This window comes from Leptodactylus fuscus, chromosome 3 (genome assembly GCF_031893055.1).
Source record: "Leptodactylus fuscus isolate aLepFus1 chromosome 3, aLepFus1.hap2, whole genome shotgun sequence".
Taxonomy (NCBI): domain Eukaryota; kingdom Metazoa; phylum Chordata; class Amphibia; order Anura; family Leptodactylidae; genus Leptodactylus; species Leptodactylus fuscus.
In genome coordinates, this window is record NC_134267.1 from 144,693,747 (window position 1) to 144,765,835 (window position 72,089).

Here is a 72,089-nt window from a genome sequence, read left to right on the forward strand (position 1 = left end):
TCTGGCCCCATGGATTTTGTACATTCTCTATGGGACACCAGATGTGAGAAAGACACAGTTTATAACTGAAGATGACAATTAGTGGTTTGCAAAGGCTACATCTTCTTGTAAGTGCACATTTAATACATTTCTCACTTGTGTACACAAAGTAATCACAGACAGCGGAATCTCTATATACAAACATGTTCTGTATGTGTCTCTCCTCTACTCATGGGTGGAATAGCGATTGTCAGAATTCTCATTTCAGATTAGCTCATTGTCAGCATTGACCTTCATGCACATATTGTTAGCTTCAGAACTGGGTCACTTTTCTAAAGCTGGCCCTTATTATTTAATATTTAAAGAAACACTCCAGTCATCACATCACTAGAAAATCAATGAAGACAAGGCTTGTAAAGTTTAGCAAGGCCTTCTATGATTATCTTATTTTTGCGTGTTCCCATGAGAAACTACTTCCAACTACTGCAGAGCTCAGTTGGAGATTGACAGTGTATTTACTGATGCCTGTGTAGTTAAAGACCATTCAACACCTCCACCAACCTTAGTTCTTTGCAAGTTTTTGTAGACATCGCTTTGAAGGGATTCTATCATTAGAATCCCGTTTTAAGCTAAACCCACGTCAGAACAGTCTTAAGAAAGGCTTTTCTTCCCCACCTTTAGGGCCCCTTCACACGGCGTAAGCGCGTCGCTCATTTAGACACGTATTCACGTATCCGAGTGCGGCGCTTCAAAACAGAGCCCATTGATTTCAATGGGAAGCGTGTGTATATGCTCCGACACGTGTATACGTGTCTAAATGAGCGTGTCTAAATGTCTTCTCCATGCCGCCGTTCCTTAGCTGTCCCCGGTTTTTGTCCATATGCTAATTAGTTTTCTTGCAGCACTGGGGGCGATCCCCAGTGCTCAAACAGCACTGGGGGTGTCCCCTGTGCTGCGAGAAAACTATCCAGCACCGCCTTCTTCTTGTTCACCTCCTCCACCTCTTCTTCCACCTTGTCTCTTCATGTCTTCTTCAAAAAGCGCCGACTGCGCATGTTCGAGTGCCAATGTCCTGTGGACTAATGGGAAAGGCCACAGGAAAATGGCCGATGGATATGCACAGTGGACGCAGCTGCCCATGTTCCTGTGGCTGAACAGGAAAGAAGAGTCGGAGGTGGCGAACAATAAAGAGGGGCTGGATAGTTTTCTCACAGCACTGGGATCGCCCCCAGTTCGCCCCCAGTTCTGTTTCTGTCTGGGCGGTCCCCAGTGCTATGAGAAAACTCATTAGCATATGGAAGAAAACCGGGATATCTAAGGAGCAGCAGCACAAAGAAGACATCTAAAGGTAGGGGAAGAATAGCCTTTCTTAAGGTTATTCCAACGTATGTTTAGTTTAAAACGGGATTCTAATTATAGAATCCTTTTAATAATATTGCAGTTGGAATTGTTCATCTAGCCCCCCACTTTTCATGAGAAATCAGGGTGGTTAGCTTTGGCGCTTGACATAATGGTTAGGCTCCCTACTCTCAAGTGGGTGGTCTCATACAGGAGCAAGTAAGGAGATCTTTACATAGTTAGTTGAAAAAAGGCATATGTCCATCAAGTTCAACCAGAGCTCTCTGACACTATCCAGTCAATGGCAGTGTCATAGAACTCAAAACTATGCTCCCTTGTCTGCTTTGGTCAGAGACTGCCCACTTGACAGTAGAGGGACTAATTATCATATCAGGCACAAAAACTAACTGCAGTGAATCCCTGGGAACAGTGGACTATAGACGAGAAATTCCTACTGTGCCAGAATCAGTAGATTTGTGTCTATTAAAGGATGCAACGAATTGGAGTTGGGGAGGTGTTTAAAGGCCCTTTTATGACAATAAAAGTGGTGGAAACTGATACCTACTTGCTGATGTAGGAAAATATGTTGCAAACACAACAGCCACACAAAACAATAACTGCAACAATGACTGGCTTTAAGCTGGCAATGATGGCAGTAGTAGTATTGTCAAGCACCTTCACAGATAATTAACTCTCCACTGTTGAAGACAATTGTTAACACTTTTTCTTCTCTGTACTTTCAGCATACACTAAAATACTACAGTGCTTGCAACAAACAATGTCAGGCATGCTCTCACAGCTCATGTGTTTTGTAACTTGTGAGAGTGTCCTCTCCTTGGATTACAGAGCACAGGATTTGTGGGATCACGACTGACATCTCCTGCTGCAAGCAATTACTGCAAATGTACAAAGAGGAAATAGTGCCTACAACTGGTTGAGACAGTTGACTTCAAGGAGAAGAAAGATGATACAATGGAGATGATACTACATAGGGTAGATGATACTGGAGGGGGACAATACTGGGTAAGGAAGTGATACTAGAGGAAAGTAAGATGGAAATGATGATACTGAAGACAGTAGAGATGATACTGGAGGAAGGAAAGAAATTATACTGGTGGAGACAGTACTGAGGGGAGAGATGATACTAGGAAGATTGTACTGTAAGATTGGTAGATGTAGAGATAACACCTGGAGAAAAGGAAGAGGTGATACCTGAAGGGAGACAATATATTTTAGGGGAGTTGAAACCAGTGGTAGAAGAAAGGGGGGATGACACGTGAGGAAGGGGCAGGGAGGAGAGAAGATGGCGGAATAAGAGAGAGAGAGAGAGAGAGAGAGAGAGAAATAATAACTGAGCAAAGTAAGAGTTGCTACTTAGGAGGAGAATGATACATTGGTGTTGCAGGGATAGAAAGAAATGGTAATACTTTGTCTGGATGTAAGGTGCTTAATCTGGGTAAGAGACAAAAGAATAAACAATTTTGAGGGGAGAGACTATGATGAGATGAGGAGGTAAAGAAACAGTCAGTATACGGCACTGAGGAACACTGAGATGATCAATGCTACTATCTTGCAAGAAGTAAGGGACAGGAGGAAAAAAGTAAAGTATAACTGTTGTATGAAATGTTGCAGGGATTACCTATAGTCTGCTACCATGGGGATTCACAGGTATATATACAGGGGCTATACATAAAATAAACTATATTAAATAAGATTAATCACAAAGTTACTTAATGTTTCATTTTGGCCAGGTTGAAAAATATTCTTACAATAATATTCTAGAATTAGTGTAAGTGTAATAACAGAGTTTTTATAGTGTTTATATTTCTATGTGAAGAACTGACTTTCCACTTTTGAAAGGAAACAAGAGCAAGTAGGAACACTAAATGTATAGTTATATTGAAGGCCATACTGTGATAGTGAATCGAATGGGATTGTCACATTAGCGTAAACACAAAGTAAGAACGCAGGCCTTTGATAATATATTGACTTACATAGAGTCCTCCACATTGTTCTGCCAATTATAATGAGAAAGTCATTACTATTCTTAATAGACAAGGCACGTACATGGCAGCATTACAGAGTGCTAAATCTGCCATGTACATAATAGAGGCTTACAGAAGTTATGTGTGCCTCCTTATTTACATATGACAGTAAGAAAGTCAGCATTCGCCCCTCAGAAGTTATTGTCTGCATCAGATACTGCAATGAACAGATCATTGGCTCCTCTGGCTTTAGTGTATGGAACGTATAGCCTGTCCTATTTCTGCTGCTACTGACAGTGAGAAGAAGTGCAGGCCTGAAAGGGTACAGAAAAACAGTATGGAAGTATAGGGGATAAATTCGGCATCTTTGCCCAGCTATTGCTATATATAACATCACCAATAAGGTATAAGATGCCTTATGATACTCAGAGGACTATCAAGGGCTGTTTGCTCAGTGCTCCTGTCACAAAGACAATATTTATCTGGCCTGAGTGCCTGAGGTAATGTGCAGCTCTTTTCACTCACTTGCCACATGGGTATTGAACTAATGGAAAGAGTTCACTTCATTTTTGATATTCTGAAAATCCAATTGAGCTGAGCAGATAGATATATAGCTTATTGTGTACATACACTGGTATACAGGCTACATTAGAGCTTACTGATCACGCAGAATGGTGCCTCAAGAGAAAGATGACTGATTTTTGACAATATTTTCACACTCCACATACACGTCAAATTCATCTACGTCAGAAGATGGCAGTCCATTTCCTGGCACATGTTCACACACCGTACTTCGTGTGGTAACCCTTGTAACACTAGGCGATGATCTTCGAGAGCCTAATCTCTTTTTCCTCCCGTGACACATGACTTCCATGAACATCTCACGAAAACGTGTGGAAAGTAGGTTGTAAAGGATTGGGTTGACTGCTGAACTGAGATAGAATAGCACTCCGGAGATGACATGAACAAAGCTAAACATCTGGTGCATTTCATCCGACCAATTATCAATGAAGCTCCACATCAGTCGTTCAGTATGGAAGGGGGCCCAACAAATTCCAAACACCACCACAAGGATGACTGCAGGGACAAGAAAGACAGAGTATGAAAACAAGCTGTATATATCCACATCAGTCATATATTTCTACATGAATAATAAATAAAGGAAAAGAGTTAGTGCTGATTTGTAAAACCCATAGTTTTGTACATACAGCGTGAAAAGCTTCAATGCTCACAAAAAAAAAATCAAAGGCTTAGGGAAATGTACAACATATCACCAATCCGCACCTATAGGTATTAGATTGAAGGGGATCCCTTGCACTTCCATCAGAATGGAACAGCAGTTCTATGCACTCTTGCTTCATTCAACTGTATGGGATTACCTGGGAAAGCAAAGCACTGGACTCCTGTCACTTTATTGATCAGGTCCATATACATGAATGGAGCAGCAGCAAACCCTCAATGCTCTATTCAAACAGGGGTATAAGGGCATGTGATCAATGGGAATTGTATGTAATTTGGCACATCCCCTTTAAAGTTAAAGTGGTTCCCTGGCAATAGAGGGGTTGAAGTAACAAACCTGAATCCTCACTACTGACTTTAATGACGTTTCCATCCCATGGTTGAACTTGTTGGCCATATGTCTTTTTTCAACCATACTAACTTTTATCCATTTATTTCTCTACTTTCTATGCTTGCAAGAAGAAATTAAGTCCAGATAATGATCAACATTGCATTTAGACATAGCTGTCAAGCACTATTACGATTATGCACTTGACTATTATTCCTTCTAAGCACAGAAAGAACAGAGAAACAAATGGATACATGGATACAGCACCTCTTGCTCTATACTAAACTCATACCATTTTGTATTCTTCCCTATAAACCTATATATAAACTAATAAAGATGATAATAAAACTCAACATTATTAATAAATAATTAAATCTACTATAATAACTCCCTTAGGAAAACCCAGGTTTAGTCATGTCATAGAGTGAGCTTGGCAATGTGTTTGCTATAACTAGGCACGGTCGGGTTTCCCCACTTCATGAAATTAGCCTACTATGCTATTTTAGCCTCTAATATACTCTTCTCTACTCTAACGCATTTCTGAGGCGGATATACTGTACATTACTGCAGCAGCAGCATGGCATATAAAGTACAATTTGTAAAGCTGCCCTTTAATGGACTGTCCGCATAACAGTGTGATGGCATATTTGCTGTGCCATATCTTACCTGAGTTAAAAATAGCAAACCCCGTCCAACAATAAGATGACCCAGAACTCAGAGTCAATGAACACTCTTCTGCATCATTATTGACATGGGTTCACTGATCCAATCTCCATACGGGCCAATGGGGGACTGCTGCTAATGTGACAATGATGTCATGCTTTATTATGGAAAACAAATTGGCATTTAGTAAGGGGCTAAACATATATATCATGCAATCTGTAAATGAAGCTACAAAGGCTCCCGGCTATAAGCCCTAGAGAAACGGTCTCCATTATAAAAGTGAAGTATTATTACTTAGTAAGTATATCGTGATGTCAATTGCCGTATTGAAAAAACATCATACATGGGAGGAATAAATACTTAAGTAACTAAATATGAAGACTGAAAGAATCAGGGCATACAGTGCCAATATTTACACTGCACACTTTCTCAATATAATGACTGTAAATAACAGTTTTAGATCCTCCTGATCTATAACACAATTCCTGCAGGTTACATAGCATTTTCATGATAACTGGTTCCCTGTAAGTTCAAAGGCAGGTGGCCATTGCAGCCAACCCATAGCTTCAGAAGTGGGGCTGCAGAGGTAACTTGCTATTGAATCGATGTCGCTACTGAAGCAGAGTTGACATGGCCTCACCACTGAGGACAATAATTGGTTGCAGCAGTAACATATACAATTACTGTACAATGGACCCTTCACCAAGTATACAGTCCCATAGTGACCCCTCCATTCAGTATAATGTCCCACAGCAGCTCCTGCACACAGTATAATGTCCTATACTGGCCTCCACATAGTATAAGGTCCCATAGTGGCCTCCACACAGTATAACATCCCGTACCAGCCTCTCCAGACAGTGTAATATCCCATAGAAGTTCCTCCACACAATATAAGGTTCCATAGTGGCCACTATACACACTATAAAATGTCAATATTCAATCCCACTGTGCCAGTCGGTCACTTTTAGTCTTGTACTTGTTTTCTATATTTTGTGTACTGTATGTAAACCCACAAATGTACAGCACCATGAAATTAATGGTGCTCTATAAATAAATAAATAAATAATAATAATAATAATAATAATAAAATACTTGGGGGGGGGGCTTTTTAGACCTTAGAATATAATAATAGCATTTTCAGTTAGTACATACTCGGTCCACACAAAACCATCAGATTTGTCTTGTGAGGTTCGCCCAACAAATACTCTTGCCATAGGCCCACAACCTTACTTACCGATCTCTGCTCCTGCCTATGGCTGCCACCGCTTCCTCTTCAGCCCACCAGGGGGCTACAGTCCCATATCATGTTGCTGATGCAATGATCAGTAAGTAACAGCCTATTTAAAAATAAAAGCAGCATGGGCCCAGCAGGGGCTCCCCCTTGGACTGGTGGATGCCAGGAGGAGGTTACTTGCCTCAACTTCATCAAACACTTTTGGGTTGGACTAGAACAGCCAGACCTTTTTGCCCAACAGCACTGTCTAACCTGTTCTTCAAGTTATTGAGCAAAAAATTATTACAGACACAATCCAAAATCTTGTACAAGGCTTCCCCAGAAGAGTGGAAAATGTTGTAGCCACAAAGCGGAACAAAATCCATATTAATGTCTATGGATTTAAAATGGAATGTCTTAAAGGCTCCTGTAAATGTAAATATGTACATGTCCCAAATTCCAATAGTTGTCCATAAGGTATATTATTTCATTGCTGAGATGCACAGCAGTAAATTATAGTCTGTGAACGAATATGAATTCTAATATTCATAGTTCCTACTGCACTTTCACAGGAGAAGTAAAGCATTACTCCTTAGATTACAACATCATATGTAGCCTTACTTACCGATAATAAGCAAATATTATTTAGAGACTTCTATTAGCCATTTTTACTTCTGGAATAAACCCCTCATTTGTTCTGAGTTTATTGGCTCATAAATACTGTACAGGACTACTGTAATGCATGCATAGAGTGGAAGAATGTGAAGATAAAGGGAGTCTATCATTTGCAATAGCCATTTTTAACTAAACATATCTTTTCATAGCCTTTAAAAAGGCTTTTCCAGGCATATCCTTTGCAGCATCCCAGAGCAATGCTGCTATATGTTTTGTGTCTGTTACATGTACCCCAAGGTTGTCTTGTTTGTCTTGTCTGTATAAGTGTCTATAGTGAAGCACATTATGTCTGCCATTTTACTGTACATACGCACTTTCATTTAATGCTGTACTCCTCTTGACCAATCACAGGCCATAGGGCGGGGTTCTATGAAAGAGTATTTATTCTCTAGCAGCTGTAGTAGAAGTTTGTCCACTGGTTAATAAACCAGTGGTTGAGAAGTCCGATGGTTAAGAAGTTCAGTGATCTGGAGGACTAAGTGATCAGGCCCTATTTCAGAGAGCAGCGTTCTAGCATAACCATGAAGGTACAACCGGAGACTGCCCCGGAGTTAATGAGAGAACTTTGGGGGTTCCCGAGAGACATTAGTGTCCGTGCCATTAGGAGCTACAGGAGTGTTCCCTATAAGGACTCATAGCCCCATTGTAGTCCCCTATCTGCTGAGTAAGGGAGTGGTATGAGAGGAGGAGAGGAGAACAGTGCGTCAAGTACTGCGGTGTCTATATTGCCGTGGCAAAACTCTTAAGTCTTGGACATTGTGTATGGAACTGTATGCTGAGTCTCATCCTGCAAAGCTGCTGGAGCATCTTGTTGACGTTTGTTTAATAAAAGTTATTTGGTTTACCCTTCAACCGCTGGACTCCAGAGTCATTTCCTGCATCATCATCATCAGGGCCTCCTGAACAACATCCACACCGACTGAGTATTGAGAGGTCCCCTTTCCAACAAGGAATACCCCGGGGAAAGACAAGAGATGCAGGAATCCCCTTTTTCTGCACAGCCTAGTAGAGGATTCGGAGTGTGTGAGCACCCTAGCAGGCCCAGTAAGTGGCACAGCCCGTGTCTCCTCTTTCCACACTCTCTGTTCTCCTACGCTGGGTTGCTGTACTTTTATTCTATCATCATCAGCAGCAGCAGACTTCCCCTTCTCACCACCCTCCTGAAGTAGTGAAGAAATGTAGGAGGAGTGATCCTGTGTAAAGAAGGAGGCAGTGAGAAGGGGAAGGCTGCTGCTCTGGTGCTCAAGCAACAGTTAGAAGGCTTCCGATGCTCCATGCTGGCTAAGTTGCATATCACTAAAACCAGGTTAATTAAAAAAAGCCAGCACCGATGATAGGATATTCCAGGCATACTATTTATTCTTTCTAAAAGCAAAGCAAAGATATGTTTACTTAAAAATAGTTATTGCAAATGATAGAATCCCTTTAAGGTGATTTCTGCATGGCAATTACAGATGGGTGAACCTCTCAAGATTCATTTCATGTTCAAATTTAGTGACTCAGGTCTCCAGTTCGTTTTGAGCCAAACAAGTTTGCTATGAACCACGCTTTAAATAGATTTAGAACATAGTGTAGATCACTCTTAGGCATCCTAGGAACCTTTCACAAAACAGCGCTGTACGTCACCAGGAGAGCACCAGACGCCGCGAGACGGCCCAAAAGTGATAAGGTAAAGCAAGTATGATTTTTTTTTAATTTTTTCACCTCCCCTGGGCCTCTATTTATTATGCTCTGGGGTTTTTTTTAGACCCCACAGTATAATGTGGCAGCCATTTTAGTTCATCCAAAACAAATCTCCATTTTGGTACTTTTGTAAAAAGCTGAACAATTTGGAATATTTGGGTTAAATCTGGCACGGTGCAAATCTATTCACACATCTCTAATAATAATAATAATAATACAGATTTATTTGTTATTCAGAGTTTTGACTGCTGGATGGCAACCTCTATGGCTACTGTCAATGGTCTTTCCCTTATAAAAATCCAAAATCTATTACACTAAAATACAGTGATAGAAATGACTGAATGGAATATGGGGAGTTTTACATAGCACAACAATCGTAATGCTTGTATTTTTAAGGAGACATGAAATGAATAGCAGTCCTTGTTCTGGTTGCAGTCTAGCACTGGATAATGAAGGGTTATTACTCCGCTGCTATACAGCACAGTGTAATTATTTCTTTGTATAGTGTAATGTATTGCTATACAAAAACGTCAAGAGAATGATGATATTTTTGTCTAATTCTAAGTCTTTTTAAAAAAAAACAACAAAAAACCCAGCTACTAATGTGAGCAGGCTGTACATATAAAAAGCAACATTGTCTGCTAAAATATCCTGGTCCTGTCGTGAAAAGATAAATATTATTTTCCTCCCACTACTTTGTATGCAGAATTGTGTTCCACACGCAGTTAAAATCTCTTACCATTACCACAGATCATAAAACCCTAAAAAAGCCTGTTGCCCTGCAGGAAGAAGGGTTAATGCCCCCTTTTGTCCAGAGTTTATTGCAAGTATTTTGCCGGGGTAAATAACAAAACCCACAGCACAAAGCAAACTTCCTATTAAGGACATAATCAGACAAAAAAACACCTACAGTTAAAAGGGGAGAACAGTCATGAGCTGTCAACGTGAGACAGCCCAGAGCCTCATCCAGCTGGATACAAACATCACCTGGACATGCTGCAGGGTCATATAATCCCTAGAAGTTTCTATCAATCAAGGACAGTGACAGCATGCTGCTTTCCATATGACAAACTGTCAGAAAAAGATGATCCCTCTGCAAGCTAATAGATATCAGCGTCTATAAACATGTATAATGTATGGGATTCATTAAAGGAATTTTATATCAGCTTTGGAATTCCTGGAATACTTCTTGCCACGCTCCACTTAGACAGTAGACAGTAGTCCGAGGTATGAAAATCACACATGAAAGTAAAAATAAAAATAGTAAAGAAATATAACCTCAACCAGAGACTGGATGGTGTTTTAATCCCCGGCTCTTAGTCTTTTAGAAGACTAAGTGTAATGTTCTTCAAGTATGGAGCTGTTACTTTCTAAATGTCAGTATATAATGAGGAGAGGTTTGTATCCAGAAAGCTCTTCCCGGGGTTTGCTGATGTCTGGAGAAGATTATTTTATTCTTTCCAAAAGGAACTCAGTACAAATAAACCTCTAGGGATATAAAGACAAAAAAAAAATCTACTGACCTATGTGCCCTATATATGGGCGGCAATGATATATATATGGAACAAAAGAGACCGCAAGAAAGGAATTTTTGTTCTTCTTTCTAATTAAATTCTTTTTTCCCATAGCTCAACTATTCAGTCACCCATGACTAGTAAAAAGTGGCTATAAATATTTCAATACAGACCTGTGAACCTTCTGAAAGGACAATTACAGAACAAGTAAACTCAGTTAAACATTTATTTACTATGTTACAATCGAGAGAAGGTTAACGTGGCCTCACATTGCAATAAACATTTCACTGCATGAAGAATTATAAGGATACCTTGTTCCAAAGCTTCCCCTACAATGCAATGTGGATATTGAAAGGTTTGTCAGAGCTGCAATGTTGTATGACATTAAAAAAGTGGTTTGCTTTGTTCCAGAAACAGTGCGTTTTTGACCAAGCATTCTGTATGGATGGTGGTTAAAAGGTATTTCAAATGATTACAGGTGCGGTCTGACTAGACACTGGGTCTTGCCACTAGAGGGCGTAAAAGTGCTTTCTCCTCTGCCCTATGAAAAAGTCTCTCAGAGACTACTTATGGTGGTAATAGATGCTTAGTTTGTTGTATATTTACTGTCTGGCTTTTTAGATTTTAGAAGCTCTATATTGCTTCTGAATGACTATGGATGTCATTGTAAAGGAGTCAGAGTCATTTGTGAAGAAGTCGGAGACAAAGGAAGTGTCGGAGTCATCAGTCTGTCAGTCTTTGAAAAATAGATGTCATAGTTGTTGGTTTGGCCTACTCAATCCTAGTCCTGGAAACACTGCTCCAGCTGCTGATGTGATAATCCGGGGAGCCTAGAGGTGATATAAGAACCTGTATGCCTACATGCCCAATCCTGTACCCCGGCTAGAGGTAGATCAAATGGAAATCTGCTCTGGCAGATATTAGAAACTGACCCATGTAGCCATCAAACCTAGACAAAGATAGGACATGTTCATTTTTTCAATGGACTGTTTTTTCCGTCCATAAAAAAACAGTTTTTAATATGTCCATCAAAAGGGTGTGAATAAGGCTTTAGAGGTTTAGAGGTGAATAAGGTTTACATAATACTATGTAAACTCTCTGTCAACCTCTCCCACTTTTCTTGGCAGTTTTCAAACTGGCCATGTGCCAAGAAAAATCGCGAATTTTTGCGTGAGGCATGGGTTGTGATTTTCTTAAGGCACATTTTACTGATTCATATTGAATTCAGCGCAATGTCGGCTTTCCAGCAGTTTATAGAACTGCCTGTGCCCCGAGCCATGAAAGGTCCTCTTTAAGCATACATTTTTTAGGGTTTTTTTAGGGTTTTTTTTTAATAAAAAATGCTAAGCATTTAGGCTAAGGCCACATGTAGGCCACAGGTAGTTTATAGCTCAAGCCTCCTCTTTTGGAAATATGCAACAGATGTCCTCGACAACAGAGGCATGCATAACAATAACAGGGTGCAGGGCCTCCCTGATTTGACGAGAGAAGAGGCTATTTTCAACCAAGTCCTGGGCAACACAAAACTGCCAAAGATCCAATTGGATGAAACCAATAGGGGATTAAAGCCTAAAGGCAACATCTCCCAGTATAGGGACTTAATCTGCTGTGTCCATGATTTCCGCCCGAAAGAGGAAATTGTGCAGAAAGCTAGGCTGCACAAATCTTTTGACTTCAATAGAACCCCCCCCCCCCCAAGCTCTATCCTGATCCTTCCTACAGAAAAGGAGAGCCCCTCCACCCTTTGTTGACCACCCTACGTGATTATCGCATGCTTTATCATTGGGGCTTTCCATTTTCTTTGATGGCTTGTAAAGATGGCTGTACAGTTACTCTAAGAACATTTGCTGATTTGGTCCCATTCTGTAATACTCTGGGTATTCCAGTCCCTAAACTCCCCATCTTCAGCATCTCTGCCTATGTGGAAGCCTGGTAAGATCAAGCATAGAAAACCATCCTCCTGTAGCTCGCTTTCCCAAGGGTTCTTCCGCCCTAACCCTCCCCGAGGGGAAGCCTGATAGTTGACTGCAAGGATGACCTGTGGACCTACTTCATGCATCAGGGGTTAAGGGAGTTAATCCGCTAGAGTTGGGAGTATTTTCCATCTCCAGAGGCTAGTCCCTTGCCTCAGCTGTGTGGCTCTTGTGCCCATGGCATTACAGTGCCATACTATTATGATGCTGAGCATTAAAATTTAACCCTTAGGAATTATTATTATTATTATTAATAATAATAATAAAAGAGATGAATACAGCTATGAAAATTTGTTTCACTGGGGTAAGACCAATGGGTGAGTGTTCTACTATAAGCCTTTTTGCTCTCAAGACAAAGATAGTTGAAATATATGATAAGTGTTTTAAAGCTCCATTGTCTATATATGGAGGAGATAAGACTCTATAACAGGAAACAACTGTGAATATAATATTAAATGAAAAATAAATTGTCATCTAAGAAAAAGACTTAAAGCCTGCATTTCCTGTTAGCTATCATGTAACCTAACAATTAACCTGTCAGCATACTCTATCACATGAAAAAACTAGCACTAGCGCGAAAAATGGAAGCTGTCAAGTGATTTCACACTTTTGAAGCTACACTGTTTCTATGCCTTATAAGGATATTATATTTGCAGAAAATGATTCTGTGTAAACTGATTAGTTATAGAATTCCTCAATGTTCACTACTAGTGGGGATAAAGCTACTCTGGTCAGGTGCTTGGCTCCTTACAAGACATAGCTGTGATAGCTACACTGTAGGGATATGTTCATATCATGTTTTGGCCATTCATTTGGCAGATCCTTTTAACATAGGATTTATTGAGGGTTTTTTTTTTTTTGTTTTTTTTTTTGTTGTTTTTTTTTAAAAAGAAAAGAAAAAGATCTGCCCCTGGAAGAAAACAATTATTACAAGTAGAGATTCTGAAAATCATAAGGAGCTCATGAAAGTACATTGTACTATTATTTCCTTTATACTATGTTATGAATAGACTTTATAAACTTGAATATATTTTAATCTTTCAACTTCCTAGAAGAGATGTAACTTGAAGCATTGCTATCGCTGCACCCCCTATAGCTATGCCCTTATTTCCTAGTAAATATTTATATATGAAGATTAAGCTGTTGAGCCCATATAGTCTTATGTATAGTAGAAGTGAAGCTACTGAAGAGTCTGCAAGGAAAATGATTTGGACATCAAATGCATTGACTAATGTTTATAATGTTCAATGAATTCTTTTTCTTATGTATGGGTTTCTCAGCATAAAGTCATGACAATTTATAAATAAGCAGCTCCAATTCAATGTATATACAGTATATCAAAGGCAACAGGAAGCAAGTCCATTGATATATTGATGATTCCATTAGCAAAGTCAGATCTGCCCTGAAATTACTCGCTGTAACTCAGGAACCATTCATTAGGAGATGGATTTTCCATGCAGACACATTAGAAATCTAAGTGCATGAGCCATATGTCAGAAAATTTGTTCTGGATACATTGTTCAGTATAGGAGACTGTAATGCGTCTCATTATATGGAGCTCAGACCTTACTCCTAGGTCTCTCATTATTATACTCAGGTTTCACAATATTGATACTAATGCCTCCATCCTGAGAGCTCACCAGGAATACTATGACAGCAATAACCCCCGTAGACACTCAAAGAACCTCAAAAGTCATCCATATTTTGAAAAACCTTAATATTTTGTGCTTTATCCCATAATGAAACAACACTTTATACTTAAAGGAATCAAACAACGTACAACACAAAACTCTACTTACAAGACTAAGATCTTTAGAAAGCTAGGTTCATATCTGTTTCAGAAAATGCGTATTAAGCCTCCAGCTCAGTCTGTCTAAAATTGAGAATGAAAAGTCCTGCAGACAGGACAATATAATTATAGTCAATGCAGTCCCTTGGGATCTGTTTTAATGTTTAGTCTGTTTTTCTGTTCCTAGGATGGAACAGAAAAATGAACTAAAACAATGCAGACGTGAACTCAGACTAAGCTAGTGATGCAGAAATAGCAAATGATCATTATGGTTATATGTGCAATAATCAAACAATCAAAGAAAGATATAAAAGTGCAGAATTGTGGGCATTATTCCCTGTAATACAGAGCTCTCTTGCTTATAGATGATGCTACGCAGATAATATAGATTCTAATACAGCAGGTAAACATTTTATTTGCTCCAAATAGATCACTCAGAGAAATCTTCTGTATGCCTTCTCCTGAATGGAGCGGTGGTAGTCATAACTCCATTCACTTCTATGAGGCTGGTAAAGATCTACCAGATCTACAGACCTGTAAAAATTAGGACATGTTTTATTTTTGTCATTTTTCACAGATAGATGGACCAATACAAGTCAATGGGTCCATGTTTAACGTCTGTCAAAACAGACTTGAATCGGTTTCTTGGTTGTTAAAAACAGATAAGTGAGTTAGGTAAAAAAAAACAAAAACAAACAAACAATGAAATGTAGCCATTTTTTAACTGACAATTAAAAACAGATGACAAACTGATGTAGAACAGACATTGAAAACAACCAGTGGGCCATAAAACTGATTAAAAATAAATCAAAATGGATGTTAAAAACTGAAAAATTCATCAATTTTTGGGCTTACACAACAGTGAAAAGCGTTCACCACATGGCCATTTTTAAAACTATGAATGTCTATGAGTCTAGTCAAATGTTTTTAATGGCCATAAAAAAATTGACCTGCTCTATCTTTGTCCATTTTTATTAACATAGATAAAGCCTTGTGAATAGACCCATAGATATTCAGGGTATCCAAAATGGCCAACACTGGGCTGTTATTCACTGTCATGGGAATAAGTTCATTCAATGAGCTTCAATAGACTGGAATGGCCATGGATGTTAAGTTTATGGAAAGCAACACTGTGTTATCGGTCACGTGAATAAGGCCTTGAATGTCCAGTTTATTCACTGTCGTGTGAATGTAACCTAAAGCTGGCTATAAACTAGAGATATTTTTTATCTTGTTTATAACTGTGCTGCGCATGATGTGTCTATGAAGTTTATCTTCCAAGGGAACAGCAAATAATTTTCATTATTTAGAAACATAAATGGCTGAAAACTGACAGATCAGTCTAACCATAACTACATTCTATTGATGAGGCCATGACAGATTTGCTTTGAACATAACCCAGGATTCACAACTGTTGTCCAAGTAAGCCAGTGACTGTCTGTCGTGACAACTAAAAAAAAATCAAACACGACAGATTTCCCAGATTTCTTTCTCAACTGGTGACTGCCACATTAGAAGGCAACAATAGTGGACAGTAACTGTAGTACAATAGTCTAGATCAGCCTATAAGGACATCCAAAATCTCTAATACATGTTATGGCCAGCTCTAGGGACAGCAAGATCATCCTCCTTGAGTTCAACCTAGGCGTAAAGAAGATTGTTGTCCTTTACTGACAGCAAAGATTGCAAAAAATGCTTAATAATTAAAACACAAGCATTATTATAACCACTTTAATAGTAATACTAATGAATAGAGATGGGCAAACCTCACCCAATTTCTTTCAACGAATAATCATGAGGTTCACCCCTTTAGGTCATTTCGAGCTGCACTTTTTCGGCACAAGTATTATTATATGACAGTATGACAAAGCTTACAGAAAAGAGGGTACTCCTTCGGGGAAATATAGGCTAAAATGTAGCTGGTTGTATAAAAGGGGTGTCCATCTGAATGATAGATTTTCACCCTCCGCCCCGATATTAGTTGTTGAATATTAAGGAGGTCCTTTTTGTATTTTATTGGGAGGCCTCTCTCTTTTGTAATAGGGACACACTAGAGTTTTTGATTTTATTTATTATTAATAAAAGCTACATTTTAGCCTATATTTCCCCGAAGGAGTACCCTCTTTTCTGTCAGATTTATAATTATGGTACTACCTGCCCAGTGTGCAAACAAAGTATGACAAACCTTGCCTCACTTCTCCTGGGCATTCTAGCAGTGTCAGATGGTTCTCCAGCATCCTCTTATGGCTGACGTTTTGCACCCTAGGGGTCACCACTGAGGATTGTGATAGGGCCTCAGTAGTTAAGTGAAGCACACTGGTCAAAGTGTAAGGCCTCTGCGTTGATCTCTGGTGTGCATGACATCTGTCAGAAGGTTGCACCTCCCCTGGCCTTCTATGTATATCATGGGGTCAGAAAAGACCCTAAAGTATAATAGTGTTCCATGGCTAACAAACCCCAAAAGTTTCAGTTTCAGCTCGAACCCAAAATATATCTATAGGATATCTAAAATTAAAGACGTGCTATTCTACATTATATAATCATATATATCATTACTGTAATGCCTTCAATAAGTAAATCTGGTACAATATATAATCTATGAGCAATCCTCATACATGGAACTAGCAGAGTACATATTTACTTAATGGTTTTCACTTCAAAAGCAAACATTTAAAGCCTGTAATTTATCTAGAAGAGAACAGATGATGGACTTCTGTTTTATGCACATATTAAAAAGGGAAAAGTTTAGGAAGGAAAGCCACATACTAGTCAGTGGTTCCGAGCAGTTCCTATCTAGCTTTTGCAAAACCATAACTTCCAGCATGCCTCATAGCCTGGTTCAGGGTATGCTTGGGGTATGCAGAGGAACAAGTCAAAAATCACTGAACAATCACATTATTAACAACACTCCAGTATACCCCACAATATGAACAATTTTCTATGGGACACTTTCCCATATTGTGACTCCCATATCTTTACATCAAAGCTTTCTCTAGATATGTTGCTACCACCTAGCAGTTTGCATTCGTGAGTCAGTCCACTATTAATTAAATACTACTGGGATATCCATTATTGCTTTACAGACCTTTGTGCCTGGCTTAGCCGTCCTTTGTTTTGTGTCATTAATACATGATATTATCTGAGCTATGTATTGATTTCAATAGCATGCTTCACTAGATGACTTTGCTGAACCCTGCTCACGTCTGATGTGTTCCAGGCACCATACTTTCCCTTCTAGGCTATATTAAAAAGCACACAGGGAAATAAATGAGGCACAGTGGAGCTCTGCACTATGCTGTGTACAATCTCTTCCGATATTTTATAGAATATTACTAATTTTCTACTAGCATTTTCTGGAGTGTATTATAGCTCAAATTAGTACAATATCAGTAAAGTCTTTTCAAAGTCTTTGAGTTGTTATTGAACATAGTAACATATGATTGAGGTTATTGAAGCTTCTTCCATTTATTGGAATTCTTGTATATATGTGGTATTATATAGACCTACTCAGAACTGCAACAGTTCATTATTTTTTACATAGATGAAATCAATAGCAACTATTGAAGAGCTACAAGTGCAGCGGATTACACAGGGGGGGACTGTATGAAGAGGGCAGTAGGTGGTGTGATTATTGCCTTTCTTTATATTACTGGGTCACTACTTACAGTTGTATCCTCTTATCTGGTTTTATCTTGTTCTGTTGGTAACATCCTCTCCAAACCATTAAGTTTGTGTTTTGCCTTTTAACGCTCTAGCAACGTTTATTCCACAATATATTACAGAACACAGATGCTTCAATACAAAATATATTTTGTAAAATGACTTTTTTCAGCAATGACACCATAGGTATAGGAATATTCTCACCATAACAGGTTAGCAGCTGAGATTCTCATGGGTCTAATCATTTAAAATACTTTACAACCTGAGGACATAAGGAAAAGTCTTCAATATCAAATATTATTTTAGTGGACACTATAGTATATTGAAGCATAATATGTCATTGAATAGAATAGGATAAAAAGGAAAATGTGTAATTGAAGACAATGGTAGGACTCTTAAAGATCCCTAACTGATATCCTTCTAATATGATGGATTTATTATGGGATGTATTCATCATGCCTGTATAAATACAGCTTAAGAAAATACAAAAAGAAACTCAAATACCATTCTGTAGTCATGGACAATACAGTATATATATTTTTACAGACCACGAAAATTCTCATGGTTTGGACAAGTCTCTACTTGGCCTACAACTGATTCTTCAATAGCCACACCTGTGTAGGACAAGGGAAGCAGCCAAACTTAGTAAGCAACACCAATTGGTACAATACTAGATATAACTAAAATACATATTATGTGCCATGTAGTCGTAGGTGCCTGTACACAGTGTGACAAAGCCACATGTATTACCTATCTAAAGCTGCAGCCCAGAAATCAGCAATAATTGCAAGAAATGACCACAGCCAGTTTCACTGTGCCTTTGTGTATCGGCACCCTTATTACTCTGAGCAAGCAACTGAAATAAGAAATGCCTAAAGGCAAGTTGTTGAGGGTACTTTGGTATGGTTCCTCTTAAGGCAGTGATTCCCAACAAAGGTCTTTTACACTAAACACTACATAACTCATGTCCTTCTGATAAAAGGTGATATTTGACTTAAAATAAAGCCTTTCTAAAGATGCCTATATATAAGTCAATAAGCCAATCCTTGTTTTTATAACACTTTACACAGATGGCATTTACCCATCCCTCAGATATATGGTTACTCTGAAATACGCGCTTCCTGATCATATATATACATTTTATATTACTATTCATAAAACTGCCATCCCATCCCTTGTTTTCCATAATAGTGTTCTTGCTCTGTCCTTCAGAAGATAACAGAAAGACTTTACAGACTGTTTTTTGTTTTTTACATATTCCTGCAAGTAAGAACCAATTTCTATATCTATTGGATGACTCATTGCGCTCTTACAGATGGAACACTTTAGATGGAAACCATGTATACGATTGCTTTAATATGTATTGAAATATAGAAAGATAACAGCACATTATTCTAAATATATTGGACTGTCACATGAGTATTATAATGGAATCAGATGTACTTTATTAATTTATACAGTATACAGCTACACTGAGCTCCTTGCTATTACAGCCTATTATGTATTTACAGCTTCACCAAGCTCCTCGCTAATACACATTACTATGTATATACAGCAAGGGGTACATCTGTCATGAGGCAAGATGGCAGATTGTACAGTTGCTGAGGGGCTGGCAATGGTGCCTCCACTTTCCCTGGCTACCCACCCATGACTTCCAAATTTGCTGGCAAAGTAGGGGAGTGGGATCTAAAGCTACTGCTTCTTTTGTGAGTGAACAGCCACAGCCCATCTCTCACTCAGGGGACAGAATGAGAGACGGACTGCACAGTCGGCCCGCGACAGATCACATACTGATGTCCTATCCTGTGGATGGGTCATTAGTATCAAAAATTCGCTTGCAACAAACTCCTTTTGCCCATATACATTATAAATGACCACCTTTGTATCACCTTATGAGTTATTATAGTTCCCTGTTATAAATAATTCCCTCTTACTAATAAATAGTTCCTTCTTATAAATAATAGATAGCCTCATTAATAATAGTCCCTCCTTATTAACAATCGTTGCCCAACTGGCCTTATTATTAATAGTTCTTCTTTATAAATCGCTCCCCCCTTCCTATATAATAGTTCCCCTAGCCTTATTAATAATAGATCCTCCTTATAAATAGCCCTGTTATTACCAGTAATAATAGTTCCTCCGTATATATACAGTCCTATGAAAAAGTTTGGGCACCCCTATTAATCTTAATCATTTTTAGTTCTAAATATTTTGGTATTTGCAACAGCCATTTCAGTTTGATATATCTAATAACTGATGGACACAGTAATATTTCAGGATTGAAATGAGGTTTATTGTACTAACAGAAAATGCGCAATATGCATTAAACCAAAATTTGACCGGTGCAAAAGTATGGGCACCTCAACAGAAAAGTGACATTAATATTTAGTACATCCTCCTTTTGCAAAGATAACAGCCTCTAGTCGCTTCCTGTAGCTTTTAATCAGTTCCTGGATCCTGGATAAAGGTATTTTGGACAAACAATTCAAGTTCAGTTAAGTTAGATGGTCGCCGAGCATGGACAGCCCGCTTCAAATCATCCCACAGATGTTCAATGATATTCAGGTCTGGGGACTGGGATGGCCATTCCAGAACATTGTAATTGTTCCTCTGCATGAATGCCTGAGGATTTGGAGCGGTGTTTTGGATCATTGTCTTGCTGAAATATCCATCCCCGGCGTAACTTCAACTTCGTCACTGATTCTTGAACATTATTCTCAAGAATCTGCTGATACTGAGTGGAATCCATGCGACCCTCAACTTTAACAAGATTCCCAATGCCGGCATTGGCCACACAGCCCCAAAGCATGATGGAACCTCCACCAAATTTTACAGTGGGTAGCATGTGTTTTTCTTGGAATGCTGTTTCTTTTTGGACGCCATGCATAACGCCTTTTTTTATAACCAAACAACTCAATTTTTGTTTCCAAAATGAAGCTGCCTTGTCCAAATGTGCTTTTTCATACCTCAGGCAACTCTATTTGTGGCGTACGTGCAGAAACGGCTTCTTTCTCATCACTCTCCCATACAGCTTCTATTTGTGCAAAGTGCGCTGTATAGTTGACCGATGCACAGTGACACCATCTGCAGCAAGATGATGCTGCAGCTCTTTGGAGGTGGTCTGTGGATTGTCCTTGACTGTTCTCACCATTCTTCTTCTCTGCCTTTCTGATATTTTTCTTGGCCTGCCACTTCTGGGCTTAACAAGAACTGTCCCTGTGGTCTTCCATTTCCTTACTATGTTCCTCACAGTGGAAACTGACAGGTTAAATCTCTGAGACAACTTTTTGTATCCTTCCCCTGAACAACTATGTTGAACAATCTTTGTTTTCAGATCATTTGAGAGTTGTTTTGAGTAGCCCATGATGCCACTCTTCAGAGGAGATTCAAATAGGAGATCAACTTGCAATTGGCCACCTTAAATACCTTTTCTTATGATTGGATACATCTGGCTATGAAGTTCAAAGCTCACTGAGGTTACAAAACCAATTTTGTGCTTCAGTAAGTCAGTAAAAAGTAGTTAGGGGAATTCAAATCAATAAAATGATAAGGGTGCCCATACTTTTGCATCGGTCAAATTTTGGTTTAATGCATATTGCACATTTTCTGTTAGTACAATAAACCTCATTTCAATCCTGAAATATTACTGTGTCCATCAGTTATTAGATATATCAAACTGAAATGGCTGTTGCAAACACCAAAATATTTAGAACAAAAAATGATTAAGATTAATAGGGGTGCCCAAACTTTTTCATAGGACTGTATATATATATATATATATATATATATATATATATATATATATATATTAGGGGAGGGGGTATTTATAAGAAGGAACTATTATTAATAATGATAGCTAATAGTTCCCTTATTAACAAGGATTAGTTTTAATAAGTTCAGAGTAAACAATATTTATATGATTAATGGGAAGGGGTTATTACCCCCCAATTAATAATAGTTCTCCCTCTAGAATTATTAGATTAATAGTTCATTTTTATATTTACCTCCCTTATATAATAGCTCCCCTAATCTTATTAATAATGGTCTCTCCTTATAAATACAGATAGTGGGGAATCACTCAGGTAGATGCTCGGTAGCAGTGCAGGAAACAGGGACACAGAGACTGGGTTGCACTTAAGTTCAGTTATTATTCATAAACTGCCTTTACAAAAGCACAAACAACAAACAAAACAAAAACCTTCTCGGCTGAGAACTAACTAAACATAAGAAACTTTTCCCCTGACTATACAGGAGCCTGGCTACCAGACTCCCATCTTGGCAACAACAGCGGGTGGCACAGTACCTGCTTTTTTTTTTAAGTTTTAAAAAAAATGTAAATAAAATAATAATTTAAAAAATTAATAATACGCTAATAAAACGCCGTTATTAAAGGATATAGCCCCACCCCCAACGACACCATACCAAATAAAAATTACCGTAACGGAGAGGAAAAACTATATTATAAAGTTTTTCAGTGACACTTTGTGTTATTAAATAAAAAAATAATAAATTGAAAACCAGACAATTTCCCTCCTATTTTGTTTATATTTTCCCGGATATAAATTTTTTTTAAACACATTTGAAAATAAAAACAACATAAAAATAAAGCCCTATGTACTGTAGGTCCTGATTCATTGAAATATAGGGGAACTGAATGACTATCTAAAAAGAAATGATAACCTAAATATACGTGTGGCTTACTACCAGCCACATGAACAAAACAAGCACAACTTTGTCTCACTGGACTCAGGGTTACAAGGCACAACCATACACCTCCTTTTAGATCTGCATTGGAGTGCAGAATCTGCAGCCATTTTCTGGCCCAGTAATGAGCCAAGGACTCACACCTGGAGCTGAGGCCTACTCAAGACTCGCACTGGTCCACACATAAGTTAAAAACCTGCGGGAGATATAGTGAGATTCCAGCACCCTGGCTGTCACTTTCTCACAGCATATACTGCTTCGCTGAGCTCCTTGGTAATAAATGTTATTATGTATATACAGCTTTCTAATAGCTGATAATTATCACACAAGCTTATTTGAATGATCAATATGAAGCGATGCCATAATCCAAATATTACTTTATCTGGTGAATTATACAAACTATTATGTAGATCACAACTACTTTATACTAGATTTAGTTTTGTATACCAAGCATCACACTAGATTTAGCTTTGTACAGCAATGTATTTTATCATTACTTTACGCTTTACAGGATTACCCATTTTTCTTCTTTACAGCGAATCAACATCAATAACTACAATTCAACAGGACAGTGAATGGAAATGTATTAAACTGGGACTTTTCATGTTTCACCACACACCTTTGATTCCTATAGCTACAATAATGTACAGAGTTTAGATTTTGCTTCCCTAGCTTACAATGGCTATGGAAATTCTATATCTGAATTTAAAGTCACGATATAATGGATCCAGAGACATATCATCCTGGGAACAAAGTTTTTAAGTATTATTTATTTGCAAAAGTCAGTTCATGCTATTAAATAACCTGAGAATAAAGGGGATTTCTGGGCAAAAAATATTTTTTCAAAATGGTCTGTTAGTGCTATTAATAATTCAATAAGAGCAACCAAATACCTTTAGCAGTGTTTTTAGTGATTTCTGAGTTTCTCTGTGAGCTCCTGGCATCATCTGCATTTGTTTACATGGGTATCTTCCTTTTAGGTTTTCTTGATGGTTTGCATTTCACTCAGAGCTGACTCCCTCCATCCCCCTCTTCTTCCCTTCCCCTCCCTTACTCACTCACACCCCCTTCCTGTTTCCCTAGCTAGCATGTCCACTACTAGCCCTTCCTAACCAACTTGAGTCCCCATCATACTTATCTGTCCTCCGTTCAGGATCTTTTCTACGTGGAACGTCACTTGCTCTAGATAGTCGACATCTCCTCTTCTTAATGTCTGCCTGCTGCCCACATCTGCACAATAGAGCTGGCGTGGGAAGCTGGCAGGCGTCAAGAAGAAGAGGTGCCAGCCACCCAGAACAAGTGATGTCACCAGAAAATCATAAAATTTGCTTAAAGTGATCACATGACCACCCCACAATCTAGGTAAATATAGATTTTTGATAACCTAAGTAATTTAGAAGTTGTGGTGGGTATCTTAGATTAGAGAGATCAATTTAATCTGGACAATACCTTTAAAGCAACAATGATATGTAGCTATTATTGCAGGGTGTAACAGTATTATGATACAATTTCTTGGTAGCTGTTAATGTGCATTAAATATACTTCATCTGTCTAACATACATAGTTTGCATTTGATTTTCTTCCCTCTTGAAAATTGTGGCAGCTTCCTTTTATGCTAATTAATTAAATGACTCTCCTTAGGGGTCCCCAGCCCTTTACCCCTATTATGTTGTTTCACTAAGACACTGATTGAGAAGCTGGAGCTCCATCCCCCACCTTCGCTTGTCTTATATGCACTGTTTTACACTTGTTGCAGGAGTGTAGCTATAGTGGATGCTACTTGGACCATGAGGGAGTCCCAAAAGCATCTCTATAATATAACATTCAAGTTATGCTTCTAACTAGATTAATGTCAATGACTCTGAATTTTTTTCTCAATTTTTTATAGATAGTAAGGGTAAATAAGAACTACGGGAGAAGACAGAGAAGATCCCATCCTGGTTTCCAAAAAACAGGTTATAAAATTGCTGTTGATGCAATAGCAACCAAACCGTGATACATGCTGAAGATCTAAAAAGTAATTCCACCAGATGCACCCCATTCACTATTATGGACTAACACTTTAAATGTAGTCAGTTAGTACTAGGCTAGCAGTGAAAAACAGAAGATAGAAGACTCTTACACTTACACTGGAATGAAGTAGGATGTGTATTACCTAATGTGCGTGCAGATTAAAGAATTAAATATGATTTTATATAATAATGTTGTTGCCCATAATTAAAATAATCTTCAGGGACACTTTGCTACAAAACTGGTAAATCTTGAAATTGTCTTGGCAAAAATTTCCAGTGCTACAAATCAATGAATTGTGTAACTGATAAGAAAACCAATTACATCAAGAAATGGTGCATGGCTGCTTAAATCACACATGGGCATATTTCCATGGACAGTAATATCCTAATACATTAGATACATACAGTACTATGAGACTGTGTATAATCTGTGATGATTGCCAAGTAATGCAGGGTTTACAGGCCAACTGCATGATAGCCTTGTTTTTTGCAATCTTTAGCAAGGCATATGTAGAAATAATAAAGCATTGTACATAAAATTATACATAAAACTATAGTGATTAATACTGTCCATAATCACCAAAGACTTAGGGCTAGTTCACACGTGAACTGTCCGCGCGGGTTTTGACACCGAGAGAGAGGCGGCGAGCCGCGTCTCTCTCTGGTCAAAGCCCGCCTGCTGCGACCATCACGGTCGAGGCTTTCCCCTCAGCTGTCGGCTCAAATGAATGAGCTGACATAGGAGGGTACTGCCGCTGTCCCTTCTTTTCTCCGCTAGCAGCAGCCCGCCGCTAGCGGAGAAAAGAAGCCTGGCGGTCTGCATAGACCACCATTGTAAAGGGGAAGTTTTTGACGCGAAATCCGCTATCAAAAACCTCCCCTTTGCTCACATGTGAATGAGCCCTTATTATTAGAATTCCTAATACAGCAGTATGAAATGTATCTGACTTGTGGTTTTAGGCTACAAGACAGGAGACACAAGACAGAAGAAAGGTTTTTGGGATTGGTATTGTATTCATATTTAATGGTCTATTCTCGCAGAAGTATTTGTATTCTTATCACTAAAACACTAAACTGTTGATATTTATATGCCATCGATCCATGAAATGTATTGCTCCTGCAGACCTTTGTCACCTAATGTTAGTTGTGAAGGTACAAGCTCAGTGGTTTTTCAGTCACGGTCTCTAAAGGAAGTATTACCCTGGCAGGAGAAGCGTCGATTGACCATAAACTCATCAATTGGTGCTTGTTATCACACAGGCCAAGGAAACATAAATGAAGGAGGAACCATTGCTTCAGTTGCATAAAGTACGGAGATACAGTCCTATGAAAAAGTTTGGGCACCCCTATTAATCTTAATCATTTTTAGTTCTAAATATTTTGGTATTTGCAACAGCCATTTCAGTTTGATATATCTAATAACTGATGGACACAGTAATATTTCAGGATTGAAATGAGGTTTATTGTACTAACAGAAAATGTGCAATATGCATTAAACCAAAATTTGACCGGTGCAAAAGTATGGGCACCTCAACAGAAAAGTGACATTAATATTTAGTAGATCCTCCTTTTGCAAAGATAACAGCCTCTAGTCGCTTCCTGTAGCTTTTAATCAGTTCCTGGATCCTGGATAAAGGTATTTTGGACAAACAATTCAAGTTCAGTTAAGTTAGATGGTCGCCGAGCATGAACAGCCCGCTTCAAATCATCCCACAGATGTTCAATGATATTCAGGTCTGGGGACTGGGATGGCCATTCCAGAACATTGTAATTGTTCCTCTGCATGAATGCCTGAGGATTTGGAGCGGTGTTTTGGATCATTGTCTTGCTGAAATATCCATCCCCGGCGTAACTACAACTTCGTCACTGATTCTTGAACATTATTCTCAAGAATCTGCTGATACTGAGTGGAATCCATGCGACCCTCAACTTTAACAAGATTCCCGATGCCGGCATTGGCCACACAGCCCCAAAGCATGATGGAACCTCCACCAAATTTTACAGTGGGTAGCAAGTGTTTTTCTTGGAATGCTGTTTCTTTTTGGACGCCATGCATAACGCCTTTTTTTATAACCAAACAACTCAATTTTTGTTTCCAAAATGAAGCTGCCTTGTCCAAATGTGCTTTTTCATACCTCAGGCAACTCTATTTGTGGCGTACGTGCAGAAACGGCTTCTTTCTCATCACTCTCCCATACAGCTTCTATTTGTGCAAAGTGCGCTGTATAGTTGACCGATGCACAGTGACACCATCTGCAGCAAGATGATGCTGCAGCTCTTTGGAGGTGGTCTGTGGATTGTCCTTGACTGTTCTCACCATTCTTCTTCTCTGCCTTTCTGATATTTTTCTTGGCCTGCCACTTCTGGGCTTAACAAGAACTGTCCCTGTGGTCTTCCATTTCCTTACTATGTTCCTCACAGTGGAAACTGACAGGTTAAATCTCTGAGACAACGTTTTGTATCCTTCCCCTGAACAACTATGTTGAACAATCTTTGTTTTCAGATCATTTGAGAGCGGGCTGTCCATGTTCGGCGACCATCAAACTTAACTGAACTTGAATTGTTTTGTAGAAAGAAATGGTCCAAAATACCTTCATCCAGGATCCAGGAACTGATTAAAAGCTACAGGAAGCGACTAGAGGCTGTTATCTTTGCAAAAGGAGGATGTTCTAAATATTAATGTCACTTTTCTGTTGAGGTGCCCATATTTTTGCACCGGTCAAATTTTGGTTTAATGCATATTGCGCATTTTCTGTTAGTACAATAAACCTCATTTCAATCCTGAAATATTACTGTGTCCATCAGTTATTAGATATATCAAACTGAAATGGCTGTTGCAAACACCAAAATATTTAGAACTAAAAATGATTAAGATTAATAGGGGTGCCCAAACTTTTTCATAGGACTGTAGATAGATAGATAGATAGATATCCCTGTTCCTTTTATTTGCTTGATAATATTTCAAAATAATACACCTTTAAGAACTAGACTGAAAGGCTCAAAAGTCTCCATAATCAGAAAATGCTACTTTTTTTGAAGAAAAACAAGGACAATTTTCTTTATAGCTCACTTCAATAGAAGATGCTTACAGCAGCATATCAAGCATGTTATTGAGAAGACACCAGCAATGGTTACATTCGGAATATATTGTCAAGCATCATAAATTCTGTTAACTGTATGAACTCTGCTCTGTATACAATTCTGAAAGAACATGATATGATATGGCTCATTTAAGGCTATTGGTGATCCGTAGATGTGACCTACTGGCACATGTTTGGAAATGTATTGTTCTAGCTGCAGAATACACCACCAATACCTGTTGATGATGGTATAGATTGTGTTAGTATTATTAAAGTGCTTGGGTTAAGGTATACATGCCTGGCTGTATACTATAATGTCTCCATAACAGTCTGTGCCTTGTCTCTTATTTGCCAGCTTTTAAATATAGAATATTTTGAGCTATCTAATGCAGCATGCTAACAATGCCAATAAAACTAATTTTCAATACAAAATTAAGAAAACATAGGACTTCATGGAGGTGAGTGCAATAAAAAGATATATCACACTATACCCACACTATATTTCAAGAGCTTCAGTAGCCACAAGACTAGTAGGCCACCCATAGCAGTTAAAGATTTATTCACAAAAAGTGCCTTTCAATTAAATATGCATTACTTTTAATGAGTGGTGATACAACTGTGGGACCCCCACTAACGCTGGGAATGAAGAGGTCACAGCACTGCTTTATCAACAGAGTACCTAGCCACCAGCTGTGCAGGGGACAGCAGCATAGCATCATATCACATCCCAAATTACCTCCAGCAGGAGCATGTCAATCACTCAGTAAAAGGAGCGGCGCTGGGTGGAGTGGAGAGATAATAATGGGTGCACTTACCGTGGTTGCCACGCCCCAGGTACACCAAGAACCTACTTTACATATGGAGTAAGGCTAAAGCCCCATGTAGCACTTCCTTCAGCACTTTAAACAGACAGTTCACAGATATTTCCTCACCGGACTTTCTGCTTCAACTATACCTATGATGTAACCAGCGATTCTGTAGGTATAATTGAGATGGTGCGATTTCCAAAACTGCAATGGTTTTGGAAATCGCAATGTGTCTGCTGCACATATCTTACCGCAAAGTGGGGGTGGGATTCGCTAGAATCCCATCCACTTTGCTGTGACTGTAAAACGCAACGTTTTTTTCTGCGGTGTTTCTGCTGCAGTCATACCGCACAAGATGATCTAGTAAGATGAAAGGAATCCTGTTAATCTTAACCTAGCACAGTTTAAGTTATAGTGGTTTTCAGTGACATAGACAATATGTAAAGGAAAGGGCTTATTAAAGAAAAGTTGTCAGGTACTGTAAGTTATTGGTTATTGGTTACCATATCGTCCTGTGGCTGTAGTTCTGGACTTACCTACCTTTCCCTTCACCTATAACCTCACTTCTTTATCTGTATGCCATTTCTTGCACTTCATACCTCTCTGCCTCATATGCCTCTATTTCTCCTGCCTCTCAGCTCACTCCCTGAGCTAGATAAAGGTAAAGTAATGTATATTATACATATTAAATACAGTGGTGCTTAAAGGGGCTCTATCATCACATTTTAGTCATTTGAGATAAATATATGCCTGAATAGCCTTTAAAAAGGCTATTCAGGTGCTGTTAGTTATTTTTAAAAGACCCCCCCTTTTTTAAATTACCTTTGAAATGGTTATGTAAATCACTGTATTTGTGCACGGTGGGCGTTGCGTGCACTCCCCAGCGTCATCTTGCTTTTGCTGCATAACTCCTCCTGCTCCTTCTTCTTCACTGCCTCCAGCATTGTCCTTCCCGGCGCTACTGCGCACGCTCCTGTGCCATTTTCCTACAAAGAACATTGCAAGCTGGCACTGGAGCATGCACAGTAGCGCTCTGGAGGGAGCGCTACTGCACACGCGCAAAATTTCAATAGAAACCACCGGGAAGGACAATGCTGGAGGCAGTGAAGAAGAAGGAGCAGGAGGAGTTATGCAGCAAAAGCAAGATGACACTGGAAAGTGCACGCAACGCCCACTGTGAACAAAGACAGTGATTTACATAACCATTTCAAAGGTAATTTTAAAAAATGGGGGGTCTTCTTAAAAATGACTAACAGCACCTGAATAGCCTTTTTAAAGGCTATTCGGGCATATCTTTATCTCAAATCACTAAAATGTGATGATAGTGCCCCTTTAAAACCGATCCTTTGCTTTAAAATAAATGGTGTTGTAATAGTTAAGCTTTTTTTTTTCAAATTTATTGAATAAAAGACTGCAAAGCAATATCAGCCAAAGTAATTACTAATTAGATTTTAATGACAAAAACAAATAATATATTTTATGATATTATGCTTAGAAAGGTCTTATCTCACTAATGAAATTTCTGATGTCTCCTTGTGACTTCATATGTTATTAATAGAGATGAGCGAACACTAAAATGTTCGAGGTTCGAAATTCGATTCGAACAGCCGCTCAATGTTCGTGTGTTCGAACGGGTTTCGAACCCCATTATAGTCTATGGGGAACAGATACTCGTTAAGGGGGAAACCCAAATCCGTGTCTGGAGGGTCACCAAGTCCACTATGACACCCCAGGAAATGATGCCAACACCTCTGGAATGACACTGGGACAGCAGGGGAAGCATGTCTGGGGGCATCTAACACACCAAAGACCCTCTATTACCCCAACATCACAGCCTAACAACTACACACTTTACACACTCAATACCACCTCTCTGACAGTAGGAAAACACCTTGAAACATGTGTATTTGGCACTTGCAGTGAGGAGAGCTTGTCACCAGCAGTGAATTTGGCCCTTGTAGTAAGTTGAGGTTGGCACCAACATTTGTTTTGAAAATCAGGGTGGATTGAGCCTCTAACCAGCAGAGTTTGGGCAAATTCATGGTGGAGGGAGCCTCTAAACACCCCAGTTTGGGCAAATTCATGGTGGAGGGAGCCTCTAAAAACCCCAGTTTGGACCAATTCATGGTGGAGGGAGCCTCTAACCAGCCCAGTTTGGGCAAATTCATGGTGGAGGGAGCCTCTAAAAAACCCAGTTTGGACCAATTCATGGTGGAGGGAGCCTCTAACCAGCCCAGTTTGGGCAAATTCATGGTGGAGGGAGCCTCTAACCAGCCCAGTTTGGACCAATTAATGGTGGAGGGAGCCTCTAACCAGCCCAGTTTGGACCAATTAATGGTGGAGGGAGCCTCTAACCAGCCCAGTTTGAACCAATTCATGGTGGAGGGAGCCTCTAAACAGCCCAGTTTGGGCAAATTCATGGTGGAGGGAGCCTCTAAAAAACCCAGTTTGGACCAATTCATGGTGGAGGGAGCCTCTAACCAGCCCAGTTTGGACCAATTAATGGTGGAGGGAGCCTCTAACCAGCCCAGTTTGGACCAATTCATGGTGGAGGGAGCCTCTAAACAGCCAAGTTTTGGGAAATTCATGGTGGAGGGAGCCTCTAACCAGCCCAGTTTGGACCAATTCATGGTGGAGGGAGCCTCTAAACAGCCAAGTTTTGGGAAATTCATGGTGGAGGGAGCCTCTAACCAGCCCAGTTTGGACCAATTCATGGTGGAGGGAGCCTCTAAAAAACCCAGTTTGGACCAATTCATGGTGGAGGGAGCCTCTAAACAGCCCAGTTTGGGCAAATTCATGGTGGAGGGAGCCTCTAACCAGCCCAGTTTGGACCAATTAATGGTGGAGGGAGCCTCTAAACAGCCCAGTTTGGGCAAATTCATGGTGGAGGGAGCCTCTAACCAGCCCAGTTTGGACCAATTCATGGTGGAGGGAGCCTCTAACCAGCCCAGTTTGGGCAAATTCATGGTGGAGGGAGCCTCTAAAAAACCCAGTTTGGACCAATTCATGGTGGAGGGAGCCTCTAACCAGCCCAGTTTGGGCAAATTCATGGTGGAGGGAGCCTCTAACCAGCCCAGTTTGGACCAATTAATGGTGGAGGGAGCCTCTAACCAGCCCAGTTTGGACCAATTCATGGTGGAGGGAGCCTCTAACCAGCCCAGTTTGGACCAATTAATGGTGGAGGGAGCCTCTAAACAGCCAAGTTTTGGGAAATTCATGGTGGAGGGAGCCTCTAACCAGCCCAGTTTGGACCAATTCATGGTGGAGGGAGCCTCTAAACAGCCCAGTTTGGGCAAATTCATGGTGGAGGGAGCCTCTAAAAAACCCAGTTTGGACCAATTCATGGTGGAGGGAGCCTCTAATTAGCCCAGTTTGGACCAATTAATTGTGGAGGGAGCCTCTAACCAGCCCAGTTTGGACCAATTAATGGTGGAGGGAGCCTCTAAACAGCCCAGTTTGGGCAAATTCATGGTGGAGGGAGCCTCTAACCAGCCCAGTTTGGACCAATTAATGGTGGAGGGAGCCTCTAACCAGCCCAGTTTGGACCAATTAATGGTGGAGGGAGCCTCTAACCACCCCAGTTTGGACCAATTCATGGTGGAGGGAGCCTCTAACCAGCCCAGTTTGGACCAATTCATGGTGGAGGGAGCCTCTAAAAAACCCAGTTTGGACCAATTCATGGTGGAGGGAGCCTCTAAACAGCCCAGTTTGGGCAAATTCATGGTGGAGGGAGCCTCTAAAAAACCCAGTTTGGACCAATTCATAGTGGAGGGAGCCTCTAACCAGCCCAGTTTGGACCAATTAATGGTGGAGGGAGCCTCTAAACAGCCAAGTTTGGACCAATTCATGGTGGAGGGAGCCTCTAAAAACCCCAGTTTGGACCAATTCATGGTGGAGGGAGCCTCTAACCAGCCCAGTTTGGACCAATTAATGGTGGAGGGAGCCTCTAACCAGCCCAGTTTGGACCAATTAATGGTGGAGGGAGCCTCTAACCACCCCAGTTTGGACCAATTCATGGTGGAGGGAGCCTCTAAACAGCCAAGTTTGGACCAATTCATGGTGAAGGGAGCCTCTAAAAACCCGTTTGGACCAATTCATGGTGGAGGGAGCCTCTAACCAGCCCAGTTTGGGCAAATTCATGGTGGAGGGAGCCTCTAAACAGCCCAGTTTGGGCAAATTCATGGTGGAGGGAGCCTCTAACCAGCCCAGTTTGGACCAATTAATGGTGGAGGGAGCCTCTAACCAGCCCAGTTTGGACCAATTAATGGTGGAGGGAGCCTCTAACCACCCCAGTTTGGACCAATTCATGGTGGAGGGAGCCTCTAAACAGCCAAGTTTGGACCAATTCATGGTGGAGGGAGCCTCTAAAAACCCCAGTTTGGACCAATTCATGGTGGAGGGAGCCTCTAACCAGCCCAGTTTGGACCAATTAATGGTGGAGGGAGCCTCTAAACAGCCAAGTTTTGGGAAATTCATGGTGGAGGGAGCCTCTAACCAGCCCAGTTTGGACCAATTCATGGTGGAGGGAGCCTCTAAAAAACCCAGTTTGGACCAATTCATGGTGGAGGGAGCCTCTAACCAGCCCAGTTTGGACCAATTCATGGTGGAGGGAGCCTCTAAACAGCCCAGTTTGGGCAAATTCATGGTGGAGGGAGCCTCTAAAAAACCCAGTTTGGACCAATTCATGGTGGAGGGAGCCTCTAATTAGCCCAGTTTGGACCAATTAATGGTGGAGGGAGCCTCTAACCACCCCAGTTTGGACCAATTCATGGTGGAGGGAGCCTCTAAACAGCCAAGTTTGGACCAATTCATGGTGAAGGGAGCCTCTAAAAACCCGTTTGGACCAATTCATGGTGGAGGGAGCCTCTAACCAGCCCAGTTTGGGCAAATTCATGGTGGAGGGAGCCTCTAAACAGCCCAGTTTGGGCAAATTCATGGTGGAGGGAGCCTCTAACCAGCCCAGTTTGGACCAATTAATGGTGGAGGGAGCCTCTAACCAGCCCAGTTTGGACCAATTAATGGTGGAGGGAGCCTCTAACCACCCCAGTTTGGACCAATTCATGGTGGAGGGAGCCTCTAAACAGCCAAGTTTGGACCAATTCATGGTGGAGGGAGCCTCTAAAAACCCCAGTTTGGACCAATTCATGGTGGAGGGAGCCTCTAACCAGCCCAGTTTGGACCAATTAATGGTGGAGGGAGCCTCTAAACAGCCAAGTTTTGGGAAATTCATGGTGGAGGGAGCCTCTAACCAGCCCAGTTTGGACCAATTCATGGTGGAGGGAGCCTCTAAACAGCCCAGTTTGGGCAAATTCATGGTGGAGGGAGCCTCTAAAAAACCCAGTTTGGACCAATTCATGGTGGAGGGAGCCTCTAATTAGCCCAGTTTGGACCAATTAATTGTGGAGGGAGCCTCTAACCAGCCCAGTTTGGACCAATTAATGGTGGAGGGAGCCTCTAAACAGCCCAGTTTGGGCAAATTCATGGTGGAGGGAGCCTCTAACCAGCCCAGTTTGGACCAATTAATGGTGGAGGGAGCCTCTAACCAGCCCAGTTTGGACCAATTAATGGTGGAGGGAGCCTCTAACCACCCCAGTTTGGACCAATTCATGGTGGAGGGAGCCTCTAACCAGCCCAGTTTGGACCAATTCATGGTGGAGGGAGCCTCTAACCAGCCCAGTTTGGACCAATTAATGGTGGAGGGAGCCTCTAACCACCCCAGTTTGGACCAATTCATGGTGGAGGGAGCCTCTAAAAAACCCAGTTTGGACCAATTCATGGTGGAGGGAGCCTCTAAACAGCCCAGTTTGGGCAAATTCATGGTGGAGGGAGCCTCTAAACAGCCCAGTTTGGGCAAATTCATGGTGGAGGGAGCCTCTAACCAGCCCAGTTTGGACCAATTAATGGTGGAGGGAGCCTCTAACCAGCCCAGTTTGGACCAATTCATGGTGGAGGGAGCCTCTAAACAGCCCAGTTTGGGCAAATTCATGGTGGAAGGAGCCTCTAACCAGCAGAGTTGTGGGAAAGCAGGGTGGAGGGAGCCTCTAACCAGCAGAGTTGGTGGAAATCAGGGTGGAGGGAGCCTCTAACCAGCAGAGTTGGGGGAAATCATGTTGGAGGGAGCCTAGTATTAGCAGAATTGTGCAACGCTTATGGTGGATGAGTATGAGGATGCGGAGGAATTGGAGAGGTTGAGTACAGACATGGAGTTTCATGTTGGGGTGCTTTACACAGGTGGGCACAAAAATGAAGGCTCTATCCAGTGGTGGTTCATTTTTATCAAAGTGAGCCGGTCGGCACTCTCAGCTGACAGACGGGTGCGCTTGTCAGTGATGATGCCACCGGCTGCACTGAACACCCTCTCAGATAGGACGCTGGCGGCAGGACAGGACAGCACCTCCAAGGCATATAGGGCAAGTTCAAGCCACAGGTCCAACTTCGACACCCAATACGTGTAGGGCGCAGAGGGGTCGGAGAGGACAGGGCTGTGGTCGGAAAGGTATTCCCGCAACATGCGCCTATACTTCTCACGCCTGGTGACACTAGGACCCTCCGTGGCGGCACTTTGGCGAGGGGGTGCCATCAAGGTGTCCCAGACCTTAGACAGTGTGCCCCTCGTTTGTGTGGACCGGTGAGAACTTGGTTGCCTACTGGAGGAACTGCCCTCCCTGCCGCCACTGTCACATGCTGGAAACATCTCCATCATATTCTGCACCAATTGCCTGTGGCAAGCATTGATGCGATTGGCCCTCCCCTCTACCGGAATAAAAGACGAGATGTTGTTTTTATACCGGGGGTCAAGGATAGCAAAGATCCAGTACTGGTTGTCCTCCATGATTTTGACAATACGCTTGTCGGTTGTAAAGCACCCCAACATGAACTCAGCCATGTCTGCCACAGTGTTAGTTGGCATGACTCCTCTGGCCCCACCGGAAAGTTCAATCTCCATTTCCTCCTCATCCTCCATGTCTACCCATCCGCGCTGCAACAATGGGACGATTCGAAGTTGCCCGGAAGCCTCCTGTATCACCATCACATCATCGGACAACTCTTCTTCCTCCTCCTCCTCCTCCTCCTCCTCCTCCATTAAACGCAGTGAAGCGGACAGATGTGTGGACCTACTCTCCAGCTGTGACGGATCGGATGCTATCCCTAACTCCTCTGTGTGATCTGAGTTATCCCTGATGTCAATCAGGGATTCTCTCAGAACACACAAGAGCGGGATTGTAAGGCTCACCATCGCATCCTCAGAGCTCACCCTCCTTGTGGACTCCTCAAAGACCCGTAGGATGTCACAAAGGTCTCTCATCCATGGCCACTCATGGATGTGAAACTGAGGCAGCTGACTTTGTGGCACCCTAGGGTTTTGTAGCTGGTATTCCATCAAAGGTCTCTGCTGCTCAACCACTCTATTCAACATCTGAAACGTTGAGTTCCAGCGTGTGGGGACGTCGCACAAAAGCCGGTGTTGTGGCACATGCAGGCGTTGCTGGAGAGATTTTAAGCTAGCAGCGGCTACTGTCGACTTGCGAAAGTGGGCGCACATGCGCCGCACTTTCACCAGTAGCTCTGGAACATTGGGGTAGCTATTTAGGAAACGTTGCACCACTAGGTTGAAGACGTGGGCCAGGCATGGAACATGTTGGAGTCCGGCAAGCTCCAGAGCTGCTACCAGGTTCCGGCCGTTATCACAAACGACCATGCCTGGGCCCAGGTGCAGCGGCTCAAACCATATTGCCGTCTCATCGAGGAGGGCATCCCTCACCTCGGAGGCAGTGTGCTGTCTGTCCCCCAAGCTGATCAGCTTCAGCACAGCCTGCTGACGTCTACCAACGCCAGTGCTGCAACGTTTCCAACTCGTAGCTGGGGTCAATCTAACAGCGGAGGAGGAGGCGGTGGCGGAGGAGGAGGCGGAGGAGGAGGCGGTAGAGGAGGAGGAGGAGGGGGGTGTTCTTCTCGTGTCCCTGCCAGGAATGTTAGGCGGGGAGACGAGGTACACCGGGCCAGTTTGGGAAGCAGTCCCAGCCTCAACTACATTTACCCAGTGTGCCGTCAGTGAAATGTAGCGTCCCTGTCCGCATGCACTTGTCCACGCGTCGGTGGTCAAGTGGACCTTTGTGCAAAGCGCGGAACTAAGGGCCCGCCTGATGTTGAGTGACACGTGCTGGTGCAAGGCGGGGACGGCACACCGGGAGAAGTAGTGACGGCTAGGGACGGCATAGCGAGGTGCCGCAGTTGCCATCAGGTCCAGGAAGGCGGGAGTTTCAACAAGCCGGAACGCCAACATCTCCTGGGCCAGCAGTTTAGCGATGTTGGCGTTCAAGGCTTGCGCGTGTGGGTGGTTAGCAGTGTATTTCTGCCGCCGCTCCAATGTCTGAGAGATGGTGGGTTGTTGTAAAGAAACGCCTGATGGTGCCTTTGATGGTGCAGGAGAAGGAGATAAGACAGGACCAGGGGAGGATGAGGTAGAAGTCAACAAAGTGGCGGAGGCAGATGAAGTGGTGTCCTGGCTCGTCCTCTGGAGTGCATCGCCAGCACAGTCAGCAGTGGCAGTGGCAGAGGCAGAGGCAGAGGCAGTGGCAGTGGCGTGAACGGCAGGCGGCCTTTGTCCTGCCGTTGCTGCCTGCCACTGATTCCAGTGCTTGGATTCCAAATGACGGCGCATTGAAGTGGTGGACAGGTTGCTCTTCTCAGAGCCCCTAATCAATTTCGAGAGGCAAATTGTGCAGACAACACTATATCTGTCCTCGGCGCATTCCTTGAAAAAACTCCACACCTTCGAGAAACGTGCCCTCGAGGTGGGAGTTTTTCGGGGCTGGGTACGAACTGGAACATCTTGGGAGATTCCGGGTGTGGCCTGGCTTCGCCTAAGCTGCTGACCTCTGCCTCTGCCTCTAGCTACCCTTTTTGGTGCTGCACCTGCCTCAACATCCACACTACTTTCCCCGCTTGACATCCCCCCTGTCCAGGTCGGGTCAGTGTCCTCATCATCCACCACTTCCTCTTCCAACTCCTGTCTCATCTCCTCCTCCCGCACAATGCGCCAGTCAACTGGATGCCCTGACGGCAACTGCGTCACATCATCGTCGATGAGGGTGGGTTGCTGGTCATCCACCACCAAATCGAACGGAGATGGAGGAGACTCTAGTGTTTGAGCATCTGGACACAGATGCTCCTCTGTTAGGTTCGTGGAATCGTGACGTGGAGAGGCAGGTTGAGGGACAATGAAAGGAGCGGAGAACAGCTCTGGGGAGCAGGGACAGTTTGGGTTATTGTTCTGTAAAGCTTCGGAATTTTGGGAGGAAGGAAGACAAGACTGTTGGGTAATAGGAGGAGAGGAGGCAGAGTCTGACTGGCTGCTGGACAATGTGCTGTAAGCGTTCTCTGACAGCCATTGCAAGACCTGTTCCTGGTTCTCGGGCCTACTAAGGTTTGTACCCTGCAGTTTAGTTAATGTGGCAAGCAACCCTGGCACTGTGGAGTGGCGCAATGCTTGCTGCCCCACAGGAGTAGGCACGGGACGCCCTGTGGCTTCACTGCTACCTTGCTCCCCAGAACCATTCCCCCGACCTCGCCCACGGCCTCGTCCACGTCCCTTTCCGGGAGCCTTGCGCATTTTGAATTCCTAGTTAGAAATTGGCACTGTATACCAGTAGTAAAAATTGTGGGTGCACGTAACCCCAATATATTCTTTGAATTCCCAGTCAGACACTGGCACTATATGGCAGTAGCAAGAAATGAGGGTATTTGTATTCCCAATATACTCTTTGAATTCCCAGTCAGACAATGGCACTGTATACCAGTAGTAAAAATTGTGGGTGCACGTAACCCCAATATATTCTTTGAATTCCCAGTCAGACACTGGCACTATATGGCAGTAGCAAGAAATGAGGGTATTTGTATTCCCAATATACTCTTTGAATTCCCAGTCAGACAATGGCACTGTATACCAGTAGTAAAAATTGTGGGTGCACGTAACCCCAATATATTCTTTGAATTACCAGTCAGAAACTGGCACTATATGGCAGTAGCAAGAAATGAGGGTATTTATAACCCCAATATATTCTTTGAATTCCCAGTCAGACAATGGCACTGTATACCAGTAGTAAAAATTGTGGGTGCACGTAACCCCAATATATTCTTTGAATTCCCAGTCAGAAACTGGCACTATATGGCAGTAGCAAGAAATGAGGGTATTTGTATTCCCAATATACTCTTTGAATTCCCAGTCAGACAATGGCACTGTATACCAGTAGTAAAAATTGTGGGTGCACGTAACCCCAATATATTCTTTGAATTACCAGTCAGAAACTGGCACTATATGGCAGTAGCAAGAAATGAGGGTATTTATAACCCCAATATATTCTTTGAATTCCCAGTCAGACAATGGCACTGTATACCAGTAGTAAAAATTGTGGGTGCACGTAACCCCAATATATTCTTTGAATTCCCAGTCAGAAACTGGCACTATATGGCAGTAGCAAGAAATGAGGGTATTTGTATTCCCAATATATTCTTTGAATTCCCAGTCAGACAATGGCACTGTATACCAGTAGTAAAAATTGTGGGTGCACGTAACCCCAATATATTCTTTGAATTACCAGTCAGAAACTGGCACTATATGGCAGTAGCAAGAAATGAGGGTATTTATAACCCCAATATATTCTTTGAATTCCCAGTCAGACAATGGCACTGTATACCAGTAGTAAAAATTGTGGGTGCACGTAACCCCAATATATTCTTTGAATTCCCAGTCAGACACTGGCACTATATGGCAGTAGCAAGAAATGAGGGTATTTGTATTCCCAATATACTCTTTGAATTCCCAGTCAGACAATGGCACTGTATACCAGTAGTAAAAATTGTGGGTGCACGTAACCCCAATATATTCTTTGAATTCCCAGTCAGACACTGGCACTATATGGCAGTAGCAAGAAATGAGGGTATTTGTATTCCCAATATACTCTTTGAATTCCCAGTCAGACAATGGCACTGTATACCAGTAGTAAAAATTGTGGGTGCACGTAACCCCAATATATTCTTTGAATTACCAGTCAGAAACTGGCACTATATGGCAGTAGCAAGAAATGAGGGTATTTGTATTCCCAATATACTCTTTGAATTCCCAGTCAGACAATGGCACTGTATACCAGTAGTAAAAATTGTGGGTGCACGTAACCCCAATATATTCTTTGAATTACCAGTCAGAAACTGGCACTATATGGCAGTAGCAAGAAATGAGGGTATTTATAACCCCAATATATTCTTTGAATTCCCAGTCAGACAATGGCACTGTATACCAGTAGTAAAAATTGTGGGTGCACGTAACCCCAATATATTCTTTGAATTCCCAGTCAGAAACTGGCACTATATGGCAGTAGCAAGAAATGAGGGTATTTGTATTCCCAATATACTCTTTGAATTCCCAGTCAGACAATGGCACTGTATACCAGTAGTAAAAATTGTGGGTGCACGTAACCCCAATATATTCTTTGAATTACCAGTCAGAAACTGGCACTATATGGCAGTAGCAAGAAATGAGGGTATTTATAACCCCAATATATTCTTTGAATTCCCAGTCAGACAATGGCACTGTATACCAGTAGTAAAAATTGTGGGTGCACGTAACCCCAATATATTCTTTGAATTCCCAGTCAGAAACTGGCACTATATGGCAGTAGCAAGAAATGAGGGTATTTGTATTCCCAATATATTCTTTGAATTCCCAGTCAGACAATGGCACTGTATACCAGTAGTAAAAATTGTGGGTGCACGTAACCCCAATATATTCTTTGAATTACCAGTCAGAAACTGGCACTATATGGCAGTAGCAAGAAATGAGGGTATTTATAACCCCAATATATTCTTTGAATTCCCAGTCAGACAATGGCACTGTATACCAGTAGTAAAAATTGTGGGTGCACGTAACCCCAATATATTCTTTGAATTCCCAGTCAGACACTGGCACTATATGGCAGTAGCAAGAAATGAGGGTATTTGTATTCCCAATATACTCTTTGAATTCCCAGTCAGACAATGGCACTGTATACCAGTAGTAAAAATTGTGGGTGCACGTAACCCCAATATATTCTTTGAATTACCAGTCAGAAACTGGCACTATATGGCAGTAGCAAGAAATGAGGGTATTTATAACCCCAATATATTCTTTGAATTCCCAGTCAGACAATGGCACTGTATACCAGTAGTAAAAATTGTGGGTGCACGTAACCCCAATATATTCTTTGAATTCCCAGTCAGAAACTGGCACTATATGGCAGTAGCAAGAAATGAGGGTATTTGTATTCCCAATATATTCTTTGAATTCCCAGTCAGACAATGGCACTGTATACCAGTAGTAAAAATTGTGGGTGCACGTAACCCCAATATATTCTTTGAATTACCAGTCAGAAACTGGCACTATATGGCAGTAGCAAGAAATGAGGGTATTTATAACCCCAATATATTCTTTGAATTCCCAGTCAGACAATGGCACTGTATACCAGTAGTAAAAATTGTGGGTGCACGTAACCCCAATATATTCTTTGAATTCCCAGTCAGACACTGGCACTATATGGCAGTAGCAAGAAATGAGGGTATTTGTATTCCCAATATACTCTTTGAATTCCCAGTCAGACAATGGCACTGTATACCAGTAGTAAAAATTGTGGGTGCACGTAACCCCAATATATTCTTTGAATTCCCAGTCAGACACTGGCACTATATGGCAGTAGCAAGAAATGAGGGTATTTGTATTCCCAATATACTCTTTGAATTCCCAGTCAGACAATGGCACTGTATACCAGTAGTAAAAATTGTGGGTGCACGTAACCCCAATATATTCTTTGAATTACCAGTCAGAAACTGGCACTATATGGCAGTAGCAAGAAATGAGGGTATTTGTATTCCCAATATACTCTTTGAATTCCCAGTCAGACAATGGCACTGTATACCAGTAGTAAAAATTGTGGGTGCACGTAACCCCAATATATTCTTTGAATTACCAGTCAGAAACTGGCACTATATGGCAGTAGCAAGAAATGAGGGTATTTATAACCCCAATATATTCTTTGAATTCCCAGTCAGACAATGGCACTGTATACCAGTAGTAAAAATTGTGGGTGCACGTAACCCCAATATATTCTTTGAATTCCCAGTCAGAAACTGGCACTATATGGCAGTAGCAAGAAATGAGGGTATTTGTATTCCCAATATACTCTTTGAATTCCCAGTCAGACAATGGCACTGTATACCAGTAGTAAAAATTGTGGGTGCACGTAACCCCAATATATTCTTTGAATTACCAGTCAGAAACTGGCACTATATGGCAGTAGCAAGAAATGAGGGTATTTATAACCCCAATATATTCTTTGAATTCCCAGTCAGACAATGGCACTGTATACCAGTAGTAAAAATTGTGGGTGCACGTAACCCCAATATATTCTTTGAATTCCCAGTCAGAAACTGGCACTATATGGCAGTAGCAAGAAATGAGGGTATTTGTATTCCCAATATATTCTTTGAATTCCCAGTCAGACAATGGCACTGTATACCAGTAGTAAAAATTGTGGGTGCACGTAACCCCAATATATTCTTTGAATTACCAGTCAGAAACTGGCACTATATGGCAGTAGCAAGAAATGAGGGTATTTATAACCCCAATATATTCTTTGAATTCCCAGTCAGACAATGGCACTGTATACCAGTAGTAAAAATTGTGGGTGCACGTAACCCCAATATATTCTTTGAATTCCCAGTCAGACACTGGCACTATATGGCAGTAGCAAGAAATGAGGGTATTTGTATTCCCAATATACTCTTTGAATTCCCAGTCAGACAATGGCACTGTATACCAGTAGTAAAAATTGTGGGTGCACGTAACCCCAATATATTCTTTGAATTACCAGTCAGAAACTGGCACTATATGGCAGTAGCAAGAAATGAGGGTATTTATAACCCCAATATATTCTTTGAATTCCCAGTCAGACAATGGCACTGTATACCAGTAGTAAAAATTGTGGGTGCACGTAACCCCAATATATTCTTTGAATTACCAGTCAGAAACTGGCACTATATGGCAGTAGCAAGAAATGAGGGTATTTGTATTCCCAATATACTCTTTGAATTCCCAGTCAGACAATGGCACTGTATACCAGTAGTAAAAATTGTGGGTGCACGTAACCCCAATATATTCTTTGAATTACCAGTCAGAAACTGGCACTATATGGCAGTAGCAAGAAATGAGGGTATTTATAACCCCAATATATTCTTTGAATTCCCAGTCAGACAATGGCACTGTATACCAGTAGTAAAAATTGTGGGTGCACGTAACCCCAATATATTCTTTGAATTCCCAGTCAGAAACTGGCACTATATGGCAGTAGCAAGAAATGAGGGTATTTGTATTCCCAATATACTCTTTGAATTCCCAGTCAGACAATGGCACTGTATACCAGTAGTAAAAATTGTGGGTGCACGTAACCCCAATATATTCTTTGAATTACCAGTCAGAAACTGGCACTATATGGCAGTAGCAAGAAATGAGGGTATTTATAACCCCAATATATTCTTTGAATTCCCAGTCAGACAATGGCACTGTATACCAGTAGTAAAAATTGTGGGTGCACGTAACCCCAATATATTCTTTGAATTCCCAGTCAGACACTGGCACTATATGGCAGTAGCAAGAAATGAGGGTATTTGTATTCCCAATATACTCTTTGAATTCCCAGTCAGACAATGGCACTGTATACCAGTAGTAAAAATTGTGGGTGCACGTAACCCCAATATATTCTTTGAATTACCAGTCAGAAACTGGCACTATATGGCAGTAGCAAGAAATGAGGGTATTTATAACCCCAATATATTCTTTGAATTCCCAGTCAGACAATGGCACTGTATACCAGTAGTAAAAATTGTGGGTGCACGTAACCCCAATATATTCTTTGAATTACCAGTCAGAAACTGGCACTATATGGCAGTAGCAAGAAATGAGGGTATTTGTATTCCCAATATACTCTTTGAATTCCCAGTCAGACAATGGCACTGTATACCAGTAGTAAAAATTGTGGGTGCACGTAACCCCAATATATTCTTTGAATTACCAGTCAGAAACTGGCACTATATGGCAGTAGCAAGAAATGAGGGTATTTATAACCCCAATATATTCTTTGAATTCCCAGTCAGACAATGGCACTGTATACCAGTAGTAAAAATTGTGGGTGCACGTAACCCCAATATATTCTTTGAATTCCCAGTCAGAAACTGGCACTATATGGCAGTAGCAAGAAATGAGGGTATTTGTATTCCCAATATACTCTTTGAATTCCCAGTCAGACAATGGCACTGTATACCAGTAGTAAAAATTGTGGGTGCACGTAACCCCAATATATTCTTTGAATTACCAGTCAGAAACTGGCACTATATGGCAGTAGCAAGAAATGAGGGTATTTATAACCCCAATATATTCTTTGAATTCCCAGTCAGACAATGGCACTGTATACCAGTAGTAAAAATTGTGGGTGCACGTAACCCCAATATATTCTTTGAATTCCCAGTCAGAAACTGGCACTATATGGCAGTAGCAAGAAATGAGGGTATTTGTATTCCCAATATATTCTTTGAATTCCCAGTCAGACAATGGCACTGTATACCAGTAGTAAAAATTGTGGGTGCACGTAACCCCAATATATTCTTTGAATTACCAGTCAGAAACTGGCACTATATGGCAGTAGCAAGAAATGAGGGTATTTATAACCCCAATATATTCTTTGAATTCCCAGTCAGACAATGGCACTGTATACCAGTAGTAAAAATTGTGGGTGCACGTAACCCCAATATATTCTTTGAATTCCCAGTCAGAAACTGGCACTATATGGCAGTAGCAAGAAATGAGGGTATTTGTATTCCCAATATACTCTTTGAATTCCCAGTCAGACAATGGCACTGTATACCAGTAGTAAAAATTGTGGGTGCACGTAACCCCAATATATTCTTTGAATTACCAGTCAGAAACTGGCACTATATGGCAGTAGCAAGAAATGAGGGTATTTGTATTCCCAATATATTCTTTGAATTCCCAGTCAGACAATGGCACTGTATACCAGTAGTAAAAATTGTGGGTGTATATAGCCCCAATTCTATTGCTAGGGGACTTGCAGGGTATTTCTGGGGTGAAGGTGGGGGGGCACACCGTTGGAACGGGTATCGGGGTATATATCGGGTATACGGGAATACACTGACAGTGTATTCCATTCAGGATCCTGGGAAAGCTGGGTTGCGGCGATTGAGCCCGTCAGTGCCACGTTACACTGACAAGCTTCTCCCTGGAATTTAGCTCTTACAAGAGCTGTTGGTTGTCTTCTCCTTCCTATCCTAGCCTGTCCCTGCCTACCCAGAATCTAAGCCCTAGCTAGCTGGACGGAAACCTCCGTCCTCGGTGAATTGCAAGCTCAGAATGACGCGAAGCTGGGCGGCGCTGTTCTTTTAAATTAGAGGTCACATGTTTTCGGCAGCCAATGGGTTTTGCCTACTTTTTTCAACGTCACCGGTGTCGTAGTTCCTGTCCCACCTACCCTGCGCTGTTATTGGAGCAAAAAAGGCGCCAGGGAAGGTGGGAGGGGAATCGAGTAATGGCGCACTTTACCACGCGGTGTTCGATTCGATTCGAACATGCCGAACAGCCTAATATCCGATCGAACATGAGTTCGATAGAACACTGTTCGCTCATCTCTAGTTATTAACAACTGATTCCTGAGCAGTATTAACACTCAATGGAAAAACCCTGAAATCACTTTTATGTTAACTTCAATCAAGGTTGTCTATGTCCGGTCACATTGACACGTGTCTTATATGTGCCTACTGTATGTGCACTTGTCTTAAGGAATAGTGTTTGTTCTCTCGGATGCTTACTCACTGAAGGGAATAAGACTAAGCACAATGAAATATGCATGCAGTACTCCTGTATATTTGCTGAGGACAAGCACTGCCTAATCTTTCTATTATTCATATCCACTTACAGGTTTGTACTTCGTTTATGCTGCGCTGCTTACACAGAAAATGACACCAAGTCTGAATAAATTGCTGTGTAAAATTTAGAAACTAACCTAGTTTTCACACATAAAGGTCTATTTATAGATACTGAATAATTATATAGATTGGCAGGCATATTTATCTGCAACAAAATTTGGGAAGTTTCTTAACACTTCTATTTTTCTTACATTAGAGTAAAAAATAAAGGTGAGATGACTTACATAGCATTTTAGTCACTTGCCTTCTTCGGCTCTTCTCTTGTTGAAGTCTAACATTTTGGTAACTGTCTCCATCTCCACCAGACTTAGCTTCTAAAACTTGCAGCATCTTCTCCTTTTTAAGTTGAAGGCCAATTAGCAAGTACAGGATACTGATTGTACCCATTGGTAAGAAGAAAAAAAGTATGGTGGTAATCTGAATGATGAGGTTGTAAATCCATCTAGGTTTGACCAAAGTACACACAGCAGAGCCAGGTATTACTCCAAGACCATGTACATTCAGCTCATAGATACCAAATAGGCTGGCGTTGGGGATAGAGCACAAAATAGACAAAACCCACACTGTAATAATGACTCTTTTTGCATGATTCCGGGTTACAACATATTTGGCCCGAAGAGGGTGTACAACTGCAATGTACCTCTCCACGCTCAGTGCAGTGACATTCAAAATGGAGGCAAAGCAAACGGTCTCAAATAGTAAAGTTTTAAAGGAGCACCCACCTCTTCCAAAGAGAAAGGGGTAATTACTCCAAAGTTCATAAAGCTCTAGGGGCATGCCTAGCAAGAGGACCAGCAAATCAGAAATGGCAAGGCTAAACAGGTAATAATTTGTCGGAGTTCTCATGATCTTGTGTTTGATAATCACAATGCAAGTTAATGTATTCCCCAGAGCGCCAACTACAAAGATAAGAAGATATATCACACAAATCTGGATAAAGTAGCTGGATCGACGTGGCCCCAGGTACTTGAGAAGAAGTTCTTCAATTGTCAAGTTACAATCCATAGGATTTATATCACAGAACTCCATGCTGTGGTTTATTGTACTTTGATTTGAAGTCTCAATTTGGTCAAGACTACGAGGAATACTCTTGTGATGCTGTGAAAGTCCCAGGTTCGTGTAATTACTTAAGGTGTATGTCATTTTTCACTGTAATATGGCCAAACCTATGGAAATAGAAACAGTAAATTATTTTATGACAGATCATACAGTAACAAAGATTATAGATAGACAGACAGACAGACAGACAGACAGACAGACAGACAGATAGATAGATAGATAGATAGATAGATAGATAGATAGATAGATAGTAAAACATAAATGCTTATGGCTTTATAAATATATGTTTGTAGTCTTTAAATTGATGTTTTCCATTCACATATCTCTAGCAGTCTGTATGAGATTATCAAGTAAATTTGAGGTAAAACGGTTGAAAATAATAACAGAACTGCCGAGAATGAGGACTATATTTTATGACTTATTGAGCAATGGTTATGGAGATATGATTTATGACAAATATATGCTATTTTGGTAATTGAAAAATCAACTCACTTCTGCTTAAATGTTGTAGAACACTTGACGTCAGGATTTACGGTACTTTCTGAAGTGTGTAATAAAATATAATCCTACTGCAAACTGGGTTAATTTCGGGCTAAGAACATGGCAACTCAGACGTCTGAGGTCTGCAAAGAAAAGAAACAGAGTATTGCATATGTGAAAAAATATGATAAAACAAATTATTATTGCAACTTCCTAACTATACAAATTTTATTAAATGGTTCAATTGATAACTGGATTGACTATGGCTTCTTCATGCTGTCAGATTATACGCAGGATTGTCTTTGCTAGAGTTATAGGACACAGTATCAGACTGGCACAGTGGAGGATCAGAGGATCTTCCGTTGGGCCCAAGTAAGGCTGGGGCCTATCCACATCGCTAATGAAGAGTGGCCTCGTGTCATGTAGGCTTTTCTCCTACCGGTACACCATGGATTTTGTCTCAATTTTTAATCTGTCAAGATTTTGCTGATCTAATAAAGGTTACGTTTTAACAAGAAATACATAAGAATCAGTGCTGGATATATATTTTATTGCTACTTTCAAGACTATCTGTGTCAGCCGAGGAAATCCATATCTCTGTGCACCTGCCATTGTGTTTATCTACACAGGTAAGACACTGTCAGCTGAATTCATCTACATAGTGAGTGATATATTACTTATCTGTTGGGCTGTTGCATATTTTGCTTATCTTCACTAACAGAATAAGTGCTTTATACAATCTTGACTTCATTCTTGCACATGGGTAGAAATTGTATCTCTCTCTATTTTATCACATTCTGTAATTGCTTGTAAATTTGTAACAAGTTAGTTAAGCTAAACCATCTGAAACCATAAACCAAAATATACATCTGAACTAAACAATAACTAAAATAGTTCAAGATATAAGGCTGAACTGAAGGACTGTATTTCTTTTTTGCAGCCTTAAAGGCAATGTTACTATTTTACTGTACTTTTTACCTTGATGAACCATTGTGTGAGATAACCACCAACAATCATCTGTTTGCTTGAACGGCACCATATATGTTACAGATTGGTATGTGGGCTGTATTGTTCACTGGCCATGGATGTAGATGCTGAAATGTGGTGCCCTGTACACAGTAGTGCCATAGTAGCTGAATGGCTCATGCCATGTAGTGAGCAGTGGCCCCTCTACATCTTTTGTTGCTCTAAGAGATTGTTACAGGCCGCAACCACTACACTGTGCGCTTTCCAGAGACCGTGACCCTGTAAGTTATGTGCCTGCCAGAGACTGTGAACCACAAAGATGTGTGCGTGCATGAGAACTGCAACTGAAAAGCTTGATGCCTTCGAGAGACCAACTTCCAAGTTTTGTACCCATGACTGTAACTACCAAGCTTAATGCTTTGTATTGTAACTGTATGTCGTTCCCAGTTGGATTAAAGTTTAATTATATTTAACTGTTAACCTTCTTCCTCTTCACGGAGCCAATTTTATGCAAGGCCTTTCTTACAATCTATTTCATAGACAGTAGATCTCAGCTATAGAGAGCGCAGTAAATGTATGTAAAGGGATGGCACAACATTTTTTCACTAGTTTTCGCATGAGAAGTTCTCGATAACTACTTAAGCAGTAGCTTATGGGGCAATATCTCATCATATATAGGCACTCCTGGCAAATATTAGCTGGGTCATAACAATTAGACAAATTTTCGTTAGTGGTAAACAAAATGTGTCGCTCATAGGGTAAATTCACACTGGGTTTTTTGGACCGGAACCTGAGGCAGAGGCCGCCTCAGGTTCCGGACCAAAGTACAGGTAGCTGCGACTGGATACTGTGTAACTTCAGCCGGAGCTCCCAGAGAGAATAGAGGGAAGGTTTATTCCCTCCCCTGTATTCTTGATCGCTGTGTATACAGTGCTCAATGAGCGCTGTATACACGCCTATGGGCGCCGCCATGATGCGGCCACCCTCTGACCCGGCGGTCACGTGATCCGCCGGGCTGTGTCTTACAAGAGTTGCTGATTCCTACAGGCTGGATTCCTCCTGCAACTGAGGCTAAATGTAGCAGCCTCAGTTGAAGGAGAAATCAGCCTTCCTAACAAACAAAAAAAAGTGATCAGATGTCCCCAAAGGACTCCTATGACCTTATGGGGACACAATCTGAAAAAAAAAAAAAAAATATATATATAATATATAATAATATAATAATATAATAATAATACGCTAATAAAACGCTGTTATTAAAGGTTATAGCCCCACCCCCGACAACACCATACAAAATAAAAATTACTGTAACGGAGAGGAAAAACTATTTTATAAAGTTTTTTAGTAGCGCTTTGTGTTAGTAAATAAAAAAGTGAATAATAAAGTGAAAACCAATTTCCCTCCTATTATGTTTATATTTTCCCGGATATAAAAAAAATTAAAACACATTCGAAAATAAAAACAACATAAAGCCCTATGTGTCCCCGAAAAAAGATGCAAAAATTAGTTGAATGAGACATACGAGAAAAATGTTACAGCCCTCAAAACCGCACATACAAAAATAATGAAAATGTGTCTGGTCCTGGACCACAAATACTTTTGTGGCTGGTCATAGACCCCTCCGCCAAGAAAAAAAAAAATCTTTTTTTTCTTTGCTTGACTCGAGGGGGCTTTTTCAACACAAAAACTGTGCTTAAAAATTCGGCTTATACTTGAGTATATACGGTACATGAAATTTTGTATAAATTTGTTCAAAATTTTTTTATTGTCAAGAACAATATCTCAGAAATTTGCTTTGGATACAACAGCAAAAATGTCATTTTGAAACAGACAGTTATCTAACAATTCATAGCAACTTTATAAATATTGATTTCTCCCTAAGCCTTATACTGCTATAGGGCCAGTTCCATAAATATCGATTTTCACTAAGCCTTGTACCACCTTCAGGATATCACTGACTCTTTCAAAAAAATACGTTTGTTAGTCTTCAGCAGATACTAACAAGCCTTTGTTCTAAACTAATAGATTTCTTATACAAAGGACTGCGCTCGATTTGATCTAAAATGTGGGCACATTCAATGTTTAATAGCTTTTCAATGAGTTATTTTCTTACAATGATTGATGGACTCATAATGAAGCTCTTTTGCTCTTACACTTTTTGTATTCATGACTATCATTTTTAGGTATTTATAGTTATATATTGAAATGCTATTTTTGGACTGTGATTACACCATAGTAATGGTTCTTTAGAAAAAGTTATACTTTTGTCCCAACTGCTCTCTATAGATACTGTATACTTAACAGATCTGGATTGAAAAAGGTCTCATAAAAACCTAAACGTTGCTACATTATATGATCTAGATGCAATAAATTTTTATTTTGCTTTCTGGTGAATGGGTTGTTTTATGTGTATTGGAAAAAGTCAAGTCATTCACCCTACAGCGTGCGTCATGGACTGGTCTACTTATATTTCTCAGCTACCTGAGATAACATGGCCACTGCACCTACCCCGCACCAGGAGATTGGGCACAGGAGAATACACATAGCTGGCATATAAATGTCAAGACTACAGGGTTTATTATCCTACAGCTTCTTATCTCTGCAACAATGGCTACTGGTCATTTCTTATATTCTTTACAAACCCACCTGGTATCTCAATAGCAAAATTGTAGAACACGTTCGTTGTGATTGTAGCATTGTATTTAGGCGTGTTAAACAAATATCATATTCTAATATAATGATATATTAATATCATTCTTACTGCTATGTATGTGACATAAAATACTGACCGGTGTTTTGGGGGTGATAGGTGCAGAGTGGTGTCACCGATGTGTTAGAACAGCCCAGTTTGAGTTCCCTTTCCATTCATGATAGAATTGTCATGGCAAGTCCCGACGTTATAATTGCGCAATTAAAAACCATTGCAGAAAAAAATGCAACATTTTTCTATACATTTTTGCTGTGTTTTTCCTCTGTGATTTTTCTTCCCATATTAAATCTATAAGGAAATTACAAGCATAAAATTGACATGCCAAATTTTTCAAAAAGTCATGCAGTTTTGAAAATGCAACTTTTCCACAGCATTTTTTTCTGCAATGTGTGGATGGGATTAGACATAATCACATTCCTTTTGCTAGTAGTACAAAATGCTGTGTTTTCTTTTGCTGCATTTCCGTAGCAGGAAAAACTTTACAGAAGAGTTGATTTTTTTGTTTCAGATTTTGATATGTGTTTTTTGGGGGGTCTTTTAGCCAAAGCCAAGAGTGGATTTAACAGAAGGGAGAAGTATAAGAGCTTCCTTTATATTTCCCGTTCCTTTTCAAGCCACTCTTGCCTTTGGCTCATAAAAACGCAGCAAGATCTGCGGCAAAAAAAAAAAGCAGCTTTCCGTAATGTGGTGATTTAGCATTAGGCAGCGAGCTGCAGCAAAAAAGCTTTGTAGAAAACACCACAGCAACAACCCATCGTGGTTTTTCCCAAAGCACTTTTCACAAAAGGTCCACAGAGGTTTCCTCCATGGCCCTTTTGCTTCCATTATATCTAAAAAACCACTGGCATTTTTGTAGGTATAATTGGCATGGTGCGATTTCCAAAACTGCAATAGTTTTGGAAATTGCAGTGTGTTCACTGCACATATTTTTCTGCAATGTATGGATGGGATTTGTTAGAATCCCAACCACTTTGCAGTGACTGTAAAACACAGTGATTTTTTATTCACTCTAAATAACCAGCAGAAGTGCAGACAAAGTATGATGAAGTGGAAGATGTCACTCAAGCAATACAGCTGAGCCGGGTAAATGAATAAAAAGGAATCTTTGGATAGTGTAAAAGCAGCATTACAAGGTACTATCATTAGTTTCATACCAATTTTCCTGCCAGCAGATTTTTTATAAAGACTTTTCTTAAATTGCAAAAGTTCCCTAGAATGCACCGACCCAGCCCATCAGATTAATGCCTAATACAGTTTTATGCATTCCATAAAACACATCTTTTTAGGCACATTTATCACATTTCCTAATCTAACTCTTCTCTCTTTACCCCCCTTCTATATTAGTTGACAGAAAATATGAATGCACTTCATATTTGTGAATACAATGATACTGTTATGGTCGAGATTAGAGATGAGCGAGTAGTATTCGATCGAATACCTCACTGCCATAGGAATGCATGTAAGCGGATGAACACCAAGGGGTTAAGCACACCAAAAATTCGATGCACTTAACCCCTTGGTGTTCGCCCACTTACACGCATTCCTATGGCAGCGAGGTATTCGATCGAATACTACTCGCTCATCTCTAGTTGAAATGCAAGGGCAAATAACAGTATAAGCAGAAACTGGCCCATAACAGCAAGCAAGAGACAGACCCCCAAACATCCATAAACAGCAGAGTCAGCCGCAAGGCCAGATCTACTTTGCAGAATTTGATGGTCTGAATTGTCACCACCAGTAACTATTCAGGTATTGAATGCTCTACTAACTGAAACCAAACCAGAACCCCCAATGACTTACAGGACAAATCAGAAACAAGAGAATAATAATCTAGACAAAAGTGTTGAAAACCAGGAAAAGTCCTCCGAGGCAGAATCAGGAGACACAACCGAAACCTAATAGAAGACTAAGTGACAAATCCAAATGGCACATCAATAGCAGAATAGTAGGCAAACTGATAACTAGACAATAATCCGAGGGTCAGAATGAAGCAATCCAATACACACACAATAAGGTACAGAGCCAAACTAAGAAACTAAATTAGCAGGCAACCTGGGTCAGGAGGGAAGGGTCTTATATATGCTTCCTCTACTGCTAATTGGACAAGCCCAGGGAACTTGTGAAAATGCAGAAGCTTCTCAGGTGGACACAGTATCATAAAAAAATATAGCAGCTGAATTGAGAATCCTAACAGATACTGTTGGTGTGACTGACACATGCAGCTTGGGGACCCTCCTCCTTTTCTCTGACTAATGGAATCACCAAGTAAACAGTGAGGATTTTTATATGTACTCAAATAGTTCAGACATTCTTTTTTGACACAGAACTGTAAGATATCTGGAAGCTCAGCAAGAAAAAGACTGAGCAGCGGTTAGCATTAGAAGAATCATCTGGTTTAAGAAAAAAAAGTGGTATTAGCCACACTGAACAGGTTTTTGGTGGTTATTTTGTAATCTGGTTAGTCTGGAAACCAACAATGCAGAAAGTATTTTTTATATGAACATGTAATAATACAAACAATATAGACTCCTTATTTCCAAGTATTTCAATAATTCTGCAATTATTACATTTAATGAGAGTCCTATAAAATCTTTGTCACTTCCAGGATAAATCTCTTTCTTACTTGTGAGGAATTGCAGCAACTGAGAATTAAGGTGGAAGGAGATGATTTGCACTCATGAAATGGAACCACGCAAATCCCAAACCTGCAATTACTGTTTATTGAACTAGGAATCGCAACAGCATAATCATGACTTGAGCATCAGCCTGCACCGTTCATTTACAACCTGATCTCAAGGGCTTATTTTTCCCATGCTCCATTCATTGTGCTTTTCTTATGGGATTCCGAAACAGATTTTTTGCATAGAAAACATTGACATATGCAATGCAAAAATATTTTATATTCATTGTTTCTGTGACCTGGGTCCTAGTGTATGTCCTCTTTGGAAGAAGTGTTATTTTTGTTTTCTCTTAACCCTTTATATATTTGATTGAATTGTTTGCTCTATGTCTATCTAATCCTTACCCAGCTATGGTCTAGTTTTTTGTGGCTATGTATTATTCCAGGCAGCCTTTTTAACCTGAACGCTAATGGACTGACTCACATTTAAGTAAACAGAATAACTATGGAAGTTTTCATTAGTTAATACTGGGCATATCTCTGTATCCCTCTACATGAAATGTATTTCCCTTATTTCTTCTTCTAATGCACTCTGCTATCACTCTGCTTCCTGTACTAATACACAAGCTAGTATCTCTCCTGTGTACACTGTACACAGAAATGTCTCCAATGTAGTTATTCACCTTTGATTAACAAGGTTACCTACGTTTTTGAGTTAAGCAAATGGCTATTATATTATCATTTTAGTCATACTCTTATTTACTGGCATATTTTTTGTGGAAAATTAGATTATACCTAATTCTTTAAAAAAAAAAAAAAACACACACACACACACACACACACATCCAATCAAACCATCTCAAGGACATGGGTTTGTCCTGCCAAAATAGGAGCATTCTTGTGTGGTTTGGCTTGGATGTATCAGAGACAAAAGTTAGCCCTGTCGCTCTTATCCACATCTAAGAGTAGACGGTTATATATTGCTACTAGCAAGTATACTGGTGACCCTGCATTTATAAATCACTCCCATGTTCTTGAAGTCCCAAAACAGCCAAATGTACTTGTGGATATACTGTAAATGGTTAAAATGATATACGTTAGCTCCTGTAACTCTATGTCCGCTGACCTTCTGCCTTTCCCAGCAGACTTAGCTTATTTGCTACCTATTAGAGATGAGCGAGTACTGTTCGGATCAGCCGATCCAAACAGCACGCTCGCATAGAAATGAATGGACGTAGCCAGCACGCGGGGGGGTAAGCGGAAGTACCAGGTGCATCCATTCATTTCTATGGAGCGTGCTGTTCGGATCGGCTGATCCGAACAGTACTCGCTCATCTCTACTACCTATGTGTTCTGTTCTTGCTCCAGTCTCTTTAATTATTAGTGTTTGTACCTGCTAAATTTCTTCCAGCTTATCTTGGTGTCTCTGTATCTATTTAAGCCCCCTTACTGGTGACCGTATGAATGGTCTGTATGATATCCAGGTTTTTCCCGGATAGCACACTGACCCATTCATTTCTATGGGCCCGTACACATGAACATGAATCACATGGTCCTGTGTGTTGGCTGACAGTCTCGGCTGCAAAATATGGGACAGATCCTATTCCTCTCTGTATTTGTGGTCCTGCTTCAATGGCTCCTATTCATTGAATGAAAGGGGCCATGGAAGCACGGCTGATGCACAGATGGGACACGGATAACATCTGTGTATCCCCCATGTGCCACCTGTGCCGTACATTCACGGCAGCCAGTTTGCACATGGTCGGGTGTAACTGGCCTAAATCTGGCTAATCAATGTGTGCTTCAGGCCCTTGATGTCAGTTGGCCCTTTCACCAGCAGAGTATTAGCCCCTTAAAGTGAGTTGAGCCTTGTACCAGCAGTGTTTTTGGCCCTTTGGGTGAGTTGAGCCTTTAAATAGCAGAGATTTAGTTATTGGCCCTTTGGGTGAGTTGAACCTTTAACCAGCAGTGTTTTAGGCTGTTTGGGTCAATTGAGCCTTTAACCAGCAGAGTTTAGTTTTTGGCCCTTGGGGTGAGCCTTAATGGGGTTATTTTAATTATTTTTTAACGGTGATGGTGGTGGTGTTGGAGGAGGAGGATGAGGACGAGGAACTTGTGAGTTGGCACAGAAACATGGAACTGTGTCTTGTCATTAGTACTGTTGACGGGATATGCTGGTTGCGGGTCCACAGCCACTACATCACCAGGAGAGGCAGACTCTTGTGTTACTACATGCCTGGAGGTAGTGGCTGACTGGTGCAAATGCCACTCGAAGCAATATCTGCTATCCACTGTAAAATCAGTTCCTGGTGCTCGGGCCTCGTCAGCGGGGTACCCTGCACCCTGCTTGACGTTGTGGCACTGCTGGCTGCCCCTCTCCAGTAGCAATTGGATCTGCAGTAGCTCGACTGCGGCCTGGATCCCCAGCTGGATTTCCACATCCCCGTCCTCGTCCCTTTGAAGCTTTCTTTTGTGAAGTTTTGGCAGGTTGTGTATATATACGGTGTATATACGGTTGAGTATATATACTCTTCCTGCAGTGTAGCTCTGAAAAGAGCTTTTTGTTTACAGCTTTCCTGCCTAGCAGAAGCTAATCGCTATCTGACCCTCACTACGATGTCTCTCCCTATCTCACCAAACCGCATCTGACACGAATATGGCTGCCACTATTCTTATAAATCCGAGGTGACCTGATTTAGCCAGCCAATGACTTTTTCCTAATTTTTTTTTCGATGTCTACGTTTTCCTGCTTCCTGTCCCACCTTCCCTGCACAGTTATTGGTGCAAAAAAAGCGCCAGGGAAGGTGGCAGGGGATACGAATTTTTACTGCATTTACCACGTGGTATTCCATTGCAATTGGAATCCAATTGGAATCGATTGGAATCGAATATGTGGAATACCGTAATACTCGATCGAATACCTACTCAATCGAATGGTATTCGCTCATCTGTAGAATTTATCACTTATTACAATGGTAATCCTATACAATGCAAATTTATTGTTAAATAACCTCACCTTCATACAGTTTACTGTTCCCCAACAGTGGCCCCACACAGTTTAATGTCTCCCCAGTAGTGGCAACAAACTTTTTAATGTCTGCCAGCCAGTATTTACTGCCCCTGGGTGCACTCTCTTCCCATATTCCAGGCACCCACATCAGAGCAGTGCGGCCGAAGCAGGGGAAGTACCAGAGAGGTAAGTTTCTAAACTGAAACTGCCCTGAGCTTGTAGGCTGCAAGTTTGTGGTTTGCAAGCTTAAGAAGCTTTAGGATAAGAGAGAAGCCATGGGTTGCAGATTACAGTTTATGGGGTCGCATGTTTGAGACCCCTGGCCGAGACTGTAATCTTCCTTTCGTTATTGCCCTAATGCATTATTATTGTATGATAAGCAAATTAACTAAATAAAAGCAATATAACACTTTTATTAAGAGAGATCTTTCCCCAAGAGAATATATAACAAAATATTAAACTTGTGTGTTACACTGTAATGCATAATAATGAAATTTTACTTTAAAAAACTGTGAAAATGTAATAAAGCAATCCATTTAAATTTGGCAAAAATGTCCAGATGTCCAGATGTGGTTTCAAAAATTATATTTAAGTCACTAGCTTTAGGCATTCAGTATTAGCTTTGTAATATTAGATGATGCATTTTATCTCATTGATATATTTTGCGACAACAGCCTAGTTGTATTACTTATAGGAAGTTAGTATGAAAGCAATTTCCTGTCCTGTTAGACACTGTGTACCAGAACTGTTGTTTACATTGCAGTTTGATATGTTCACATCCTCCCAGGGTTAGGCTGGGGTGCCTAGGGCCCACCCGAAAAAACAATTCTAGGGTCCTACTTAGCTACTTCACATGAAAATAACTGTAATTGCTCGCTCTGCACACTTCTTCTCCTCCCCACCTTCACTAGCTTTTGTGGGATACTGAACATGCCACCTTTCCCCCCACCAACCAGCATATGGACAGAATGTGAATGGCTGCACCCACTACTCAGTATCAAGACCCAGTGTGTAGAAACACCTGGCGCTAAAGAGAAAACAGAAATGGGAGCAGTAAATAAATGTAAATAAATTGTTCTGGTCTAAGTTCTAAATTTAATGGGGACAAGATCCGGACATCGAAGCTTCTAGTATATATAAGCCAATTCACTAAAAGTCACTACCATTGTTACTGCAACTCACTGCTTAAAAAGGACCTTTCATGGGTTTGGGCACTGGCAGTTCTATATACTCCTGGAAAGCCGACAGTGCGCTGAATATAGCGCACTGTCGGCTTTCCCGATCTGTGCCCCGGGTAAAGAGCTATCGGTCCCGGTACCATAGCTCTTTACAGTCAGAAGGAACGCCCTTCTGACTGTAAAGAGCTATGGTACCGGGACCGATATATCTTTACCCGGGGCACAGATCGGGAAAGCCGACAGTGCACTGAATTCGGCCCACTGTCGGCTTTCCAGGAGTATATAGAACTGCTTGTGCCCAAACCCATGAAAGGTCCTCTTTAAGTATCATGTTGTAAAGAACTCTCCTGGGTTGACATCACAGCAGTTGGATAGAATGGTGTCTAGCAGAGTTGAGGAGTGTAAGAAACCATGATTGGATGTCATCTGAGGCTACTTGAATGTAATAGCAAATTGGCTATTTTGTGAAATTATATAGCTGCATATGGTGCTTAAAGAGGACCTGTTATCAATTAGAAAATGCTAAATGTCATCAGTTTGCTCCTTTGACCCTGAATAACCTGTGTTTGTTTTTTTAATTTCTTGCCATTTTAATAGATACGACCCCTGGAAGGTTGTTTGTAAACTGGCTCTGATTCTCCATGTGGGTCACAGTAGCTGAAAAAGAAGCAACAGAGCGCTCCCTAGTGTAGAGCTTTAAGCAAATTCTACTCAAAACAAAAACAAACGGATTTCTCCCTTATAATGTTGTGCGTCTTGTACATAGTATTTCAGTTGCTGCGAGACATCACAGCATTTTTCCTGCACATATTTTTCTGTAATGTGCGGATGGTAGTTGCTAGAATCCCATCCACTTTGCAGTGACTGTAAACTGCCCCATTTCTTGCCGCAGCCAAACAGCGGCGTTTACACGTTGTGGGGTCCTAACCTATATATATAACCTTTCAGGGGCCATATGCTTTGAATGGGTAGACGTGGGGACAGGTCTCCTTTAAGATGCTATACACTGTATATCGGTAGTGCAACAAGTGAACTGAGCCACTCATAATGAGGGAAGAGTTAAGCCAGAACTGGGGGTTCGCGTGCTCCTCCATTTATAGTGGGAAAACTGGAAGCTGTATTTGGGATTAGTGATAACTTGCTATCTTTGTCGAATCCCTGCCACATACAGATGCAAGCTCAGTTGGAAGTCAGATCATGGAGAGGTTTTTTCTAATAACAAAGAAATAGAATGCTTATAAACTACACATATCTAAACCACTATGGAGTAAAAGAAGATAATCATGTGCCGAGTACAGACAGAAAGCTCGTATATACAGATCCTGCTTGGAGGGATTCAGTAAGGATTTTGTCTGTGCAAGAAAGCCCTTACAATGTGTTAGATAAATGCGGACTTGTTTTCATACAACTATGTGGTACACAACCCGGTGAACTGCTCTTTCTGTATTATAATATGTTATTTGGAGTTGCTCTAGATACTGCCAGAAAAAAAATATTCTTTTTCACTAGTCTAGAACATGTTTTTATATATAATTGCAACTAAATTAAACATACGACTGCTATTTTATAGCATGTACATGTCACCTAACAGATTTGGCTTTTAAGTAGTTTCAAGGAAATCTGTCACCACAATAGTCCATATTGATCTATAAGCATAGTCAGATAACCAATGTTCATGTAAATAAAATGTTTGATTTAGTTTTTTTCTGCTTCCCATTCGATGCCTCCATTGCTGAGATATTAGACTTTTGCCCGATATGCTAATGTACTGAATGGTGCTCTTATCACACCAAAGAGCTATGCTTTCCAGTGCTCAGTCCCTCCATCTCTCTTTGCTATGATTTACATATACATTGCCTAGCCCCATTAGGCTGTGTGCACATGGGGTTTTTTGGTCCGGAAACTGAGGCGGGGGCTGAAACACGGGTAGCCACAACAGTCGCACACTCCGCTTCGGATTAGGCCCAATGAATGGGTTTAGTCAGGAGGAGGGAGTGTCTCATGCTCATTCTTCGGCCTGAAGAATGAGCATGTCCGTTCTTTTTTCCGGGAGCCGGAACAAACGGCTCCCGGAAAAAAGACTTGACCGGCTCCCATTGATTTCAATGTGAGCCGTCTTTTTGGTCAGGATTTTAAGGCGAATATGGCCTCAAAATCCTGACTAAAATACCCTGTGTGAACTCAGCCTTAGTCATAGCAGGGAGTTAGCTCTTTGGTACTATGAGACCAATGGTGACACCATTATTGCACCAAACAACTCATTAGCAGATCAAAAAGAAATAAATCTCACAGCAGAAACAAATCTCACAGCAGCTGAGGCACCAAAGCGGAAAGAAGAATTTTATTCTGCTTTGTGAACCCCAGCTATTCTCCTTAGAAAGCAAAACTAAATATATAAAATACACAAACACAAATTCCTCCTCTTCTTCAATCTTATTCTGTCTAATATAGGTCCATCTGCTATAAGAGACAGATAGACTAAAGCTCACCCTTAGCAATTATCAAAGCCTTGATGCTTCTAATCTATCTGCCGCATACACAGGAAGATTTACATTGGTCCATCACTATTAAAGTCCAATATCTTTATTCATTCCCTGATAAAAGTTTGCACCCGGGCCCACAAGACACTTGTTTCGCCACTGCCAGCATGCCTTTTCCCAGCTTGGGCTTACTTTGCTTTGTAGCACACTTACTCACCATCTGCTTACTACTACTAGGCCTTACAAATCCTTGCTCCCTTCTAAGAACTAGAAGGTTGGTCAGAAGCCCACCCTGTATATTTTCTAGTCACAACAAAACACAAAGTGTCATAAAAAAACATTAAAGGGGTTGTTCATGATTTTACAACTTTTTTTTAGTTCAAATGTAGCTGACCTGTAGTACCCGTAGCCAGCCACTCTTACGGACGTGCAGCCAAATGCTTCTGGCTCTGTGCACTGTATACTACAAAGACTGGATGGACCTCTCAACAGCTGAACTGTGCAAAGGCCTGCCTTACTCCTTCACGCATAATTTTGCTCTCTTCTTTTTGGCCCACACATAGTGATTTTTAGCCTTAGATTCAACCCGATTTGGGGTTTGTCTCCTCAGACCGTACAGTGTAATAAGGGGAGGCCAGATAGTGAGGCAAAAATAACAAATACTTATACTCACTTTGCCTCACCTCTCCTTGTGGCCTCCTGTGATATACCACATCCTCGTCAGGCCGCTGTCTGATGGCACTCAACGCCACACAACGTCACGTGCCAACGCAGGCCTAGAGAGGAAACTGAGGGACCGCTGGAATCCCAGGAGAGGTCCTCTGGTGCCACATAAGTGTAACCGCTACCTATTTCATTATTCCACCAGGTACCAGATGAAATTTTATTCACCGATACCTGTTCCTATCACACTGAAGAATGCTGCCACACTCTCAGGAGGAAGAAGCGGAGCCTGGTCTGGACAAGAGTGGGCATCGGTGAGTAAAATATTGGCCACTACCTGTTGGAATAAACCAATAGGTAGTGACCAGATAGCAAATGTCCTTTAGTTTGTACAAGGAGGCGCTTTTCAAAGCTGTCACCTCAGGTTGCCTCATGGCAGGTGCAGCCCTGGCTATTCCTGTGACCTGCTGGATCTGACTATGACATATCTTTGGTTATGTTTTGACTGATCCACACTCTTTGTGACTGCCTCAGAGTTACTGGTTTGACTCTCTCTCTGCAGTCGCACTTATTTTCTCATACCAAGTTTTGCTTTGCAACCTGGGCCCCAATTTGGCAAAAGTTCAACTGGCGACGTTCTCTTGTGAAAAAGATCAGGGGTGTATTATACTCTGCAAACTAAAACGGTATTGGATTACAGGTAGCTGCTTACTTGCTGATAGTAGAGATTATCTGTTTCCTGTAGAATATCAGGGAATTTCTCAAGTAACAATTCCAATACAGATCTGGGAATTACTTATATAGCCATTCCATAACACATGTATTTTGTTACCCTACTGAAAATGTGCTCTCTTCTGATGGCAAAGACACATACTCATTCAATGTAATCTGACTTTATTCAGAGTACACTACACTCTTGCACAATGCAATGGTTAATCTCTTTTCTGGTTTTTCGTTCATTCGCAAGGCTGTTTCTAATGTATTAATTAACTTCTGATGTATGTACCCTGCTGTTTGTCTCATTTACTGCCTTAATGCCAGTATACTAACCTATGTATTTACCAGTGTACTGTATAGTCTGCTCCTAGTCTAGTCTGTTGCAACTTGCAATGCTTGTGTTGCCTGGTTGTTACACTCACCACTCAAGGATGAGAGCAGCTAGTACCCGTACTCACTTTCTGTGCTTCATACTGTATTGTATGCAGAGACTCATAGGATACAGTATCACTGGATCACTGGGCATTTGAGGTAGTAAATGGATAAACTTCCCAGCAGTTTCACCGCAGCTTCATGAAACTCTGGCTACAGAAACTCAGCATTGTTCCTGTTTGCACAGGGATATATTGCAAGCTCACATGGACACCAATAGTTTGGGACAACCGCTATTGACTACACAGAACAAAAGCCTGGAATCAGACTCCCAGAACTCTCAGTATAGTCAGTTTTTCCTTCTCCAACGTGAAAGAAAACAGCAAGCTATGGCAAGTGTAGGCTGTAGTTTGGGAAGCACCAAAGGCACCACTAACCACCCAACCAATAGGTCCAATAGAGTCCCACCAATAGGCCCAATCATTACACCACCTCTTATCTTGAAAATACTAGGACAAGAAGTGACACTGACTTGACAGATACAACTAAGATGACAGTGCATATTACAAAGTATTATAATGCAGTCAGTCATCAGTATTATCAAAGTATACAGTATATCTAGTTACATGTTTGCCTGTTTTATCCTGTGCACCAAGTTTGGTTACTCCAGTGGGGTAGTTTTCAATGTTGGTCTTCATATCTCCTGTGTGATTAGCAGCTTTTTACAGACATTATAATACATTTCCTTCAGTGTCTCCAAGTTGGTTAGTCTCAGCCTAGCTCTGCATGCACATTTACCGACCTCATAGTCCTTGATGCATCCACCACATTGTTTGCACATAGCTACATGCTGTATGTACTGCTTGAAATCTGTACCACCTGTCTGCAATAATAAGGTAAAGAGCCATAACAGGTGTAACTAGTCTAGAACAATCTTCAGGTAGGTAGTACTGTATGTTTCAAGCTGGGTTGACATCTGTGTCGAAGCCTCTGTTGGAACTTCTGTTGCAGAGACCACTGAAGATCGGTGGAGAAAAAAGTCCTGCACAAAGGAAACTGTTTTGAAAATGAAAAAGGCAAATGCTCAAAAGCCCCTATTATAGGCAATGGAGCCTGCTGGGCTCTGTGTAACAAATAGACCAAATGACTGACGGTTGGCACCAGTGTGAACCTAATGTCACAGTGACATCCATGAGAATGCCAGGACCAAACGTTTCCCTGCACAACATTGCCTATAGTATCAGAGTTCCATTGCCAGCTTCTTACAATGCATCCTGGTGTCATCTGTTTCCCAGGTAAGAGATGCAGATGCATCTAACTCTCTATAAAGGAAAATGTGAGTCATCAGACCAGGCTGACTTGTGTATGTCTTCTCCTCCTTTATGGTCCAGTATGCTTACATGGCCATTGTAGGTTTTATTTAGCCTCATATACAGTAAGCAGCAATGTATTGTATGTTCTGACACTTTTCTATCATAGTCAGCGTTATTTTTTTTTCAATCTTTTTGCTACAGTAGTAATAGAGTAATCTGGAATAGAGTAGGATGCTTTTGTGGGAAAGCAGAAAGGCTTTTAATGTTGATGGGGATAATGTTCGTTCTTGTCCAGCCTTGTGATAAATCTGGGAACCCAGTGTTTTAGCATCACTGTGCTCAGTCCCCTATACAGCAGCCATGCAGAGAAAATAAGATTGTTGCCCCTATGGAGAATAAGATCTAATTCACATATAACCTATCAGTACCACACCTCTTCAACGGGTGGATGGAAATAAAATAAATGTATGGCATTCAGTATTATGTACTTGGTGCCCGGTCCTCTTCAGCCACTACAACACCCCTCAAGACCTACCATTTTGAGGATACTGTGACTCTTTCAGAGTTGCTCAAATCCTTCTACTTGCCTATTTTTCTTGCTTACGACACATCATCTTCAAGAACTGACTGTTCACTTGTTGCCTAATTTATCCAGCCTCTTAGTAGCGAGGGTCACCATGTAATTAATATTCTTCACTTTTCAGTGGCTTTACTGTTCTGGTTTATATTGATTTATAGAGCAAACAGTTGTTGTGGAAAATGAAAGGGATTAATTATACAGTTCCCCATATTTTCTTAAAACATCTTTTGCTATGATTATCGGGCTCTGAAGTCAATACTGACATAAAAGTGTCAAAGGCTCATATTTCTGAAATTCTGCCATATAACATGTTTTGCTTGAGGAGGGGTCAGCACAACCTTGAAAGACTTCACATTTCTGAATGATGCCTGAAGACCCAGTCATGAAATGAACTTCACTTACACAAACCAAAGACTGTAGACCAGTCTTTAAACATGGTCATATAAACCGTATATACACGTCAGATTCCCACTAAGTAGAGCCATGTCTGCTAGTCAGTGGCTTGGACATCACATGTCCCTCACATCACCTGCATGTGACTCCTCAGCATGTGACACAGGGATGTCATAGCATTACAAGACCCTAGTAATAGAGTCAAACCCATATCATGAGCAGTGAGCTCTATGGGATGAGCCATTTTCTTAGTAGGTGAAGCATTTCTCATCCAACAACAGGTTGGAAATCTGGGATAAGGAAAATAAAACCCGCTATGAGCACTTACAGTGAATTAGGTTTTCATATCATATTAAGATGGTGTATAACAGGACTAGGGAACCCAAATAATCCCTAGATCACATGGTACGCAGTCCTAATCTGGCATTTCAGTTACGCCCGATTTATATGGGCTTCTTTGCAATTATAATAGAAACATTTGTACATTGTCAATGCAAAAACAACCAAACCAAGTAATTGCTATAAGGACACTGCAAGTATTCCTATAATGTGACCCGGTCACAAGATATGCTTAGTGGCTTTAATCACTTGTAAATGTAAAGGAGATAGGGAATGAGATTTCTTGGGATAGCTGTAATCCACAGTGATACTAAAAAGACCAAGGGAATATTTGCATATGTTAGCACCGGATGAGTTCAGAAGTTTGCAAAGGTGTGAATATTTTTAGCATGTATGTAGAAGGTAGCCAGATAAAGATATATAGTACTGATACATACGTGTGTGCCCACACACACACATATATGTGTGTATATATATATATATATATATATATATAATGATAGTGACAGTATACGTCATTTATTTTATTGATTGTACGTGTGTGTGGAGCAGATGAACAAGTTTATATGTCCCCATCTCCATTTCTATGTATTCAGAAATTAATAGTCTCTTCCTTATCTGTTTGATGTAATGAAATTCTTTGGCCATGACTGTGGCACTCTATTACTCTCCATTATCAGTCTTTGTATAAAGTTGACAGAAGATATGTATCAAGACAGTACAACAACTGGCAGAAGTTTAATGCACAGCCTTATGACCTTTTAGTATTATTTTCTTATTAAAGGTCCCATCTTCTGTAGTCTCATGTGAATCCATTAAATCCAGAGCTGGTCAATAGTAGTAGTTGGAGTAGGTGCGAGACCCTAACCCATTCACACATTTTATATGAAGTGAAAAATGGCATGTATGTGTGTTTGTGTATATATATATATATATATATATATATATATATATATATATATGTACATATACACACACACACACACACACACACACGAGCATTTGTAACAGAACAAACATAACATATATCCAAATGTAAAGCACCATGGAATTAATGGTGCTATATATATATATATATATATATATATATATATATATATATATATGTATATATATACACACACAATAAAATAAAATAAACAGATTTAGTAAGTTTTCCTTTTGTAAACTTATGTTGTGTCTTCACTACTCGTATTCAGAAAGACACCTACTATAAAATGTATCAATAGTATCCTTCAATTAATAGCTTAGATTTCAGAATCTTTGCCATGTATATTTATTTGTTGCTAACTGCACTTGTATGCAAATTGTTCACACTGAAAAAAGTGGATGAATGCAATGAATGCAGACTCTTCCTTTGCAGATCTGTAGAATAACTGAGACAGACAAATGGAAAACACTTACCTGACTCTAAAGATACAGACTATTCCTTCAGTGTTTCACATGCTTCAAGGAGTTTGATGGCACCACAGCACATATACCACTGAATGAGTGTCTTCACATCCTACAAAGACCTGACAGCGCTCTGCTCAGCCTCACACCTTTTATTGGAGTCCCAGCAGAGGGCGGTGCTGAGCAGAGGACAGCCCAGCACATCCATTCACTTCTCTAGGCTTCAGCAGCTGCTCTGCCACTGCCACAATCTTTGCTGCAGCTCTGATGGTCACGTCCATGGTCTTAATTGTTTTCTTATTTTACTCAATAATTCCCATGAGGTTGTTCTTTCTCAGTCTTTTTAGCAATATATATTGTGGGAACGTTATATATCCTTGAGCAGTTTGGACATCGTGTACTGTATGCAGGCAATACAGACTTCATACAATATGAAATAAGAATAGATTTATAGCATTTATGTATATAGAAGACTGAAAAGAAAAATACAGAATGCTTTATGTCTTGTGAATGACCCATTTGTCTTTTTTGTGAAACAGCAAATATTGTTTATTTTATGCACAGGTAACCCTAATAAATGGCTACATACAGTATATCACAGAATTGTAGTAACACATTGCTACATATGTCACAGTGTTATAGTAACACATTGCCACATATGTCACAATATTATAGTGTTATAGTAACACATTGCTACATATGTCACAGTATTATAGATTTATAGTAACACATTGCTACATATCACAATATTATAGGGTTATAGTAACACATTGCTACATATGTCACAGTATTATAGTTTATAGTAACACATTGCCACATATGTCACAGTATTATGGTGTTATACTGTAGTAACACATTGCTACATATAAGATAAGATAATCCTTTAATAGTCCCACATTGGGGAAATTTCAGTGTTATCACAATATATCACAGTGTTATAGTAACACATTGCTACATATGTCACAGTATTATAGTGTTATAGTAACACATTGCTACATATGTCACAGTATTATAATGTTAATATAAATAATATAATAATAATACATTTTATTTATATAGTTCCAACATATTCCACAGCGCTGTACAATTTATAGGCTTCAAATACAGACAGAAAGATACATTACAAAGAAAGTCATTTCACACAATGGGACTGAGGGCTTTGCTTGCAAGAGCTTACAATCTATGAGGTAGAGGGGGTGACAAGAGGTAGCAGGGGCAGCATTGCTTATACAGTGGTCAGACAATTTTGTAATAGAGGTGACTGTCATTACACAAACATAAAACTGTATGAGCCATCACCAATCGTGTCCTTTAACATTTGGATGGTGCTTGGACATATAAAGTTAGCCTGAAATGGCATCATATCATGTGGAGTAATGTGGGAGCGGGGACAGAGGAGGGTTAAATTTTGGGGATTCTAATTACGGTACAAAAGGGTTTACATTAGGAATTGTAATAGGCCTGTCTGAAAAGATGTGTCTTTAGTTTGTGCTTGAAGCTGTAGAAATTGGGAGTTAATCTGACTGTCCGGGGTAGAGCATTCCAGAGAAGTGGTGCAACTCAGGAGAAGTCTTGTATATGAGCGTGGGAGGTTCTGATAATAGAGGATGTAAGTGTTAGGTCATTGAGTGAATGGAGAGCACGGGTTGGGCGGTTGTGGTTGAGGGTGATAACTTTATATTTTATTCTATAATGAATAGGCAGCCAATGTAGCGACTGGCACAGACCGAAAGCATCACTATAGCATCTAGCCTGATAGATGAGCCCGGCCACTGCATTCAGAATAGATTGTAGAGGGGAGAGTTTAGTAAGGGGAAGACCGATTAGTGAAGAGTTACAGCAGCCAAAGCGTGAGTCAATCAGAGCAACAATAAGTGTCTTTAGGCTGAGGCCCCACGTTGCGGAAACGCAGCTTTTTTTGTTGCAGATTTTGTTGCATTTTTTTGAGCCAAAGCAAAGAGTGGCTATGAAAGGAATGGGAAGTAAATAGGAGCCTCTTATTCTTCTGCCTTCTGCTCAATCCATTCCTGGCTTTGGCTAAAAAAAAACGCAACAAAATCTGCAACAAAAAAAAGCAGTGTTTCTGCAATGTGGGGCTTCAGCCTTAAAGTGTCTCTGGTAAGGAAAGGGCATATAATGGAGATGTTTTTAAGGTGGAGGTATACTAACACATTGCTACATATGCCACAGGATTATAGTGTTATAATAACACATTGCTACATATGTCACAGTATTATAGTGTTATAGTAACTAGAGATGAGCGAGTAGTATTCGATCGAGTAGGTATTCGATCAAATACTACGGTATTCAAAATATTCGTACTCGATCGAATACTACTGCTGCCTGCTATTCTTAGTAAATATTCGATTCAGAACCAGCGTTGATTGGCCGAATGCTATACAGTGTATAGCATTCGGCAAATCAACGCTGGTTCTGCAGCAGGCTCGTCCTTGCTAGTCAGGAGCGCTGGCAGCTTGATGTTACGAGCGAGCTTACTTTTTCTCATAGGAGTGAATTAACCAGCGTTGATTGGCCAGTGTACAGCATTCAACCAATCAACGCTGGTCCTGTCGGAGGCTTGTCTGTGAGGAGGCGGAGTCTAAGATCAGACCACAGCAGTCTCCATTGTGGTCCGATATTAGACTCCGCCTCCTCACAGACGAGCCACCGGCAGAACCAGCATTGATTGTCCAAATGCTGTACATGGCCAATCAATGCTGGTCAATTCATTCCTATGAGAAAAGGTAAGCTCGCTCGTAACATCAAGCTGCCAGCTCTCCTGACTAGCAAGGACGAGCCTGCAGCAAATCAACACTGGTTCTGCAGCAGGCTCGTCCTTGCTAGTGAGGAGAGCTGGCAGCTTGATGTTATGAGGGAGCTGACTTGTTATCAGCGCAACTGCAAGCGCTGTGCAGTTAAAGCGCACGGTCCCCATAGACGATAATGGGTTCTGTGCGCTTTAACTGCACAGTGCTCCTCTTCAACACTCTCCTGCTATTCGTGGACTTGGTGACTCTCCTTCAGTCGAATACTGGTTTCCCCTGAAACGAGCATTTTTTCTCTTAGATTATAATGGAATTCGATATTCGATCGAGTAGTCTAATATTGAGGCTCTACTTGAAACGAATATCGAATCTCAAATATTTCACTGTTCGCTCATCTCTAATAGTAACACATTGCCATATGTCACAGTATTATAGCGTTATAGTAACACATTGCTACATATGTCACATATGTCACCTTTGTCAGGGTCCATTGTGGTTTAAACGGCGTGGCAAAAACTGCAGAATATTACAGACTGTGCAAAGTGGATGGTATTCTAGTGAATGCTATCTAAACTTTGCGGAAAAACATTTCTGCAAAGTGGAAATTTAGTCTAAGGGAAGCTTATTTCATAACTCATGTTCCTTTGGATAGAGTAAAAGATGACAGATACAGAACAGCTGGGGTATAACTATCACAGAGACAAAGACAGCAACACACAGACTATGGAGACACAGAACAGAAAGCTAGAGACACTGACTGATCAAATAGTTTTCAGAGTAATAGTATGAGGCAGAACTACAGAGGTCACCGGGTTCTAGCCACGAGTTACCTAGACAACAATTCTCTGTTGTATTTGATGGGATCGAAATCATTATTTTTAAGTTTGTTACCTCCATCCAAGACAGGTGAAATACATATTTAATGGGCACTAACATTATTTGCTGGTTACTTTCTCATACTTGTGTTATTGTGGCTACCATTTGTGTTTTGTTGCAGTAATCCTATTTCCATAACTAAGGGACTGCCAAGGGGATTTCTGTGACCCTATCCTATTCAAAACTACATGTTACGTTGTTGGTAAAACCTCTATACTGTTCTTTTCAGAAATGTCCTCTTTGTGACTCTATCTGCGTCCAACAGTTTGCTGCCATAATTCTATAATGCATAAAATACTTCTTGTGCCCTGAGATTCTCTTCTAAATGTGACTGCAATATTTGTGATGCCACTCAAGTTTTCAGTATTACTGGAATATGGTTGAATTTTGCCCCTTCCCAAAACCAATGTAGTATTTCTATCCCAAATATTCTATTTCTCCTCATCACTGACAGGGCTGCCAACAATCAAACAACCATATTATGGAAATGGTGCCAAATCCTTCCAACCAAATATTTGTCATTCACCTTGATCTTGAGTCCGTTTGGTCATCTCTATTAAGAAAAGAAGAGATAGTAAATGGCTGTGAAATGTATGGCTCATCTTTATGCAAAATCTTTCATTATAATCCTGTAGTTTGCAGATCAGTTATAGGTTGTAGTGTAATATTGTGGACAACAGCTGTGATTTCAATGAACCAATGGACCAATGAATTGGACGTGTTGAAATCCAACATGCCCAATCCTTTTATTGTCAGGCAAAAGTCAAAACACTTATACTTTACATAATTAGTTGACCCTCCCTATTGTAAAAGAAAATTATTTTGCTTAATGTTAACCTTAGCTATAGTGGAGTAAACTGTAATGCGCTATAGTAACATATGTAAGAAGGAACTCATAGTTCTAGTGTCTGGTCTATTAGTCTATTGCCCTATATTACATTTTCAGAATTTCTATAGAACACGTAGTACTCCTAGGCTTCCTACTCTGGGTAGGGAACGCAGTAGATTGTACCGCTGTAGCCGGGCCCCTAACACTGTCAGTGTAATAAACAGCCTAGACTGTCTGGAATATCTCTCGAGGGAAAAGTCTCTGGAATTCAAATGAAGTTCTATGTTTTCCCACTTTACACATCAGTACTTTTTAACAGTCATAGAAATCTGATTATATTTCTTTCACTATATAAGGGGAAGTGAAAATGGACTGGTTGGTCATTGTGGGATTTTTACATTCATTCTTGCTAAACTACCTTCTTTCTTCATGTACACGTAGTGTGCTAAATAGAGATGAGCGAACAGTGTTCTATCGAACTCATGTTCGATCGGATATTAGGCTGTTCGGCATGTTCGAATCGAATCGAACACCGCGTGGTAAAGTGCGCCATTACTCGATTCCCCTCCCACCTTCCCTGGCGCCTTTTTTGCTCCAATAACAGCGCAGGGTAGGTGGGACAGGAACTACGACACCGGTGACGTTGAAAAAAGTAGGCAAAACCCATTGGCTGCCGAAAACATGTGACCTCTAATTTAAAAGAACAGCGCCGCCCAGCTTCGCGTCATTCTGAGCTTGCAATTCACCGGGGACGGAGGTTTCCGTCCAGTTAGCTAGGGGTTAGATTCTGGGTAGGCAGGGACAGGCTAGATAGGAAGGAGAAGACAACCAACAGCTCTTATAAGAGCTAAATTCCAGGGAGAAGCTTGTCAGTGTAACGTGGCACTAACGGGCTCAATCGCCGCAACCCAGCTTTCCCAGGATCCTGAATGGAATACACTGTCAGTGTATTCCCGTATACCCGATATATACCCCCGATACCCGTTCCAACGGTGTGCCCCCCCACCTTCACCTCAGAAATACCCTGCAAGTCCCCTAGCAATAGGATTGGGGCTATATACACCCAATATTTGTGCTACTGCCATATAGTGCCAATGTCTCACTGGGAATTCAAAGAATATATTGGGCTTACATATAACTTCAATTCCAGGGAGAAGCTTGTCAGTGTAACGTGGCACTGACGGGCTCAATCGCCGCAACCCAGCTTTCCCAGGATCCTGAATGGAACAAACTGACAGTGTATTCCCGTATACCCCATATATACACCCCAAATCCCCGTTCCAACGGTGTGCCCCCCCACCTTCACCTCAGAAATACCCTGCAAGTCCCCTAGCAATAGAATTGGGGCTATATACACCCACAATTTTTGCTACTGGTATATAGTGCCATTGTCTGACTGGGAATTCAAAGAATATATTGGGGTGACGTGCACCCACAATTTTTGCTACTGCTATACAGTGCCATTGTCTCACTGGGAATTCAAAGAATATATGGGGGTTATGTGCACCCACAATTTTTAATACTGGTATACAGTGCCATTGTCTGACTGGGAATTCAAAGAATATATTGGGGTTATGTGCACCCACAATTTTTACTACTGGTATACAGTGCCATTGTCTGACTGGGAATTCAAAGAATATATGGGGGTTATGTGCACCCACAATTTTTACTACTGGTATATAGT

At 40.9% G+C, this 72,089-nt stretch overlaps 1 protein-coding gene across 1 annotated transcript; it reads right to left on the minus strand.

Moving 5' to 3' along the window:
• Window positions 1-3,981: 3,981 nt before the first annotated feature.
• Window positions 3,982-47,324, minus strand: NMUR1 (neuromedin U receptor 1). The gene is made up of 3 exons (XM_075268490.1): window positions 47,215-47,324; window positions 45,888-46,829; window positions 3,982-4,379 (listed from the first exon to the last, which is right to left on the minus strand). Exons 2-3 carry the CDS (start codon window positions 46,804-46,806, stop codon window positions 3,982-3,984), a joined length of 1,317 nt encoding a protein of 438 aa, XP_075124591.1. The 5' UTR covers window positions 46,807-46,829; window positions 47,215-47,324.
• Window positions 47,325-72,089: the final 24,765 nt, after the last annotated feature.

What these genes read in the sequence shown, in the direction of transcription:
- NMUR1 (XM_075268490.1), bottom strand. Translation starts at nt 46,806, where the DNA reads ATGACATACACCTTAAGTAATTACACGAACCTGGGACTTTCACAGCAT. An exon ending in GCAAGTGACTAAAATGCTAT is followed by an intron (nt 4,380 to 45,887) that starts GTAAGTCATCTC and finishes TTGTCCCTGCAG; the next exon opens with TCATCCTTGTGGTGGTGTTT.